The sequence below is a fragment of the Lepeophtheirus salmonis genome, chromosome 1 (genome assembly GCF_016086655.4).
Source record: "Lepeophtheirus salmonis chromosome 1, UVic_Lsal_1.4, whole genome shotgun sequence".
In the NCBI taxonomy this organism is placed as follows: Eukaryota; Metazoa; Arthropoda; class Copepoda; order Siphonostomatoida; family Caligidae; genus Lepeophtheirus; species Lepeophtheirus salmonis.
The window spans coordinates 26,771,461-26,843,283 of NC_052131.2; the positions used below are offsets into that span (position 1 = coordinate 26,771,461).

Below are 71,823 nucleotides of genomic sequence, written 5' to 3' on the forward strand. Positions count from 1 at the left end.
GTTATAATTGTTGGTCCTTGTTGGAATCGGATTAGAATTAAGGATCAACATACGAGTAATTATCTCTTATGTCCTTGTTTATTACCTTCTCCCCATTCACCACAGCTGTTCGTAGCTGATCTAATGAAGCGCCATGACAGCTAAGCTGCTCTCTTCCAAAACATTTTTTCAAATTGACAGGGTTACCTTGTTGATTTTTTTTTTTTTAACATCCCAAAAATACTGTTCATGGCACCTTAATGCTTTTAGCAGACAAAAAATGGTTATGTAGACCACTAATTTGGTCAAATATGTATCACTGTGTCTTCGCTTCGTTACTTGGTGAGGAGCCATGGCCAACACACCTAATGAAAATTTAAAAATATCAAATAATAGCCAAAAAAATATGATTTCTTTTTAATATGCATAGTTATCCTGTCTCTCACTTTCAAAAAAGGTTCGTGGAGCTAGGTTGGTTGGTTTATAACTTGATGCCATCCTGATAAAATATCCCCTTGACCAAGGCTATTGCCAATTACCACCCGTCCTCTTTTCGTCGGGTATGTACACTTTTTATATCCTGTCCGGATATTTTTTATCAATTCATCAAATGTTCGGCTTTTTGCGAGACAAACAGTTGAATATCGACTTTTAACAATAAAAAAAAATTAAAAAAAAGACAAAAATTAAAAACTTTTTTAATTAACAAACGAGATCTTTTCAAAAAATGATCAAAATTTATAAATATTTTATTTTTAAATTTTCGAATTATTAACACCCTCTCTCTATACATGATTTAGCAGCGTGTTCTCTTTTTCGGAAATCAATGTATGGGCAGTCACCCTAACTAACATGTATGAACCATGATAAATAAAAAATCATCATATCACGAAGATTTAAAGAGTATTTGACCTATTTTGGGGGATTATTTTTATTTATTGATTTATGGATCCTACAATATAATTGACCCTTGTCCTTTATTATGCATTGAAATAGTGTATGTAACAAATTTAATGTCATGTTATGTATACATGAAACCAGAAGTTTAAAAAAATGCAGATTAGGAGTTTCTAATACACGGCGCTACCTCGATAAATAAAAATACCCTATTTTTTATGTTGTCAGCTGTCGATTCCCTCGTCTCACTGGATACGTCATGGTTATTTCATAAGTTATTCATTTTGATAAATAAATGAAGTATAAGTTATACTTATAGTAGGAGATGGAGTTTGAGTAAGGAGAAGGCGGGAGGGAGACAGTTGGTATTACTGAATTAATACAGTTATTAGTAAATCATTACTTAGCAATTTTATATAATATATTACAGTGTAAAAATACTATGTTACGTAGGATTATAATATTATGAAATATATATAATATGTAATTTATTTTAAAAATTGTTGCGTAATAATATGACATTGATAGTCTGGGAGTGTCTAAGAGATAAATAGCAGTTGGTGTGATTGACTTATTTCGCTAATTACCAGATGATTTCAAGCATTTTTTCTGTTTCTTTTCTGATAAAATGTTGCGTGATACAATATAGGTAATGACTTGTATAATCTACGGGCAATGTGGAAAATAGGGAATTTTGCAAAATGTTCGGTCAATCTATATAATTTCCAATAGATTGGTCGATGGTCATTTTAACTTCATTTACTTTGTCAGCTGAAATTATTGTGGATAATTTGATTATTAAACAATTCATTAGAATCAATTTGATCATTGAGGATTAGATTATGAAGCAATTTGATACTCTAGTTTATTTTCATTGAAATTTATATTATATTCACACAATCAAACTATTGTATGATAAGAAATTGTCACGATAGACTCAATTCTATTTCGCAAAATATACTTCGGCCAACTGGTTGTGCAGGTGGACAACTGATCCCTTAGGGGGATCATAACCTATCGCCACCCCTATCCTGAGCATCAAGCACCCCACGGGTTATGCAAGTTAAACCCTTTGTTCACAATGGGGATCAAAACCTATTGCCGCCGCTATCCTAAGTATTAAGAACACCTTCTAATATCCTATAATACAACTCAACACGGGTTACGCAAGTGAACCATTTGTTCACAAAGGGGATCAAAAATTTTCAACGCCGCTATCCTGAGTATCAAACACCGATTAATATCCTATGATACACCCCAGCCCACGGGTTGTACAAGTGAACCACTTGTCCAAAAGGTGGATTATTAGCCACTGCAACCACTTCCCTGAGCACCAAAGACCCCTTTTGATATCCTTTAATACACCCCATCCATAGGTTGTGCAAAATAACTGGAAGTTTAAGAAGTTGATAATTACCCACCGCCACTGCTTAATTGAGCATCAAGAATCTTCGTTATTCTCACAACTCAAGGAATTGAATTTTTTTGGGTAATATAATTAGTGGGGTCTGTAACTTTGGTGGTGGTTTATGACCGTGACGCGGCTCCTAGGGTTCAGGTGTTTCTTAATATTAAAATGTAAGCCAAAAGGTGAGAAATTTGAATGAACGTGTTAACATGTGGGTATATTAAGATGACTAAAGCAACAAGTAAAAATCTAATAAATTATAATTGTTGATCCTTTCTAATAATATCCGAACTACGCTAGATTATCAAATTGCTTGATAATCAAATTACCCACAATCATTTCACCTGACAATGTAAATGAAGTTAAACTGACCATTTACCACTCTATTGGAAATTTTATAGATTACCTGGGCATTTTGCACATTCCCCGCTCATACCCATAATCCACATTGCCCGTAATATATATACTACAGTCAATTAATAATATTAATATTGGAACTCATTGGTACTGTTTAGGACCAATGAGTTTGATATACATATATATGTACATCAAACTCTGATATATGATGTATATTATATATCCTTTTAAATATAAAATATTTAGAATTCATTCATACATTAATCGTATCTTACAACTTTTATTCCACTAATTGAGAGGGGGAAAAACACAAAACCAGTTCGTACTAGTTAGCTATTTCTTACCAACTACATGATTGTTATTCAATAATTAATTATTGAGAATGGTTCACGGTTTAACAAGGGTTAATTCGAATTCAACAAATCAACGTTTGAAAGAGTTGTAACTATGGGGGCACTAGGGCCGCCCTCGCCCAACACGATACATTTACCCCCTAACTGCAAAATAAATATGAACATCTATGTGAATAAAGTAAAGTTGATAACTAATCATTTAAACTGTTTCTAACAATTTTTAAATCAAGTAATATCACTGTTATAGTGGTAAGAAAAAATTAAATATAAATTTAGAAAGGAACTGAAGTATATAAATTTTTGCAATGAAAATGTATGTGAATAATAATTAATTATTCAATTTTAAGGCCACTAAATCACGTTTTCATTTTATTGACTCACTTTTATCCGTTGTATCACTTAGTTTCTTGACATCATTATTCATCACACAACGGACTCAATTTCTCAAAAACATAATCCATAAGAATGAGTGGAGGACACTTTTTTTTGAAATTATTTTTCGAAAATTTAATTTTTTGTGAATAACTGTCTATTTTGGAATTTTTTTTCTAAAAAATTTAATATTTGAAATTATTTTGCAAACAATTTAATTTTTGTAAATAGCTGTGGATTTTGGAATTTTTTGTGACAGCTGGGGATTATGGAAAAAATTTAATTTCTCAATTTTTTTTCAAAAAAAATTCAAAAATCAAAGCCTCCTAAAGATGCAATCCAGCGGAAGCTTCTGACATCAGACGCTAATTTAAAATATGTAACTAATTATATCATCATACAAAAAAGTGAACAGTCCCATTTGCACGGATCAGATATTTTTCTCCAATTGTCCAACTTTTCATGTCCATATTCGATTTAAAAATAAATAAATCAGGCATTTGAGGAATTTTTTTTAAAGTCTATTAATTTGATTTAATTCAAACATCACTAGGAAAAGGGTAAAGCTAATTTTCCACATCTATAATACGTGCAAGCATAAATACGTGTTTGGGAACCGGCAACTTATTTTCGAGAATTTTGTAAATAATAATCGCTAGGATTATGGCAGTCCCTTTTTTTTGTCCAGTCTAGACTGGTCTAATTCTTTCCTTGGGACAGATCCTTGAAACGATATACAGATCTGAACAGGACGAAACTGTATTCTTCATTCCTAAATAACTACCGATAAAATTCTAAATTAACTTTATACCTCCGTAGCAAATGACGAGGTTTTGTGATATAAAATATTGCTTTTTTTTGGACACGTTAAGAATTTTCGTGCTTATAAAATTTAATTTCTCATGGTGTCTTTACTCATAAAAACACGAAACATTATAAATTACAACTGCATGCAAAGTACAAAGTAAATAAATTGTACGTTGATTTGTTTTAAAACACGAATGATCGATGTAAATACACATAGCTTAAAAAATCCCTATTGTTGTTATTAAAAGGTATTTAAAATATGATTAATGTGTTATGTCTTTTGAGGGATGTACCAATGGCAAATATACCTGTAACAAGTATTCATGACTGGAACTTGATACACAAAATATGGACTCAACTTCAGAACAATCTAAACAATATTGTTCAACAAAAATAGAAAAAAAAAAATATTAAATGTTACGATATGGTTTCAAAGTAAATTGCTCAACTCAATTCCTACTGTTACGGTTTTTTTGAACGACTCATTCATATTGAATTGTATTCGAAATTTTTTTCATGTTATTTAATATTTGATTTTTTTTTTTTTGAAATAATTTAATATTTGAATTTTTTTTTTAACTTTTCAAATTTTTTTCCAAAAAGTTCCATTGTCTGTGAATAGCTATCGATTTTTCAAAAATTTTTCTAAAAGGGTTATATATTCAATTAATTTTTTTTTAAACTTTTTCCAAATTGTTTCATTTTTTGTGAGCAGCTCTGAATTTTTTATTTAATTTTAAAAAAATTTTTTTTCCGAAAAGTTCAATTGTCTGTGAACAGCTTTAAATTTTTCTTCCGATTTTTGAAAAAAAAATTTGAAAAATTAAAAAAAAATTTAATTTAAGAAAAAATTTCATTTTTTTGTGATCAACTCTGGATTTTAGAATTTTTTTTTAATAGCTGCGGATCTTTGAAAAAAATGAATTTTTCAATTTTTTTTTCAGTAAAATTTTTTTGTCAATTTATTTTTTCAAAAAAATTCAACCTCCCTGAAAAAAAAATATGTATATAAATATAATCCTGCAGACACCTTTGAGATTGTATAAGGATGTAATTTCATATTTTTAAAAAGGTATTAGTGTAAGATTTATATTAAAACTAGGCAATAGAGGAATAAAGATTGGATAGTCAGTAAGGTCAAAGATTTTTTATTTGTTGGTCACGTTTTGACATCCATTAGCTCCCTATTTTCCTTAGTATTAATGAAAACTGAGTTTCATTGTTATAAAACTTGAGTTGATTATATGATTATTGCTACAGAGCAATTTAATTTTGTCGGATATATTGTAAATATACTATAAAATGCCAAATGTATAGCTAGAATTTTAATAAAATATAACATTATTACAGTACACTTAGCTAATGTCTATTATGTTAGAGTCAAATTATATAAAATGGTAGATCTAATGATAAAAAACCTGTTCAGTTTACAAGTTGTAGCTGGAAAATAATATTTTAAGATTTGATGCTCCCCAAATTTCTCAATCTTATTAATTCCAGATATTACATTGTTGTCATGAGGAGTGGAAAATGTTCATTTTATATCAATATGAATTATATTTATACATAAATTGTCTAAGGGTTCAAAAGTTAAAATATGTCAAATGAAACATTCATTTAATGAGTAAGCATCATTTTTTTAGTACAAACTTCCTGTATGAGCTACGAAGTGCACGTGTTTACTCAAATTCATATAAAAATTGACTGTTTCAATTGTTTCTATTTCGTTGAATCATTATTAATTAATAATTTAGGTGGGTTCAAAAATATTTGAATCAAGGACTTTAAATAGATTCTTTAGATGTATATAATATCAATATATTATATACATCTAAAGAGTAGAATTTTGTTTAGAGGAAAATGACTTTTATTTTTTGGATAAGTACTGAGTTAATGCACTTTTTCTAAGACAAAACATGAAATTTCTTCTCATACATCCTCGAAAAAAATAACGTCCCTTGTTCTTTTGAATATTTTTTTAATGTTTATATGCCTATATCACAGCGTTATCTCGCTAACACAGAAATACCCTATGTATTTTGTTGGCACCTATGGATTTCCTCTTCTCCCTTGATACGTCATGGCTATTTCATAATTTATACTTTTTCATAAATATGCAAAGTAATAAGTTATTCTATACTTTACTCCGTTCCCAAAAGAACAGGAATGCAATTTCTAAGTGATCCCTCGTCATTTATATGATATATATATATATATATATATATATTGGCCATTTTATTATTTCTATAAAGAAATAATATAATAACTTATCATAGCTACTCTTTTAATGAAATATTACGAAGCAATATTATAACATAGTATCAAATAAAATACTATGTAGATTTTAATAATATGTAATTTATTTTATAAATTGGGAAGAAATCATATGAGTGTGATAGTTTGGGAGTATGTAAGATATAAATAGTGATTGGTACGACTGACTTATTTGTCTAACTACCAGATGATTTTCGGGGATTTTTTTTGGTTTCTTTTTGTTGGAAAGGTTGTGTGATACAATAAAGATAACGACGTAATATAGGTAGATGCCTCACCCTATACTCAGCTCCCTCTGATTAAGTTTACTTTACTATTTATATATATTCCAAAACAACCTTTCATTAAGTTGAAGAGAGTATAAATTAATAAATATAGTTTTTTTATTTAACATAAATATATAAAATGCAGTGGGAAATATCTATTTGAAATTATAGTTCAAAAAATAGAACATTTTTTTTTTTGTATAGATGACGTTGCTTTTATTATTCATATTTTGTTTATCAATCATTGTAATGAAAACACATAATTTCACCATTTTAATTATGGCAATATCAGCTAATGTAATTCGATGAAATTATGACACTTGATATATAAGAGTCTAAAGTTTACCGAATCCTTCCCGTATTTGACTGAAGATGTCTGGAAAAATTATTCCTTTTTATACACAAATTTCAAAGAGTGAATTTTAAATATATTAGAGCTAAATAAAATGATTTTTTGTTAGTCAGAGTTGTAGATGACAAAACAATTTATTCTTAGCTATATACAAATGTATTCTCTATGTCTTGTAGCCAACTAACGGAATATGTTATTAAATACCAAATTTTGCAAGTCCAATAATGTACATATCAGCTGAAAGAATTAAATAAAATTTAAAGAAAAGAAGCCTCAAGCTTTCCAGATCATACCTGTAATTTACTGGAGATGTCTGAAAATTAACTAAAATTAACTTTTTTAAAAGACTAATTTTATAGGCTATTTAAACTATTTTTTTAAAGCAACGGACACAAAAATCTGTTTTCTATATCTTGACGCCAAATTTTTTTTTGATAACGAAACAACATTTTGCAAGTGCAATAATGTGTATGTCAGCTAAAATAATTTTATAAAATTTTACTGGTTGATATAGAAGAGCCTAAGGTAAACCGGATCATAACCGTAATTTACCAGATATAACCAACAATTAACTTAAAAAAACGAATTTTAAAAAGTTGATTTGGAATGTGTTATTTGAACAAAAAATAATTTACACAGAGTAGTAACTCGTTTCATGAAAAATAGCTGAAAAAAATAGTAATAATTATATTATAATAAGTATTTTACGATAGTAGAAAATGTATATTTTTTTTTTTTTTTTTTGAAAAAACAAGAAAACCCTCTGAAAGAAAGTAAGTATTAAGGGACTCAAGGGAGTCATTTAGTAAGTATGACAATTTGATTGTAGTAACCTACCTAATTACTAATTAGCAGGTTTAGGCCCTTCACCCTTTTCCCGTTCATTCGTTCATTTTTGAACTGTCAAAAGAAAAAAAAACCATGGAAGATTGCAGTTTTGTGGGAACGATAAAAACTAATGTTTCTATGACAAGGTAATAAATCCGTTGACGTCAGAGCTTGCCAATGACAATATAAGTGTACTAAAGGTAGTACCCTGCATTTGGTCGGAATTATTAAGCGTCGATGAACTTTGCTTTAAAAATGCAAAGATTTACTCTCCTTTTTTTTATATGATATGCTGGTCCTTAGCTACACACTCTCGTTGCCAAACCTCATATTTTCATAATTTTTTTAAATTTTATATAATATCAAAACAAAAGCATTTTTTGTTAATGGTTGGTTATGTGACGGAAATTCTAGGATTTCGTGGTTATGTTCACAACTGAAGTCTTTATAACAGTAACTGTGTATACACTTTAGTTCAGACTTGAGAGGCAATTAAATAAGATCGGAAGTGAAGGAATCAAAAATAATCTATAATATTATTTAAAAATTTAGAGACCTTATTTATTACACCCAACTTGGTACTAACATCACTGCCCTGGTGATACTAACATAATCTGAGACCAATCACTTCGGGGCACCAAAAAATGGCTACCTTACACAATATTTACAAGCCTCCACCCTTCATGAATGCGTTAGATTTTACACTACATTCACCATCTTGTCTTATTCAAATTTGATCTAAGTATTTATCAATAAAAATATGAAATAAATGGATATGTAGAAAATTTAACTCTAACCTAGCATAGAATACCTATTCCATACACGACTATTCTCTAGTCCAGTGATTTGCAAATGGTATACTGTGAGACATTTCATAGAAAGCTATGAATTTATACAGTAATTGAAAACTGTACACAAAATATATTAATAATTTTCTATTTATTTTATTTTAGACTATTAAGATAATACTAATGATACCCTTAGTTAACTGTTAAGGAATTTTTTTTGTAATCTTTGAAGAAAAAAAAAGTCCTTACAAACAATAAAAATGAAAGCGGTTCATTTTTTTTAACGTTCATCGTTCAATCGTTCAAAAATGCTAATGAGTAATTAAATGTTAACTTCCAGAATGATGACGTCACGTAAGAAGGCGTAATCGTTCTTCTTTTGAACGCATGTCTTCGCTGTGCTTGCGCTCACTGTGTAAACATCCTCTCGTCAAACTTCTGATCAACTCAGGATTTTTTGGGGAAGAGAATGACAGGGATACTTAACCTAAATGTCGGAGTCTTAGGGCATGTGGACAGTGGGAAAACTTCTTTAGCCAAGGCTCTCAGCACCATATCCAGTACGGCAGCATTCGACAAGAATCCACAGAGTAAAGAAAGAGGGATCACTTTGGATCTAGGATTCTCGTCCTTTTCTGTTCCGAATCATCACTTGAATGACTATGATTCCTTACAATTTACTCTAGTAGATTGTCCAGGGCATGCATCCCTCATTCGAACTATCATTGGTATCAATCTACACTTCCTTTAGTTTTCATTTCAATCCCCGTATAGCTTAAATATTTTACTTGAATCCTGTCAGGAGGGGCTCAAATCTTGGACCTGATGATGCTTGTGGTGGACATTCAAAAAGGAATTCAGACACAAACAGCCGAGTGCCTTGTCATTGGAGAAATTACATGTGATACTCTCATTGTTGTGCTCAACAAAATAGATACAATAGCTTCTGAGAAACGCTCCTCATCTATTGATAAGGTCGTGTTCCTTCTTCCTTTCTGGAGATTTATTTCATCTTGTGTTTTGTGCGTTTTTAGATGACAAAACGACTACGACTCACTCTTCAAAATACAAAGTTCAAAGATGCTAGCATTGTACCTGTTTCTGCATTTCCAGGAGAGAATGAACCTCCACTTGGCATATCAGACCTCATTGAAACTCTTAAAAAGGTTTCCTTCATTCCCAAACGAGATCCAACTGGCTCGTTCTTATTTTCAGTTGATCATTGCTTCAGCATCAGGGGCCAAGGAACAGTAATGACGGGAACTGTTCTTCAAGGCACTGTTCGTCTTAATGACGTAAGGTTATTCGGTAATTACTTTATTTCTTCACCTCATTTATTTACTTAGAATGTGGAAATATCAACAATCAAGGAATCTCGTAAAGTGAAAGGGATTCAAATGTTTAAAAAGCCTGTAGAAAAAGCTTCGCAAGGGGATCGTATTGGGATATGTGTAACGCAATTTGATGCTAAGCTCCTGGAAAGAGGCATTGTATCCACTCCAAAGACTGTTCCAATTGTCTACGCAGTTATTTTACAATTAAATAAAATAGCATACTATAAGAGTGATATTTGTACTAAATCAAAATTCCATTTTTGCCTCGGACATGAGACTGTGTTGGGAAGAATTACTGTATTTGGAAATGACAAAGAAGAATTCTCTCTTGATGACGAATTTAGATTTATGGAAAAGTATCGATCCCCGACGGATGAAGCCTCAGAAAATGATAATAGTGATGGCCTTCCAGCTCCATCGAAGCAATATGTACTATGTGAATTTGAACGACCCATTTCAATTGTTCCCGGATCACAAGTCCTAGGAACAAAATTAGACACGGATATTCATGCCAACATGTGCCGATTAGCTTTTCATGGAAAAATTATAGTTCATTATTATGATAAAGGTTACCTTACCTCTGAGCTTCCTCAACTCAAAGTCTATAAAAACAAAACAAAGGAAGGAATCGTTGATCGAATGAATAATGACTTTGAAGTGATTTGTCGAAATATGTTCAAGAAAGAAACAAATATGAACTCTTTTCTGGGATTAGAGGTTCGATTATCCTCTGGAGAGAAAGGTAAAATTGAGAGTAGTTTTGGACAAAGTGGAAAGTTCAAAGTGAATTTAAATGGTAATTATTTCGATTTAAATTTCTTAAGTCTCTGAATTAATGTACTGTTTTATTATTATTTACTTTATTAAGATTCCCTCTCAATGACTGCAAAGGAGCTTTTGGATAAGAAAAAGAAAAAGTCAAACAATGATTCCACACTCATTTCCGTGTACCTTGATTTTAAACGCTATGTTTTCGATCCCAAAAAGAAAATGATTCAATGCTAATTACTAATACAATTCCTTAGTTAAGTCATTGTTACGCCTTAAGATTATTGTTCGTTAATACAATAGGACACTTGTATAATATAGTTGGATAATAAGAGTCATAATATTGTCTGAGTCATTATACACATGCTTACTCAAAGCTAAAGATAAGAGTAAAATATACTTTTAAGACATTAAATCATATAAAACTTCAAGAATACATGACATGCTCCATGCCTGAATTGGATTAGAGTCCCGGCAATACTTTCCTTCTCTGTTTGTCAATTCTGGGATTCCTCTCCAGTGTGAGGATATAATTTCTGCATAATGGGCTGCTAATGTCGACTTGATGAACGAAACAGCCAATTCCTTTTTTCCAGATTTCTTTAAAAAATGATAATATGCGCGCAGGAAATATCCGACTGGCCAAACCCATTCTGGGCCTCTGTACAATAAGTCAAGAGTTAATCATTATCATAAATTATCTAAAAGTAATATGTACTTACTGATGATAGTTAATCCCTTGTGCTAGAGTAGAATCAGTGGAATCGTTTGAATTATCATAGTCTCCTCTGTAATTCCAATCGTCAGGATCAAGTGTAGCTAGACCCAAAGGGCCGAGAAGTTTTTTCTTAATCATTTCAAGTGCTTCCAATGCATGACTTTCATCAAATAGTTCTGGGGCAACAGCCATTGCAATGCAAAAATTGGGTCTTAATTGATATTCTGTCCAAGGGATCTTGCTCCCGTATGTATCTTTGTAAATCCCTACTTTATTAATCAAATCTGGTCTTTTATCGAAAGGCGAGCCTTTGATAATGAAGAAATATTTTTCAAAATTGTCCTTGATGGTACAAGACCATTGACCATAAGACCAATAAGTATCTGAAGCCTTGCATTTGACACCACCATATTTAAAATCACCACCTTCGTGTAATACACAGAGCCAGGATAGAACAGAGTAGCTCAAACCCACAATTTCAACTGCAGATCCATCTCTAGGCGTAGCTGGAATTCCTTTGATCCCTGCCTTTTCAGAACTACCCATTTTATCCATCCATGTGCCACAATTAAAAGAATTTCCTCCAAAGACAAAGCCAGTGTCTTTGCTAACTCCTACTTCATTGTTGAAACCCTCATCTCTCATGTGTTCGTCAATTTTTTTACCAGCATTCCTTTCTCTAAATTTAAGACCATAAAAGTGAACCTGTAGAGCCTCTTGGATTACATCCTCCAAAGGAGATTCAACCCAGTCATTATCACATTCAGGATATGAGTCATCATTAGGATAAAGGCGCTTGACATTTTCTTTGAGTAGATTTGGTCCGTTGAGTTCAACATAGTCCTTAATACTTTGGAGCCAAAACCATACAGCATCCCGACAGTTGTATCGGGCGTTATAGCCTCCGTCTAGTAGATTAGGAATTAGTCCATGTCTCAAACACCCACCGAAGCCCAAAATTATATTTTTCGCTTCATCAAATCTTCCAGTTAAAATAAGAAGTCCTCTGAGTGAAATAAAGGTATCTCTTCCCCAGGCTCTCATGTATCCCGTACAAAAGTGGGGAAGTCCAGCGGCTAGAGACACGGATTCAACTCCCGGAATATTAACGGAGGGAACACGTCCTGCATGAATGACAGATCCTAAAGCAAGGCTTTTTACAAAGTTGGACTGAGAAGATGAAACAAACTCTGACATTAAGTCCCATGTTCTATTTAAAATCAGCATGTAGGTAGAAGTAATAATGGAATCAAAATATTTTGGAATCAAATATCTGGGTATAATTTTAAGAGGTATAAAGGCGGATTTAAGCCATATCCCTAGCTTTTGAGTATTAGGATTTTTCTCTAAACGACTATGAATATAATCCATCATCCAATTCCCAGCGCGTAAATTGGAAGGTAACCAATTTCCTAAGTCATTACGAGATCTTATATCGGAGAGAATAGACATAACGCCTTGCAATCCTGCGTATTTCAAAGGTCCATAGCCATCCAAAACATATACACCACTGCATCCACCGGTAAAATCTCTTTCTTCCTGATCACAGCGAAACAAAATATGATTAATATCGTCGAGGCTTAAATCATTAAGAATTTCTTTGAATTCTTGATCATCCTTTAAGTTGGAAAGCATTTTTTGGAGATGTTTTGTTGCTTGAGTATGCTGATCATTGAATTCGAATCGAAGACATATCAATGAACCTGGTACAAAATTGTTTAATTTGACTATTGTTTTCTCTTCATGAGTCCAGACTTGAGCAAAGTCACTTTCTGATGGTTGAATCCTTGTCTTGTAATCTACTTTATAATTTGATAGCCCATTTATAACCTCGGTGTCTTTAGTAAATGAACACTCAGCATTCTTGTCTCTTTTTAATTGGGCTTCCAAAACGATTTCTCCTAAAATACCTTCAACTTCTAAACAGCGCAAATGAGATTTGGATACCAAGTTTGGAGTTGACCCAAAGGCCGTATGTGCAACCATAACGATCGACTCATGAGTTATTTTATTATGCCTGGTAATGGCAACTACGTCTGGGTCCATTTGGTCCACATAACATTCATTAAATCCTTCAACGCCCAGCTTCCAGTGAAGCTCATTTAAAAGTTTTTTTATTTTTATCATCCCTGTCTCAGTATTAGTATCATATGTTCTGGTTTCATTGACAACATGAATATGATGAGGAACAAGTTCATCTACTCCTCTATTTGCACCTGTGGCACAGCAAGCCATAGCAATCAAACCGCCACTTGTTAAGGAATCGTACACAGATCTTTTTTCGATGGGACTTGGGTTGTCATGAGTCTGTTCAAATAAAACGGCATGTGCCATTGAAGGAACTAATGGTCTAAGTTTCAACTGATTAAAGGCCCCAACGGGTTCACCACCAAAACGATGAATGAGTCTTCCAAGTTCATGAGAGTCTCCAGCTTGAAGATTCTCTCTGATTAAAGAATTAATTCCTAAACGATTTATAAATACATTGTCAGACGCCTCTGAGGATGTGAATAGCTCAGCAATCACATATAAGTTAGGCCTTATCTTTCTTGCTTTATCAAGAAGGTATTCTGCTACATGAATTGGCGTGCTGTGACAATTATCAAGACGAAGTCCATAAAATATTTCTGCCATTTGTTCGACATACTTTGTCATGTAATCCCATAAGTATGGGGAATCGCTGTAACTCTCGCCGTATCGTAACTTTACAGAGTCACCCCAAGCAATTAATTCTCTCCGTAGTAGAATATTGGATTTAGGATCGACGAAATCCACGTCTTTTACTGGATCATAATTCATCACCCAACCATTATGACTCATCATGAGGGATCTTTCTTGAGCACTATCTAAGCTTTCTTCCTCTTCAGATAAATTTTTCCCATTACTTCCTGTGAAATACTGACACACAAGAGGTTCTTTCTCACTACATTCGTTGATACGAGGTCCGTATGAATCAATTCGATGGTATCTAGCACCTTTAATTACGTTATCTATACCTGCGTGGATATGATTCCATATTTCCATAGATTTCTGCGCGTTCAATTCTTCTAACTTACATCTGAGACGATTATTTCCATCAGGACCAGAATATAATTTAGCTGCTAGATGGAAATCAATTTCTGCAGATTTTCTAGTCCAATCACCATTAGGTATGAGTTTCAATTCCTTGGCGGCCTCATCAATTTGAGTTGAATTATCTTTATAGCGCAGAAATTGATTAAATTTCAATAAAACAGAATCAACGTCTACTAAGAAATATTCATGTAAATTTACTTGTGGATAATAATGCTCATAAAACAAGGTTTTAATTATTCCTAAATGAGCCTCTTCACTGACAATTCCTTTTGGTATTCCTTTGTCTACCCATTTCCCCTCAGCAATATCTAATGTTATTCTGAATATTATTCGATCTAAAAGATATGCGGGTGTCAAATGTCGACAACATTCGAGATTATACGTGGCAGACACATCCTTTGTAACCCATTCAGATTCATTGGCTGTGTGATTTAAGACTATGTCACATAAACTTAGCATGCTCCATTCCTTATTCATTTTAATAATGAGTTCCTTAAGATCTTCCCATGTGCATTCAAACTCGGGGTTTAATGCATGTTGATCGGCAAGACTATAAGCAGATTTGGATTCTCCAATGACCTGCACTAAAAATATCAAAGATAATAATATGGGAGATCTATTTTTTGTAAGAATGATGTACCTGGGGTAAAGTGTAAGAGATTATAGCCCGCTTCGTGGCTCACATTTAATTTATTTTCCCATGTTTTGAATGGCCCTAAGTTCTTTGCTAGTACTGTTTGACATTGAAGACAATCTAAGGGAATACTCTCTGAATTTCGACCAGCCTTTAAATCAGGATCCACCAAGAAATATCCATCACCATTGATTTCTTTCGATCTTTAGCATAGCATAATTTAAAAAATTCCTATTTCAGATTAAATAATAATTTTAAAAAAACAATTACCCATCAAGTGTGAAGTAAAAATGGAAGGAGCCTGGGAGATGGAGCGAAAAATCAATATAAGAAGCCGTGTCGTCATTACCAGAATCATTAATCCAGGGAAGTTCTTTATAGGAACTTCTGTCAAATTCAGTTGTGTTGTCTTTTGGATAATTAATCCACAAATGAACTTTTTTCCCAAAGAGGGATGGATCTATTCGAAACTGCAGTTTTGAATGAAGATTTAAGCGATAGAGAACAGATTCTCCTTTCTGCCCCAAGTGCAAAGAGAGAAGTCGAACTTCATCAACGTCTTTTTTATTTAACAACATGTTGACACTATGAACATGAAGGGAGTGAATACTGATGAGACTTTGGTTAAGACTACTAATAGTAATAATAGTGTAGAGCGATAAAGACTTGTGAAGTTTGTAGATGGAGAAAACCGGTTGTAAAGTTACACGATTGACCTCTGTGAGATGGAGACTCCGTTCTCAATAATAAGACATTTTTTGTCTTTCAAAGGCATTGCATCATTACTTTGCCTTTCATAACATCTTCTGCTATTCATATATAACAAGTAACCGACGTCCTCTAATCACAGTACGCATTAAAATATTTTATGCTACGAGTCTACTTATATATGATAAAATTTGCTTTCTCAAATTTTATAAACTCTCACTCTAGCTCTCATTTCAAAGCATTTCAGATTAAGATGTTATCTTTACTTCTCTAGTGAACATATTACCTAGAAACTTAGCAACTTGGTGTTACATTTTATGCTCAATATATGTAAATTATTTCTATATTGAGCATGGCCTCATCCATTCCCTTAGCCATTGTTTTAACTCGATAAGAAAAATAATCTGCATCAGATAAAAATTTCATTCTCATCTCGTATTATCAATATAAATAAATTAGCTATGCTTTACTTAACATCACAAATAATTAAAGATACACGATCTACTAATCCTGTTATGATACTATTACTTATTGAAAATAATGATTTTTATATTATATTATTAATGGTATTTTTGACAAATGACGTCATTGTTCTATCTAGTTACTTGTTAATTTCTAGCTACATGTACTCCATCTTCCGGAGATATTATATATCAGTGGAATGCATTATGTATATTATGTCACGGAATTCTATGTATATTAATTATGATGGCATTATCTAGTTCGCTCATAAAATATTATAAAAAAAAACAATTGTGGTAATATAATATTATGTGCCATTATATATATAAAGTACAACTAATTATAATTCAGTAGTACTTGTTATATACTATGTACTCAGTTTTTCATGCATCTCACACTTCATAATATATCCTATTATTAGTATCTCCTTAAGTGACACAAACTATCAGCTGATGCCAACACATCAGTAAATTTATCTAAAAAACATTTTAATTGTTTGTGTGTGCTATACCACTTATTTAGGACTTATTTCTTATCATACAAGTTACATGATAATATTAATAATATACTATTTATACGTAACGCTTAAAAATACAAAAATAAAGTAAAAACGCAACATATGTGACATGGATTGAATAATATCGAATATATTATAACATATTGTATAAATGAATAGCTAGAAAAAGAGAGTGTACAACTGCAGCAGCTCCTGCTGCAGTTGCTAGCTGAACGAAAGTTGAAAAATAGAATATGTTACGTCATAGTTCTTAACCTAGTCAATTATGTCCTTTTACACAATATAATACAAGGGAATTGGCTCCGAGTGACCAATGAAATAGCTTGATTAAATCTTTGCCTCATAGTTGCAATAACTAAAAGATACATTCCATGTAATTTTTTATTCCCTATAAATAATAATATAAATATTTCCTAACATAAATATAAATTATATTAATAGATAAGCAGTGATCATCCCATCCCGTACAGCAGTCACTAGTGGAAAAAGATGGCTAATCCATTTGACAAGATATTAAAGAATTTCGAAATTGGGGGAAAAACCTATAAATACTACGATGTGTCGTCCTTGGATCCCTCCTATCATAAGTTGCCTTACTCCATACGGATTTTGCTTGAATCTGCCGTTCGAAACTGTGATAATTTCCAAGTAAAGCTATTCTGCATTTAGTCAAGGATCACGCATGTTCCTTTTTATTCCCTTAGGTGTACGAGAAAGACGTGGAAACAATACTGAACTGGGAAGGGAATCGAGGGAAGAATGCAGAGATTCCATTCCGACCAGGTCGTGTTATACTCCAAGACTTTACTGGAGTTCCCGCTATCGTGGATTTTGCAGCTATGAGAGATGCTGTCAAGAAACTCGGCGGAGATCCCTCCAAGATCAACCCAACATGTCCCACAGATCTCGTTATTGATCACTCCATCCAAGTGGACTTTGCTCGTGAGTCCAAGGCTCTCATGAAGAATGAGGATTTAGAGTTTCAACGAAACAAGGAGAGATTCACATTTCTTAAATGGGGTGCGAGCAGTTTTCAAAACATGCTCATCATACCTCCAGGATCTGGGATTGTTCATCAAGTGAATCTTGAGTATTTGGCCCGCGTTTGCTTTACAGATACGGATCTTGTTTTCCCTGACTCTGTCGTAGGAACAGATTCCCATACCACGATGATTAATGGTCTTGGAGTTGTTGGATGGGGAGTTGGAGGCATAGGTATTCATTAGCGCTTCAATTTATAAAAACATCCTAATTTTTGCCCTTTTTTTACAGAGGCTGAAGCTGTAATGTAAGTTCCTTTATTGTTAACCCTTTTTTTACTTTAATAATAATAATAAAAAAATAAGGAAGTAATATAGGTAAATATTTAAAATGATTTCAAAAATTTTAAAGGCTTGGACAACCCATTTCCATGGTCTTACCTGAGGTTGTGGGCTACCGAATCTCAGGCTCCCCCCAACCCCTGGTCAACTCAACGGATATTGTATTGACAATTACAAAACATTTACGACAAGTCGGGGTTGTTGGTAGGTTTGTGGAATTTTATGGTCCTGGGATCAAACACCTCTCCATTGCTGATAGAGCAACAATTTCAAATATGTGTCCCGAGTATGGTGCAACCATCGGCTACTTTCCAGTGGATTTGGTATCCATTGAATACCTCAGGTTTTAACATATTTTTAGTCTTCTCAACCATCTCATTGACTTATTATTTTTTTATCTTTCAAGACTTACAAATCGTGAATCCTCAAAGGTGAAGTGCATTCAAGAGTATCTTCAGCTCACGAATCTTTTAAGGGACTATGAGGATGAGTCCACTGATCCCACATTTTCTCAAATTGTGGAACTTGACTTGGGAACTGTTGTTACAAGTTGTTCGGGTCCAAAACGGCCTCAAGATAGAGTTGCCGTCACTGACATGAAAAATGACTTTTTACAGTGTCTATCTAATAAGATTGGCTTCAAGGGATTCGCCATTCCTGATAACAAGAAAAATATAACTGTGCCAATCATTGCTCCAGATAACAAGGAGTATATTCTAAGACATGGCTCCGTTCTTATTGCAGCTATTACTAGCTGCACGAATACTTCAAATCCAAGGTAAGTTGTGGGTTGTCTATTCTACCGTTTTTAATATCTGATGATTTTCTGTTTATTCTCAAGTGTTATGTTAGGTGCTGGATTATTGGCAAAAAAAGCAGTGGATAAAGGGCTTACTGTTCCTCCTTATATCAAGACTAGCCTGTCTCCTGGTTCAGGAGTAGTCACCTACTATCTTAAAAATTCAGGTGTGATCCCTTATCTAGATGCACTTGGATTCTCAATTGTTGGATATGGCTGCATGACTTGTATTGGTAATTCTGGTCCTCTTGAAGATTATGTGGTGGAAGGTGTAAATAAGGGGGACCTTGTTTGTGCTGGAGTCCTTTCTGGAAATCGTAATTTTGAGGGTCGTATTAATCCTCATACGCGAGCAAATTATTTAGCCTCTCCGCCCTTGGTTATTGCGTATGCGATTGCTGGAAGAGTGGATATCGATTTTGAAGTAGAAGCTCTCGGATTTGATGCTAACAATGAACCCATTTATCTGCGAGATATCTGGCCTACTCGGGATGAGATTCAAATTGTAGAAAAGAAGTATATTGTTCCTTCTATGTTTGAAGATGTTTACTCAAAAGTAACTACTGGAAATGAGAGATGGAATTCTCTGGAAGCTCCAAAAGGAATACTCTATCCTTGGGATATAGAGTCAACCTATATAAAAAGCCCTCCATTTTTCGACAATATGTCAGAGGAATTGCCTGAACCTAAAAAAATAAAGAATGCACTGGCTCTTTTGAATCTAGGCGACTCTTTTACCACGGATCATATAAGTCCTGCTGGAAGTATTGCTAGAAATAGCCCCGCCGCAAGATATTTAGCTTCCAAGAACATCAGTCCAAGAGAATTTAATTCATATGGTTCGCGTCGGGGTAATGATGCTATTATGGCTCGAGGGACATTTGCAAACATACGTCTTGTAAACAAATTCCTTGGAGGAAAGCCCGGCCCTAAAACCATTCATCTCATTTCGGGGGACATAATGGACGTATTTGATGCTGCAATGGAGTATAAAAAGGAGAATCAACACCTCATTGTTCTGGCTGGAAAAGACTATGGCTGTGGTTCAAGTCGTGATTGGGCAGCGAAAGGTCCATTTTTACTGGTGAGGAAATTATTTCTATGAGTCCACTTCATTTATTGTATATGGTTATAATTAAAATTATTTAGGGTGTAAGGGCTGTGATTGCGGAATCTTATGAAAGGATTCATCGATCGAACCTTGTAGGAATGGGAATCGTCCCCCTTCAATACTCTGAGGGCGAGTCTAGTGAGTCACTCGGATTTTCTGGCAAGGAAAAGTTTAGTGTCGAACTTCCCACTAATTTAATTCCTCAACAAGTTCTGGATATTAAAGTTGAATGTCTTGACGGATCTATCAAATCGTTCAAGGCCACAGTGAGATTTGACACTGAGTTGGAATTAACATATTATCGCCATGGTGGCATTCTTAATTATATGATAAGAAAAGTTATATCTGACTAGTGTAGTAATTTATGTAATTGTGTTATTATTTATACGGATTGCTCAATTCCAACAATTATCTATACCATTGCATTTTTTTTAAAAATCATTTGTTATGTAGTTAAAAGTATTTTAATCATGGGTCATCAATAAAAATCATATTTTTTTTTAAATGAACAAGTTAAAGGAATCTCTTCTATTTATATTTAATGACATTCCTGCCCTTACAATTAGCATTAATTAAACTTGAATAACTATCTCGATATCATTTATTTTCCAATTTATACTTAAAAACTTAACTAATATTTCCTTAGGTGCAAATGGGAGAACGCTGTGACTTAGTAAGTTTCAAATCTTGGAATTCGGACCCAAAGTTGTCTCAATCCCCAAGTTAATTAATTAATAATTTACATAAAACGTAAATAAGGGAAGAAATTTAAAATTTTCTAAAAATATATTTAAGCTTGTTGCAAATTCATAGTTTGTTATTTAAGACAACTAAAATGATTTTTTTGTACTTTGTAAATTGATCATAGTGTGGTTTGTTTGATACAAAATATTGAAACTTAGCCTTTACAATTTAATGATGAATATAAAATTATATTTTGTAACCAATATTTATTCAGCAACCTTTTTAATCACATATTTACATACTAAGTTAACCAAAAGTTTTAAGTATAGGTATCAAATCAAATACTTAACCTATGAAAAATAATACAATTTTATTATCTTCTGTATATATAAAAAGAGAGATTTTGTGTGTGTGTAGATGTCCTTTATACGTTCCCATACCGTTAAACCTTGAAGGCTGACATTTTGTATGGGGTCCGTCTTGTGAGTTTGGACAAGCTAAGACGGCTGTGTTGATTTTTGGAAGGGCATATAACGGGTGCTTATGCTATAACTATAGTTGATAATATTGTAGAGAAAAACGCGTGCGAGGAGACAGGGGGGAGAAAGACACATGGTATCATTGTTTAAAATACTGATGTGATTATCACTGATAATCACATCAGTATTTATCAGTTGCCTGCTTTATTATGATTTTTGAGGGTGTAACGAAAGTATTTATTAGCAAAATGTTTAATAAAGATATACTACGTATAATTGACTTAGACAATTTTTATCCGTTACAGTAGATTTGGAAACGTCACACTCCATGAAATAGTAATTTATTGTGAACCATATTCTCAGAAAAATAACTAATAAAACGACAAAATAAGAACGAAATTTCGAAATATATTTGAAGTTCCAAATTTAAAATAGAAGGCTTAAATTAAATATAATCTACATACTAAAAAATAAACCATCATACATTTAAGTTAAATATTTGGGGCCCAAAACCGTTTTTTGCAGCACAAGGAGACTATATAGGGGGTTGAGTTATCTATCAATAGGGGATTGGCATTTCAAACAACAACTATACGAATAACTACGTTTTCTAAATTTATTCAAAATGAAAAAAGTTATGGGCTAAAAAAGAAATTGGTGAAAATTGCAATTTCGTTTATTTCAGGTGCACAAAAATGAACTTCCAATGGAATATGGGATTAGTAAATGGAATAAAGTTTGTAGAAATATGTTTGGAGATCCGTTTACATATAAATTTGTGAAATGAAAATTAATGTTTAACTGAAATATGTCATTTTCTGAATAATTTTTTCTCACTTTTTTTTACATTTTTTCATCAAACGTCAATTTTCAGTTTCTTAAGAAAAAATACAACAAGACGATGCTTTTTGATAAAAAATGCTTACCCAACATTTCCCACTAAGTATTTCGTTTTTCCGAAACATTTCATTACATAATTTTTGCAATATTTGCAAAACTGAACCAGTTATCGAGTTTTATTTTTTCGACAACATTATTCTTCATAACTTTTTTGTAAGTACAAAAGAAATATTGGTAGGTTTGTGTTTCTTTTACAATTCCAATAAATGCTATTAACCATTTTTTGCAAAATTAGTGCAAAAAAGTTTTATGCAAATTTTGATTTGTAAAATTTGGAACAACGCCACTTGGCGTTGTTCCAATCTTGGATATTAATAATTGAAGTAGCATCCCAATTGAGGTCAGGTGAACATATGGCAGTAAACTGATATTCCCTAATCACTTCCATCACTGATTTCTCTTATTTTTGATATCCTGAATTGTCTATTTTCTTACTGAGAGCTTGATAGTAAAGATGGTAGAACATCCTCAAAGTACCTTTCTCCACAAATTTCATGGCAATACTTTTTACTTTCTTTGAAGCATTTGAGGTCAATTTTTCCAGCAAAATTATTTTTATGTAGCATATAAGGGAAACTTCATGTACACCGCTAATCAAACTCCATGAGAAAAATCGGTACCAAAAACGCAGATTTAGAAGATCCATTGGCAGGATAATGGAAGCGAGTGATCACTTCAAGGAAACTCGGAGGACAAATTCCTTCTTATCTAATGAGATAAGAAGGAATTGGGGCCTTAATAACTTAATAAATGATGTTTTGAACTACAATTAAACTAATTTCACTTGCATCAAAAGAATATCTGTTGGAGGCGAATGCGACCTTGCAGTCCTTCTATAGCTTTGTTGTCGGGACTTATCTCCTGCTGGGAGTTCCTAGCCATAGACTGCATCCCCCTCTTTGGTTCAAGAACAACACCCATGCTCCTCTGCTACTATGTAATACCTGTAATCAGGTTCAGGTTTAAATTCAGAGGATATGTGTGGAACATCATCAGACTTAAGATACTTGTTGGCCTTTGGTCATGTTCTAGGAAAATACATATTTTTTGTTCAAAATGTTGAAAACGTAAGATAAATAACGGAGTGACGTCATGAAAAAGCGACATCTTGCGAAAAATTACTAAAAATATTCACCATACTACTTCCTCAAGCTATCGGTTGCGTTACGCTACTTGTTTTACGGTGACTCAAATGTGGTAGTTAGTAGTAACTACATAATTTGTTAAGGCTTCCATAAAAGGATCGGTCCCAGGACTAACAAATTTTATTAGGACAAAACAGATAGAACTGCAGTCTTTTTTATACCGATCCAACATTAATAAATAGGAAAACGAAAAATAACCGAACACAACTGTGATTCGAATGAAACAAGTCAACTACAGTCTTAGTTATAAATTATCATTCCACGTGATGGGTTCATTTTTGGAATCCTCACACTTCAAAATAGTCAATTACCAAATTTCAAGTGTTTAGCTCTTTTGGATAAAAAAATACATGATATTGACTGTCAAATGAGGATGCGCAGAAAAGATAAATTGTAATATACAAGCCCATAATAATCAGGCATGGAGGAGGAAAAGGGCTGGTCCCAATAATTTTATAAATAGAATTATTTGAGTGACATGGTGAGTCATCCATAGTCACTCCAACTAAGCCCCCCCCAATAAAAAAAAATCAGTCTCTCAATAACAAAAATAATGAAAATATTTGAAGATCTCTCTGTAGTCTTGTGATGTTTTTTCTGCCTATTTCTAAATTATGTATTAGGACCTGATGAAATTAGACTATTTTCAGCTTCTCGTAAGTATTCCTTGTCAAAATATTTATATTTAAAGTTGTCCTTCCTTTGTAAAATCGGCCTTAAAAACGTAGAAAGGTTAGGAACAAAAACACTTAGATCTACGCAACCACATATCCGATTGATTTCTAATTTTTTTATGGGGTATGAGTGTTGTTTACATATAAATTTTTGTAAATAAGGCGACAGAGACTGGCGCTGTCTTGCTGTAAAATAATACAACTCCCTGAATGACAATATTATTTATCATTATGTTAATATATCATAAAACTAAGGTGTATGTTATTCTCATAGAGGGGGCTCTGAAAATTCTTTTTAGCATACACAATTTTTTTTAACAAATAGCTAGAGGACAATATTAATTTTTAGTTTGTTGATGCCCTATTAGATCTCAAACATAGATTAAATTAGAAAATTTAAATTAACTCGAATCACAGGCTCTGTGATTTGAAATGTATTTACTCATTATGAAAACAAGGGAGCGATTTCTGATTTCTCATTAAACAAACTTGTAGACTTAAACTGTGAATGTTTTTTGTAGGGTAATTCTAGACACGGTTTTAATAATAAAATATGAATATTATCTCATTTATTAATTATGCTACTGTATTATTATTATTGTAATATTTTTTTTAAACTCTCTGCATATATCTACATATATAATATTTTTATATGTCTATAAAAAATATAATTCAACATAATAAATATATATATATACTATGCGTACATTATTTCTATAGTAAATTTGATTCAATTTGCTTCCAAGAATGGACTACGATATAGGAACAACTTTATCGGAGAGAAAAGGGTCTCTGTTCGAGTCAGAAACCCTCTTTGACATTTCTTTTGTAGTTGGAGAAAACCTGGAAGTCTTCTTCAGGGTTCTTTTCAAGTATAATTTATAAACTTATGTTACTATCTGCAAGTCCTGTCTCTAGACTAATTTTTCACAGAGGTTTTAAGAGTCAAACAAGAAGAAGACGAGGATGCATATCCCAGATGTGGCTCCATCTGCATTTAAAAACATACTAAGTTGGATCTATAAGGAATACATCCATTTGAACATTTCAAATATGTTTCGCCTTCTTCAAAAATATGATTTATCAGTGCTAAAATAGAAATATATTGCATCTAATAATAAATTTTGTATTCTTAAATACATTTTTAAGATGGAGTTGAACTGATTAATTTAAAGTAGTCATTTACTCCATTTGACCTTTGAAGTCCACATACCTACATACATTATTCCCTAGGAACGCCTATGCACATTGAGTTCAAGTAAATAATTTCTCCGGAGCATGTTGTCCATGGAGCATCGTTCCATTGCTCTTTATTCTACACGCTCCTTGCTATATTGTTAGTTCTTAGATAAAGATGACACACAGTTATACAAAATTAGGAGCACATTCAAAAAATTAGGCTTGCACAGACAAATAGTCATTCAAAATGTGCTTTGTAAATATAGATTATTTTAAAGGATTTAAATTTTAATTGTCGCTTTTTTAAATTTAGTGGGTATAATGAGCTTGTGGCATTCATTCTGTATTTTAATAAACTTCCCTTTGGGAAGTCAAAAGAAAATTAAGTAGAATACAAAAAAAAATAGTTAGTTTCTACGACAAGAGTGCAAATATCAAGGGCGATACACAAAGCATTAGTAAGGGCCGCTCAAAATTATTGAGCTGGAGCGCGCTCATTGTTTTGAATAACGAGCGGGAGTGCGCTGACCATTTCAGAAGAGCGAAAAAATCGCTCGAATTATCGATCATTTATATAAATTTGTATTACTTTTTCAGTTTTGAAATTTGAGAGTGAAATAATAATAATTTTAAAGATTCAAAGAAAAGAAGGTTAAAGTTATGTCTCAAGATAAGTTAGAATCTTTTTGCCATGCGTTGTATGCTGTATCGGTTGACGAGTTTGCCTCTCATGTAGTTGGTGACTCTATGAAGACTCAGACATCCCTTCCCACAGAGACACTCCCAAAGTACAAAAGTTTTCAAAAAAATTAAAAAAGGTTATTCTATGGATGTCTATGGTTACAAATGGTAGATGTTGGAATGATCTCACCAATTCGTTGTGATCCATTTATGAAGCTGTAGATTGTAAGAATTTTTGCTATGTAAAAAAATCAGAAAAACATTAACATGGTAACTCTTACAATTTCAAGAACGTTTTAGATGAGAGCAGCTCAGCTGTAATTACGTTTCAATAAATAAGAAAGGAGTTCTTGTGATATGAAGAAAGTAAGCAAAAGTCCCACTCTGTGTCAAGCAAAAACATTAGTAGCAAAAATGACTCAATTCTACTCTGAGTCCCACATGGCTTAGACTTATAACTAAAGATGTATAAAAATAAAAAATGTCCAAGAAAGGTGAAGTAGTTTTTTTAATTGTTAATATGAACATTATTTTTTATTTTTCAAAAAATTGTTGTCATTATTATTTAATTCTTGAAGAGAGAAGATCTAAGTATAAAGTCATCACTAGTGAGTGTGCGCACAAAAGACAAAGAGTAATAATGAGGGCTTGCTCGGGAGTTACAAGTGATAGTCTTTGTTGGACTCGATATAGAATTGAGGTTCAACATCTGAATAGTTCCACCCTATATGTCCTTGCTAGGCTTGTACCCTAGGGTGTCCCCTTAATGTATTTTTTTTTGAGCTATGCAAACACAAGAGGTATCAAAATATGCGTAATTTTATTCAAATTACGAAAATAGTAAAAAAAAAAAAAAATTATTCATCTTTTGTAGGACTCTACCACTCTTCAAAGTTTAGTGAAACTTTATGTCTTCGCAGATTTAAACTGTACGTCTAAATTAATACAATAATGAATTTTGAGAGTTATTTTATGATTAGAATCAATGATCCAAAATATAAAAACATAGTATAAGCAAAGTAGAGATCAAAATCCGCTACAAAAACCAAAAATTTAAACTTGAAATTTATTAAAATAGTTCTATTTTTAGTAATATATTGTTCTTCCTAATTATTTTTATTAAAAACAATAAAAATATAATTTATTACATTTATATGTATGCGATACACGACGAATGGATAGCAACAACACGTTCCTAGAAATTTCCATAATGGTTTAAAGAGTGGATTTTTTCGGAAATGTATCCAATAATTGAGACTTCCCCGACAGATACACCTTTAACTTCAATAGCAAATCGAAATAATTTGCCATTCCCAACAGTTGCAAAGGTCTGTGATAGATATGGTTTATCGACGACATCGTCTGCTGCTTTTTGAGTTTTGGCTGACATTGGCTTAGTTTCTGTCGAAAATTCAACCCTGATCATGGATTAAAACAAGATTCACAGAGTGGTATCTAAAGCTCGCGTCGAAGCTTCAAAATCTTTCGAAGAAGTTCTCATTAGAAATATTTAATTTGATGGATGAAAAGAATAATATCGCAAAGAAGTTATAGAAGATCACATCTCAGTTTTATCATAACCTGGATCCTTTTATTTCGGACACAATGCCAAAATGTGTTACAAGTAGGGCCATTTTTACTTCGATCGCAAATGTATTAAGGCTGGAATTTGGATAGCATAATTTCTGTTGGATCTGATGGAACTGCAACTAACAACGGTTGGAAAGGTGGCATGATTCAATATTTAGATAACTATTTAGAGAGACCGTTATACAATGGTACATTTGTGGGCTTCATGGCAATGAAATTTACCCCTTCGTCATTTATTTTTGAGCTTATATGGTGGCACTTTGGGCCCTAAAGAATATTCCGAACCAATTGGAAAACGATTGGCTGCCTAGTAAAATGAAACTGTCGTTCCTTTTTCTGCGGTGACTTGTAATTTGCCTAACTTGCCGAAGAATGTGGTCGATCAACTAAGTACAGAACAAAAATATCTGTATAAAATATGTCAACTATTTCTTGTACTCCTGAGCTGGCAAACTGTTAACCTCGAAAATTGGGACATTTAAGATGGCTTACTACTGCTAATCGTTTACTCAGATTTTACGTAAGTACTCATAATCCATCAAAAAACTTGCAAGTGCTTGTCAAATACGTGCTTAAAGGTTACGCTCCAGTGTGGTTCCTAATCAAACAAAGAACGTCTTTTGAGGATGCACCTAAGCATTTTTTTAACTAAGTATCTATTGAAAGAAATGCTTTTTTTTTGCGTACCCAGAAAACCTACTTGTCAGTATGTTGTTTGATGAGCAGGTTCTTTGTACGGAAGTTGAAATTGCAAAGAATGCTAAAAGCTAGGGGAACTGAAATTAGTTCTAAAAGTAGAATATTTAAAACACAAAAAGTAAAATTTTATGCAAGAGATTAGACCGATATTATTGTGTGGAACGAATGTCAAGCTACCGCGCCATCGGTTCTTTGAAATATTTCTAATGATAACCTTCAAATCATGGACAAAAATAAGAAATTAGAAATGGTTGATTTTCCTTGTCACACGCAATCAGTGGAAATATGTGTCAAACTGGTATCAGATGCTTCACAAAATGTAACTAACGCTAGTTCTAGAGATGGGTTTATAAGAAATAGATTGCAATCTCGACCAGAAATGCCAAATTTTAGACACAAGAAGAGGTTTAAATCGGTAAGATCGGTAGAGCCCTCCAATGGATACAAAATTTTAGTATAACAAATTTTAATAATAAAAGAAAAGATAGGGATCGATTATGATTAAACTTAGTGCTAATATTATATAGAGTCATAGTAAATCAACCCGAAAATTATTCACTCAAACCCATTTACTACGTGGTCAAAGAAGGGGTTTCGATACAGGTTGACAACATCCTCGATATATACCAGCAAGTTGAATAAAACAGACCTTGAATATTTCTTCTGAAAAGAAGCTGTAGAATCTTCGTTCCATTTAGTTCCAGACTATCTATAGCATCAAGAAGTCCATTACAACCCCATACAGCCGAAAAGAAGTAAAACTGTTGGAGCAACAATATTGTTGACTTCTGGCCTGTCTCCATGTGACCCTCCTCCAGACTGAGGTGTCTTAGAGAATAATGTCCGGCACAGCTCTCATTTAATTTTGGATTCGCTCTGAGATGCCATCATAACAACGTCGTATGCCATGGGCACGGTCTTCATTGTCAAGAGCTACCTATCTGTTTACTGGAGTATCGGGGCGATTGTTACTTGTGAAGGAGGAGGACTCCTGACTCCATAAAAATTACGTTTTAGTAGTTTAGTCAGGCTATTCCAAGTTTTTGATCCCCACTCTCTCTAAACATTTTAATTTCCAAGATAGAAAGAAATCAAATAGTATAATCTTGAACCTACTAGCAAATATCGATAAATAATATTGAATAGATGAACAATAATATCGACATTAACGGTCGAGTTCAGTTATTATGAACATAAACTTGTTATTTTGAATATTAACAGATTTCTTACTTTAACTGAAACATATATTCTATACAATATATTAATACCTTAATGAGTATTAAATACTGATGTGTAGTGATGCCAGATGCTTTAAGATGAAGTGGATAGACACGGTAGTTAATTACGTGTCCTGGTAAACATGGGTAGATGAGGAGAACCTGTATAGAACTACAAAATTTATTTTTTTACATGGTATCATTATTGTTACTGGGCTAGATGATGTTCGACTTGTTTTGGTGGAAAAAATATTGTTTAGAGGATTCGCAAAATTTCAGCCAAATTTTAGTAATGGCAGAAATATAAATAAAAAAATAGATATGACCTTAACATAATGTCTGAAAACTGTGTAGGATATGACTTCCCAAATATAGAACTTGATCTTGTGGGATCTAATGAAAAATAGGAACAATCGAAAAAAAGATGGACCTTCCAAAGAAAAAGAAGATTAATTTAGATGTTTATTTCCAAGTGTTTATGACAAATTTATTCATTATTCTGTTTTGTTTGGATAATTTTTGAAAGTATTTTTTTTTAATTTTAGACAATAAAAAATGTATTTGCTAGGATTAAAAAAAAACATCACATATATAAACAGTTTATTTTTTGGATATATCATATTTTAAGTAATGATTATTTTGCTTGTACTACATAGCTTTATTAAATGTAAAGAATATGATTGATGAAAGATATTTTTATAAGGGGAGGGGAAGAGGATGTTGAAGAAGTTTTAGTTCATAAATGTTTCTAAATTACTTAAGTATGTACATTTATAGAGTTGGTCCCTGGGTATCAGGCGTGGCGGAACGTTTTTATCAGTGGAAGGAGTAGTAAAAAGAGGCCTTTCAGGGTAGTCCAAAGGGGGAGGGGAATCCTTTCCTCCAAATTTAAGAAACTCCCTTAAAAATCCTTTACATACCCTTCCATGCCCCCTACACTTTGAAGAAAAAAGGTCTATGTTTAATTCTTTCTTTTGATGATAGCCTCATGGATTTGTCAATATTGTGTAGCAATAATTATATATATTTTTTTCGTAGCAGTCTCAATTGTACGGCTATAACTTTGAAAAATGATACATTAAGTAGCCCTAAAAAGTTATAATGCTTAACTTATTACAATCTGCAAATTTTTTCAAATTTTTATTGCATTCTCATCAGAAGTCAAGCAAAATATCAACCGCTCTCATCTTAATTAATATAAATTAACTTGAACCTGAACCATTAGGACGTTAGAAGTCAGAGGAAATAATTCGTTATTTAGTATTTGCAAAAGTACTCATGGAAGATAACTTCAGTAAGATCAGGAAAAAATCTCTAAACTAAAAGAATTGAATATTTGCATAGACTATTGTCTAAAATATTCACTGAGTAGTATCGAAGGAGCTGCATGAATGAATTGCTTCTTTCCCACGAAATGAAGCTCCATTTCATGAATGGAGCAGAGTACTTGGAACATTCTAGGGGGTGGATACATCATTACTTATTTTATTAAATATATATATTTAGTTTTTGTATTATTAGGGGCTGTCACTATTGCATCCATATTTGATTCATGTTTTCAACTTCGATGACCTCAAATGTTTTATCGAAATGAAAGATCCAAGTAATCATTGAATGTGAATGTCCCCTAGACGCCCTCAAAAGTACTCTGAAAAAAGAAAAAGAAAAAAAAATGTATAATCTAATTTATTTTTAAATCATTACATATTCTCTATTTGAATAGTGTCTGTCAACTATGGGTCTCATCTTCAATGGAGCATCATGTGAAAATGTTAAGGATCCAGATTGGAGAAATAAGAATTTGAGTGTGATGGAGAGAATGAAAGAGATCTATGGGACTAAAATATTTACGGATGTTATTTTCGCAGTTGGTGGTAAGTTGAACATGCATTTTTCATCTGAGTTTTATACTCATGAACTGAATTTGATCCAATAATTCCAGCATCTAAGACGTTGTACTCTGGACATAAACTGGTCCTTTCTATGGCGAGTTCAGTTTTTACCGAAATGTTTGAGGAGCAGCAGGATATTATATTCAAAGACTCACACAGGTTCTTCTTGTCAGATGTGACGCCGAAGGCATTCGATACAATGCTTAAATATATTTACACTAATGAAGTGAATTTAACCCCTGAGAATGCACCAGCTGCACTCTATTGCGCTCGCAAGTTCAATTTGGTGCAATTAAAGAAAGAATGTATTGGTTTTATCGAAAGGAACTGGAGTCGGGACAATGTATGCAAGTTATACTCGGAGGCTAAACTCTATGATGTATTGGAGCTAACTCCGCAATTGAAAGTGGACGTTGTGTCAAACGCAAGTGAAGTTCTCAATTCACAATCATTTCTGGACATTGATCCTGGTGCACTTCAATCTATTCTAACTGCCAATGATTTGAATTCAGATGAATTGGATATATTCCAAGCGGCTCTTCGTTGGGCTCAAAAGCAAGAGGGAGAGAATCTGAGGGACAAACTAGGTGGCTCTCTATTCTCGATCCGTTTCCCTCTTCTCAGCGCCTCTGACTTTGTCCACCAGGTCGTTCATACTCAACTCCTTAAGACAGAGGAGATCATTGATGTCCTGGAGTGTATTTCCGAAATTAAGAAAATAGGAAACTATTTCTCCACAGTCCCTAGGATTCGTCATGCAATGAGATTTGAAAACAACTCTTATGAAAGCAAATCCTGTACGCATCACTCGATTCGATTTAGAGTGAACAAGCCAATACTTGTGTATGGTCTTGGTGTATACAGACCTTCAGAGAATGAGACGCCCCTCTTTGGAACCATAAGTCTTGAGATGTCGGACCCCCGAGAGAGTTTGGGGATGGCTCATTTCAAAATGGATCATCGTATTAATTCATCTATTCATGGACAATACTTTCATCAGCCTGTGTTGGTCAAGGCAGATTGTAATGTGATGGCATCACTTGTCTTTACTCAGTTGAAGGGTGAAAAATCCTATGGCTGGGGTCACAATGGAAAAGAGTATCTTAACATTGAGGGAGTTGAATTTAGATTTGAGGATGGTCATGATGTCAACCATGAACATGATACAACCGTACACCACGGACAAATTCCTATCATATACTTTCAAAGGACGTGATAGAATTGATTCTTATTATATCAGTTGTATAGACATAATTGATGTGTCAATAGTCAATAAAGAAATTGTTGTAACAATTCAATCTACCATTAGTATGTTTCCTCTCATTTTTTTCTCAATGTGGTATTCAATGAAATTAGCATGTAATTTCTTCTAACTAATACCTTTTAGTCATCGCAATCTTACTATAATTAATTTCATTATTTATGAACACTTAAAAATCAAAAAGATTAGAATTGCTGTCTGAAAGGGAGAGACTGATATCCTTAATCTTTTCATTAAATTTTCCATGATAAAGTTAGACTTGTTGGATGTTTCTTTGTGGATGTTTAGTAGATATATGTTAAAGTGTTGCAGTACTCATTTACTCATTGGCCTTATAGCAGGGGTTTCTAGTAAGGTATGCCTGTTAGTATCTGAAAAATGTCAAGATCTTCACGAGCAAAACTTAAAAATGGAAAATTTATACTGGTACCCTGGAAGGTATTACTTTATTTCTTCTAGCTTAAAAATTTAAAGTTTCTATTAACAAGCAAGGGACACTGTAAGGTGTTGTAAAAAATATGACCTGCCATAATGTCTCCCCCCGAAAATTAAATTGAAATGGTATTTCTAATAATTTGAATAATCTTTGGGGGAAAAACAGCTTTGCTGTAATAACAATTTATTAAGCTTCCTGGAATCAATTATAATGAGAGGGTTATGAAATAAATTAACACAAATCCCACTCCGTATTTAAATCCTTGATCTTGTGAAGAGGTATGGTGTCGATCCTCAACTCTATTGATCAGGAATCACTAAAGTCACTTATCTCTGTCATGACTTACCAGATATTTCGTCCATTAAAGTTACCATATTTTTGATGAAATTATGGAAGGGAGGGTTTTCCCTTCGTAGAGATTTCGACAATTTTCTCATCCCTAGACTAAATATGGCGTTAATTCGTTGACACAAAAATACCCTGTTACCTATATATTTAGTTGTCGGCTTTAAATTCCCTCGTCTCTATATAACATGTTATATAGAACTTGGTAGTTAAAGATGGGATGCTTGTAAAGAAAAGAAAAACTATGTATAGAGATTAGAAAAATGAAAATGGTTGATGAATATGCCCTTTCCTGTTTTTTTGCTCGTTATTAAATAAGGCTTGGGTGTGTTAACATCTCTCGCTTATCTTTGTTGTCAATTATTTTTCAAATGCATAATTGTCGTATGGATTGTAATATCGTAATTACTAGATAATATTATAGTAGGTTCACTGTCAAATGATTTTGGTAAAAAGGTTGCAGACAAAATCGTTTGGGTAATACCGTTGAGTGGTAAAATCGTTGTGTTCATTATCCAATGAAGGCGATGATACAACTGTAATCCACCTGCAGCCGATTCCCCTGAACATCATGAACCTCTTCTAATACCCAAAAATAAACCTTATCCCTCAGGAGCGTAAAGGTGAAGCCCTGGGGCCAATTAAGTTTAAACTCTACCCGCACCTTGTTTCTAAGCATCAAGATCCCCTTCTAATTTCCCATAATACACTCCTGCTTACAAGGGGTCATTGATGCTTAGAATATGATATGATACTTCTTGTATCATATTATCAGGAGAGGCTACCAAATTCATTTCTTCTTCTGATGCAAATTGAGCTTTCATGCTATAAGTATGATTGGGTTCTAGTTTAAACTCAGAGATTAGGGTTGGAACAGTATCGGGCTTTATATACTTTTTGCCCTTTGGTGATGTTCTTGGGGGAAAAAACGTTTCATGTTCAAAAGGTTTTTCACATACTACACAATGTATAACAGGTTTCTAATTAGATATATATGTATTTAAGATTCATTTTCTTCATATTGTGACTTTCTTTTGTATTTATGGGAAAGGGAAATCTATAAAAGTGAACTTTTTTTTGAAGGTTTTGGAACTTTGACTCAGTTCTATTTTTACATCCTCGAATGATACCATAACCTATTATTTTGAAGAATAATTTCAAATTTGGTTCTATATAAATTGACAAATGAATTAATGTCTAGATATATATTTTTTACTTTTTATTTTATTAATTGTTTTTTGTAGACAAGGAATCATTGATGAATTTGAAGCTCAAGGGATAAACTTTTTTTGGGTATTATACTTAGTGGGCGCTGTAAAGTTATGTGTAACTTTGGTGATGCTTTATGACCTTCATGCCGTTCTTCTGGAACTGGAGGATTCCGGTGTCCTTTAATACTAAAATGACAGCCAAAAAGGTGATCAATTTGAATGAAAGTGATAAAATGTGGGTATATCAGGATAATTACAGCAACAAGTAAAGGTAAAATAAAAATTTGCATTTGAATTGTTGATCTTATTTAATAATATTGGAACTACACGGTTGTATATTTTATATAAAATTTTATTGGTTTCTTCAAAATAGAAATAAACAAAAAACTTATGTAAATACAGGGTTCGGAAGCAAAACATGGACTAAATGACTGATTTTACAAACATTTCAATAATTATATTTTTTGATTAATACTTTTCAAAGTACCGCACACAGCAAAGTCCAATGAGTTCAAATCCGGCGAAGATGATGGCCATATGTCCTTGAGTCAAAAATCAGCCATATTGTAGGGGTAGAATTTCTGGCATTTGACCGATTTGTGTGAAGGTGCACAATCTCTGGTCCACACATAGTTGTCCTCTGGGTAGTTGGCCTTGAGCCATGGCAGTATAGTGAACCTCAGCACCTTGTAGTACGCTTCCTGGCCGATTTTCTTCCCAGCTTTAAAAAAGAAGAGAGGGATCTTCTTCCCGTCCGACGCCACGACCCCCAGAACCATTGTTTGGGACGGATGTTTCGAATGAAACACCCCCCTTGACCTCCTCTGGCGATCCCCCAATCCAACAGTAGTTCCCACGTTTGTAAACCTGGTCAACGGTGAAAATCTTCTCGTCAGAGAAAATTTTTACTATGGATCCATTTGCCTCGATCCACGCTCGAATTTAATAATATAATATATGATAGGTGGCGTGGGGTCCTTTTGTCAGAGGACAACCCCAATTCCTCCTTCACAGCCCTCCTGATTGCCCCTTTTCCACGTCAAACTTGTTAGAGAGGTGATTCATGGATTTTGTGCGGTCCTCCTTGATCTTCTTCTTCAGGCCCCCCAGAAACTCAGAATCCCTTTTCAAGTTGTGTTCCCCACTTCCTTCTTTCCTTGAGAGGTCTTTTCCATCCTTTTTCATATTGGCCACCTTGAAAATGAGGCTCCTGGAGCACTTCACAATGTCCATAATCTCTGCAGCCTCTGATATCCTCTGCCTTTTTTCTTCTTGCTCACTCATGATGAAAGATTTGGAACCTGTTTATTATTGTTTGCTTATGCAGAAAGGACAGGAGATTAAGAATATGTAGGAAAAAATTATAAAACTTCTGTATTTTAATTACATAATTAGCTTTTGTTAACAGTCCACGTTTTGCTTCCGACCCCTGTAGACTTTTCAACATCAACTGTAATCATTTCAAAAAATCATCTTTTTTGAACGTACCTAATATTATCTAATTTTCTACCTAAATATTTTTGCTTAATATATCTTAATCATAAACACATTCACCAAGTAAACTACTTTTGCAGCATGTTAGGGTATTCGCTATTAAAGAGATGTCCCTTTTTTGCAAATGGACTTATTTGTTTGGAGTCTGTGCAATTGCAGCATTTAAAACTTAGTTCATTTTCACTCGACTGAATTGATGCGGTTAGTAGTGATATAACTTCCTTCTCTCTGGAAACTTCATCAATACTGTTGAATGACTCCTTGCAAGGCTTAAACTGCTTTCTTATATTGAGCTGTTTTAAGACAACATTTTTTGTCCCTAATCTATAATGTCCGTTCTCTGCAACATAGATCACAGGTTCGATACTTGGAACTTTGACTCTGGTGCACTGTCCTGCATCAGCCTCCTTAAACTGTCCTGAGGAAAGTTGGTCTATTCGATTGCCAGCTTCAAACGGTCACGTTGCTCACAGTAGAGGGCAAAATTTGAGCGTTTGGGTATAGGGGAGTAGCTCATAGTAGTTATTTGTTTTTAATTCACTTTATGGAGTAGAGTCCCCATAACACTTTGCAAGCCATTTCTTAGCTTCAATCCTATTTTTCACATCAAGAAGCAGTGTAAAGTTACGACAAAAAAGAACATGTATCCCTTGTTACTGGAAATTACAAAATTAGGGCCACACTGAGCAAAATAACTCACAAAATAAAGAGCAAACGGACATGAAATTTCGAACACTTAAGGATTGGTACTCACTGAAAATGAGACGAATTAAAAATAAAAATCTGGCCATCTATTTGTGAAGACTGGGACTTTTCAGCCTATGTGTTATATAAATGGAAAAATGATGCTAATAGACCATGAATAACTATAAATAAATACGTCTAGACGTGATAATTATTTAGCTGGGCCGGTTTTTTTTTTGTTTTTTTTTTGGAAATGCTAATTTGAAGAACGAATTTTCTTCTCCTTAGCAGAAATGTCATTATTATTGAATTCCCGTGTAGTGAACATTATCCTTTCCTTAATAGATTAAATTATATTCAAAACCTGATTGAACATTCACATTTACTCATTACAGACTGAGTGTAACCCTGAGGATTTGTTGCAGAGTTATAATTGTAAGTCGTCCTTGTTGGACTCAGAGTAGAATTGTGGAGTAATTCTTGATAATGTCCTTCTTTATTTCTTTTTCTCATATCTCCCTTGTCGCAGCTTGTTGTTGTACCTAATCAAATGGACAATTATAAGCGTTATTCTTTCTCTTCTGCAAAACACTCGTCAAATTGTTAGGGTTACCATTTTAATTTTCGGTTTATTTTTTTGGCATACTCATGGTAAAAGGATTTTCATCACAAGATATTAATATCTTGGAACCATGGAACATAAACGGCTTTAATATCGGAATCAAAAAGATGAAACAGACTGTATTAGCTACTTCATGAATAATTTAGAGATGTCGCGAGTTCTTCTGATCCAAGGTTCCATAATTATAGGGCATATTAAGTTATCACAGTAAATTAAATTTTGAAATGTAAAAGACCTAGTCCCAAATATCGTGGAGATCATTTTACATAGGAGAATTGAACATTCAAAAATAACTGTTTTAGGAGCATTCAAAAGTTGGTATTTCCCTAACGTCCACCATTATGAGTTGAAGCGAACCAATCCAAAGTGACTTCACAAGAACCCTTGGCTAGGGTTAAAATCCAGAGGAGGAAAAAAGTAGCTTTTTGTTGTAGAGCTGATATTGAATATTTCTTGTATTTAAAGGAGTTATATTTTTAGCATAAGAGCTTAATTTGTTGAGTCAATACAGACTACTTTACCGAATAAATAATTATTGATTTTCCCTCATCCCTTAAAATAATAATAAACTAGATTATATTTTGATAGTCGCTGAATAATGATTTAAACTGACATCTTGTGAGGTCTTTTAGTTTTTATCTATGGATCAAAAAACAGTTTATAGGGGCGTCCGTAGGATTATATATTTATATGTGTATGATCCAAAATAATTTTTCCTCAAAAATCCAATAATTATTAAGTTTTTTCAAAAATTTACAGCTATTAAGCAAAGATTAATTTTTTTGTGAAAAAAATTCCAAATATTAAATTTTTTGCAAAAAAAAAATTAAAAAATCAATAGCTATTCACATAATTTTTTTTTTGTATGGGTATTTTTTATGTAGGGGCATTGTCCCCATCTCTAATATGACTTAATATGCTTTATTAATTCGAATAAAATATGTATTCTAATTGACAATAAATTTATGCAATTTTATTAATCACAAAGTTCATAAATATTTCAGAAACTTTTAAAGATAGGTAAAAACTGTGAATACTTAGTAATTCACTTTTGTTTGTTCAATTAATTCCCAACTCATTTTTGTTATATATTGGTTTTTTCAATTATTCACACTAGTTATATTCAGGTATTTGGGGTCCCCGTGACGTCATTCGTTATGGTAGTAAATTTTTAGTGAGAACTTAAAATAGTTGCTGACTAACCCTGTAATAATAATATTGGGAATCAGTTTCTCTGACTCATTAAAAACATCGAGAGACTCTTTCAAAATTGATTCCGCATCCATAATCTAGACAGCAAACGTGACTTTCCAGTTCCCTGAAAGAGTTTTTGTTACGAAATTACATACAATTGTTTTTGGAAGATCATTTGGAATAACGTTAAGTAACGCTAAATTATGGCACAAAGGTAATACTATGTTTGCAAATCTGGAGAAACAAATGCAGTCATTGATATTTTTTTCTTTATTCCATCTTTCAGGGATTTTTTCTTAATAAGTAAAGGCAGAGCAAATGAGTAGTGTCTTATTTGCTGCTTAAATGTTTACTTTGCTTGAACTTTTGCCATTCTGTGACCCACAAACACAATGGAAAAACCTTATAGTTCTTTATTTTATTCTTTTTTCTTTATTAAAAAGGTGTACCTCAATCTCCAGATCAAAAACCTAAAGGAAGGGCCAAAGGAAAAACAAAAAAAAAACTTTAGAAAATTAACTAAATTAACCAAAAATTAATCAAGAAGCACACTTCCTTCACTCGCAAAGTGGAGAAGGGGAAGGCCCAGGAAAAAAGGATATGTAATGAAATTTGAGTCTATTGAGATATCTTTCTAAAGGGAGCACCTGAAGAAAAAGTCTGCGAAAGCTCACCCTACCCTCAAAGTAAAGAGATCCGAAGACTTATATTTGAATATTCAATATTTTATTTCATTTTCTGCAAATTATAATTTCTTATTTTTTACTTGTTATATACTAATAATATTTATGCTTAAATCCATTTAAAGTACAGATATTTAAGAAAATCTATTCGTAAGGAGATCATATTTAACCTTATAGTAAAAGTATATAGTATATATAATATATGAATAGAGTGATTCTTTGCAGCAATATCTGTTCACTCCTTGGGGCAGCCAGTAAGCCTGGTTGATCATGCATTATATATAAAACTTGACCTAGGAATGAATCTTACAGTGCTGAGGAATCTTTTTACTACTGAAATCTGAGAATCAGACAGTCCATCACCGCAGATAATCAATTTTAGTTCCGATCTAAGTATCTTGCTTTTTTATCCACGTATTGGAATTGGCTCAAAGTATGTTAGAAAAAAATATTAAGCAAAAAAAAAAAAAATCTAATTTTACTCCTTCGGGCTTCGGATAAAATCAGAATTTAATTAAAGTCGACTTATATGATAAAATTCCAGTCATGACATGTCTTTGATCTGAAATGACGTCTTTTATTGTTATTATAAGTCGTAAAACAAACAAACGGCCTTTAAAACCTTCAACAGATCCATCCGTTGATAATCTTTTAAAAAAATCCCCTTTTTCGGATACTCAGAGCTATTTATTGCTGTAAAAGAACCCTATTGACGGAGATTAGTGTAAATAACAATTGATCAATAACATTACAGCATTTTAGATATGTATAACAATATTCAAAAATAGATTAAATTCTTTTGAATATACTAATCTCCCAAAATGTGAGATTAAAACTTGAGAACCCTGTAAATACCTACCTCAATGTATATGATGTGGCTCTTTAAGTATAAGTGGAACATAATTATTTGAAGAATAACCACATTAACGATGAATGTTCCATAACATCAGGGTTGTCAACGGTCAAGTCTCACGGATTTGACGTGAGATTCACGTAATTTCTCTATCTAAAAACGGTTTTTATGCTTTTATATATTAAATTAACATAGAATCTCAAATTCTTTTGCAAATTCAAAATTTTAAAACCCTGGCTTTACCCAATCTGAACAAGAACCAACCGTCAATTACCCTAGGGCAGGAGTTCAATTATATCCATACAGATAAAAACAAATCTTCCATTAATTTTAGATTAGAATTCAATTTCAGTTAAATTGATACAGATTAGTATTAAAGCATTGGAATCAACAAGAAACGGTATTTTTGAAGTATCGGAATCGGCTCAATAATGATAATTCTACCGATACCTGTGCTGACTTATTTATATACAGGGTCCACAGAAAGTCCTGTCAAATTAACTTTATTTAATATAGTTATATGTAAGTTTGCAAGATATTATATTTAAACTCTAGTAGCGTCGAACCTAGATCAAAACAAACAGTTTTTAATGAAATAACAGTTTCGTTAACCACAATGGAAGCCAAGAGAGATGCTATAATCAAGGAGTACCTTAAGGTCAAATCTCGCCAGTGCCATCTTGAGGAACCTGAGGAGCCTGGTGGGCAAACCCCATGCTCATCAAGAGAACCATTGAGAGGTAAGAGGAGACTCAATCTATCTAGAAAAGATCCATATCAGGCAGGCCAAGGTCAAAAAGGACTCCCGGAGTCGTCAAGGCAAGGATTGCAAGAAATTCCAGGAGGAGCCTCACCAAGATGGGCAAGGATATCAACATGGATGCAGCAACAGTAAGATATCTCATCCGAGTTGACCTTGAAATACTTTCCTACAAATTGAGGAGGCAACAGAAACAGTCAAGCAAGGTCAAAGCTAAAAGACTTGAGAGAAGCAATGTCATTCTTCAGAAACTGAGGACTGGCACAGCTCCCAACATTGTGCTGGGGTGTTATAAGATTTTCACTGTAAAATGATCAGATTCTGGACAAAAAAGGTGAGCTGGGTGGCCATGGGGTCAACAGAGTGCAGAAGGCACCGTCTATGAGGGTTTAAATGGCCGTGACTGAGACAAGGAAGTCCCACTTGTTGTTTGTGCCGGCAGTGTGAATATCAATACCAAGGAGTACATCAGCACCTTCCTGAATCAATGGACCCAACAGCAATTCTACAATGATCCTTAGACATTCCAACAGAACGAAAAAGTTTTGCTTTATCCCATGTCTCTATGTGTAAAAATGTCAGAGGAACGACAAAAAATCCAACAAGTCTACGATCTTCTCTGCACTGGTGTTAGTGCCGAGAAGGCTGCAGAGATCGTTGCAATCTCCATCCATACTGCCTATAACATCAAGAAGTCAATTAAGAATGGTAATGGTGTTTAAATTTGTATACTTAATCGAATTATCCTACGTTTCTGTAAACAACAATATGGCTGACTTCTAGTCTGCCTCCAATGGGCCCTCCTCCAGTCCTGACCTCGACCCCTTTGACTTTTCAGTTCAGAGTGATTAAGAAAAAAATGTCTGCCGCAGCTCGAATCCCAATTTGGATTCGTTCCGAGCACCTATTATGACAGCTTGGTACGCTATGGACACGTTCTTCATCTCAAGAGATATCAATCTGCTCGCTGGCGTGGCAAGGCCGTTATTGCTTCTGAAGGAGGGCATATTTTATAAAAAAAAATATAGCTAAACATGGTATTTAAACATATCAGTTGTCTCCCCCCTCTGTATACACATATGTATTTATTGTCTTCAACCTTAACCAACAACGTACGTCATGGATACAAACACAAATCAAAAAGAACAAGATTGTCAATAATATAAAATTAATATTATTATACTGGCTAATTAATAATAATTATAATTTGTATGTATGTATGTTTTTAAAATCAATCTTTAGTCAGTGGTTAATTATAATATATTTTTTTGTAATTAATTAATTGATTAAAAAACAGTGTCTTTTTTTTGTTCGAAGATACATTAACATATATATAATTATATATTATAAATTATATCATAATGAAAGTAAAGAAGAGAGAAGGGGACAGGGGGTGGGAGAGGAAGTTGAAGGAGGAGAAGAGTGGAGTGGGAGGGGTGGATCCCAATGAAACTCAAAGTAGAGTAATAATTATTATGAATAAAAGAAAGAGAGATCTCAGAGACCATAGAGATACTTTTTTGGAATGGGAGACTAACAAAAAAGTTGCTTATTGTTACATTATATGATCGTACTTTGATATAGTACAAGTATTATTCTATTGAAATTGTGAACACAACTGAAGAGCTGTTTATTAACAAAGAAAAATGAATAATTAATTTAAAAAAAGATTTGTTAAAAAAATGGAATGATTATTATTTTAATATTATTTTCCCTAAAATATGTATAGATTTAAAATAAATTTGTTAAACTAGTTTGACTCAAGAGACTCCCACTCTTTTTTTGAGAAAATCATGTATTTATGTTAGACGTACGTATGTATGTATGTAAATAGGTAACTATTATCATAAGAGATGATGGCAGTTGGAGCAAATTTGGTCGGGATGAAAAATACGTCATACAATGTATGACGTAGTTGGTTTTATTATTACTATATGTGTATGTATGTAGTAGGAAGTTGGCTAAAGAAAAAAAAAGATTAAATTCGGCAGTTGACAAAAAAACAAATGATATAAAATAGAGGGAGAAAGGGAACAAAAAGGAATCTATCTACGTCCCTACAACAAATATAAAAATAAATACAATGATTTTATGTATATAATATTATTAAGTAATAATAATAATAATCCTAATTTGCCAAATAGTGTTCGGATCGGACATTCCTTTTTCAAATGGGGGAAAAAGAGGGATAACAGTACTTGAGAGAGCTGAGGAAAAAAAGGAGGGAAAAAATTTGAATTTCAGATGATGGAAAATGAGAAAGGAGAGGGGGAAAAGGGGAAAGGAAAGGAGGGAGGAAGGGATGGTGGGTAATTGACTTGACGACATGATTGAGTATGTGGAATAGAAATAATCATTTATATGTAATTTGTATAATATGAGAAGGCAACTCTGGTTATTTTTAGGATAGAAGTTAATCAATTAGGACCTGACTCAATTTCATTCATTCCATAAATACATCATCATAATAATAGGAAAGACACTAAATAAAAAATAAAAAGAATACGTAGTACAGTAGATAGATTACAGAAAACATAAGAGAAATGAGCAAGCTAATGACGTCACATAGTATTTTCCATTGTTAACGCAGGTTCTTCTATACTTTCTTTCTTTCTACATTGTTTTTTTCTGTGTCTTAGTTACATATATTAATAATATGTAATAATGCAATTAATTAACTCTTCAATAACAGAGGAATTTAACAATTTTTTAAATAGTATATGATTACGTACCTAATTATATATATATAAATAGGCCATTGATGAACTGTAATTATTATGATTCATGAATATGGTATGAAAAAAACCAAATATAAAGTGGGATTAATTATAAAACTATAATCAAGAAGTATTAGTAGAAGAAGGATTAGGAAAATAACCTTGTGCCTCGTAACGAAATGAAGAAATGTATCACAAGCTTCTGCTTATTATTGAAGAGGGGTAGAGGGGGGTTGAGGTGTTTATGATGCTTGAAGACAAATTTCGAGGCATATCATCATCATGTATATATGTATATTGACATGAAAAGTATGTACTAAGTATAATATGTTTAATTCATAAAAACAATTTAATTTTTCGTGAAAAAGTTTTGTCTTAATAAAATTTATATGGATTATTTGAAAAACGGAAATTCTATGAAATAGATAATTAATTAATATAATAAAATATGCATAGTGAAGTTTTTAATTTAAGTTAAGTAAGTTTGTTTGTATGTAGTTGTATAAGTTATTTGTTTTGTTTGTTTGTTTGTTTTTTTACCCTAAAAGATGATTTGAAATTATAATTAGTTAGTACATAATTACATTATAAGATTAATTATTTAATAATAAAATATGTTTCTCTACCTAGAAAATATGTAAATATGTATGTATGTAGTATTGAAAAATCCTAAATAATAATTAATTAATAATAATAAAATAGGAGAAGAAAATAGGAGTGAGTTTGTTGGAGAATGTTCCTTGATAGATGTATGTAAGTATCTGGATGATAATATAGAAATAATAATAAAAAACAAAGAGTATGAAGACGTAGTAAATTGGATTTATGGTTCACTATTGGCACTAAAGTCTTTCCCTTGATGCCCCAGCCGCCTGGCCAGCTCATGCATCACTTCTTTGAAGATAATATTGTCCACATTTTGTCCTAGCATGTAAAACAGAAACCAATCTCCCATTTTGCTCTTTTTCACAATCACATTAATGACCTCTCGTTTAATGAGTCGGAATCGGATGTAAAGAAGATAGGCTCGGATCCGTGGAGAGAAAATGATGACAAGACGATACAGGACAACAAGAGCGGATAGGGCTCCTAATATCAGAAACCAGAACCAAAGGAAAATGTAAATCTTTTCATTCACTATATTGAGCGGGAGTATACAGAGAGCATCGTGCTTTTCCACGTCTCCGGATGCTCCAAATTTGTGAAATGTACATTTGGTCATTCGCGGAAAGACATATATCATGGGATCTAAGCGATCCTCTTGATCCCTTTCGGCGAAAGCCATCACTTCCAAGCCGAACGTTAAAAAGGCACCTTCAAAGAATCTATCCATCAAAAACATTTGACCTGAAAAGAATGGATGTAAATTAAAAAGCAATCGGAGAGCGAGCAAACCCGGGTAAGTTAGAGGGTGAGAGCCTTTACCTATAATATTAAGACATGCTAAAAGCTCGCAGAAAAAGTATCGATAAGCCCACCAATTGTGGTTCTTGAGATTATCGTAGAGATAATCTAGGAGGAGTTTCTTCTTTTGTTTTTTTTCAACCTCCGATACAACTCCGATGTCTAGATCCATCATGAGGGCGGTTATCTTACCCGCCTCCCAATTTTTCCACAACCATCGAGGAACATAGAATAGAATGGACTGAAATAAATAAAAAAGTAGAATATTATAATTTGCCTCTCAAACAAAGAGGTTTAGACAGACTAAATAAAACCCAAAACCCCCCACACAGATTATATACTTCTTAAACATAAATAATCTACCATTGGATGACAATTACAAATTTATATATTACTATCCACCTGCTTATTCATAAAAAATAGTGTTCCATCTCATTGAAGAATGGATTATGATTTATTAATTCAAATAATTCAGAGCTGTTTACAAGTCATTTTTTCAAGTCTGAGTTTTTTCTACTTCTATCATTTCAAGTCCAATCTAAAGCCACACTATCATTAAACATAAATGCAACTCGAGTCAGTCCATGTCATGAGTAATGATCCCAAGGTCTGTGCTACTGTCGAGTCATTTATAAAAACCCGAGTCAAGTCTTTGTATTAATCAATTCACAAGTTTTTTCTCGACCAATTCAAGTCCAGTTTGATTATACATAAGTACAACTCGAGTCTGTAAAAAAAGTAAGGATCTCCACCTCTGCACTGTTCAAATCGAGTCTTAATTCATTATTTAATGATAATTAAGTAGAATTCCAGTTATAGTAAGGAGTAAGAGTATTTTTACTCAATATATTACCAGAAAATCGTGTTTATAATGGGCGTGTAAAAAAAATCAATATAGTAACTTTGACAATTTGAAGATTGTTTTGGAGGAGATCAACTAGAATTACTCCGATAACAATCCCCAATTCTACTCCGAGTCCAACAAGGACTTACTATTATAACTCCGCAACAAACTCTCAAGGTTACTCTCTGTCATTTATGAGCACACACAAATGTTTAATCTGGGTTTGAATATAATTTAATCTATGTAGAATAATATAGTGTTTACTTAAATTTAATTAGTGCAACTCCATTTTACAAAGTAAAGGAACATTTAAAAAATAGTAATAATGATAACTGCTGAGGAAAAGAAAATTCATTCTTCATACTACCAATTCCAAAAAAAATTGGCAACTAAAAAATTCACACAATTTAAGTCACTAATTATAGATCTACTGACCTTGAAAACACCCTACATATAATTAGGAAGTAAGTTCTAAGTAAGCCGTATTCAAGGGTTGCATAATAGTTATTTTGCAATAAAGAAAAAGAAGCCAAATGAGAGGGAGGGGGGTAGAGAGGACAGAGAGTGATTAGAAAGCCGTCTCTTTATTTAATTTTGGATCAGAGGATTGCTTTAATCAAGATACTTATAGACCAGGTATATCCAGCGTTGGAAACATTGTCTAATTTGAGGTGAGTGTAGAAACCACGCCTGAGAAAGTGTCATAAAAAAGTGTAAAATAAAGGCTGAATATATTGTGTTTTACATTTCTAAAATGTCAATATCCACATTTCAGCAAAATGGGCCTTCTTCACATTTAAAAAAAAATACAAATTTCAATCAGAACAATTACTTTTAACAAAAAACTTATTACTTGCTACGGCTATCTTTGAATAAGGATCTGTGACTCAAGTAGGAAAGAGGGGGTGGGGTAGGGTAGGGGGTCAATAAACTTCTTTTAAGTATCTAGAATTCAATGATGTAGTGTTCCTTGCTTTCAAATACTTTTGAATCTTCAAAATAGGGAGGAATAACTATTAATAACATCCATTTTTGGCTCTTACCAACGTATACTTTTTTTTCTTCTTCAAATTAACACTGAACTCAATTTAGCCAATATTCACATCCCTAGGTATGTGAGACATACTTATTTTCTACAACACAAGGTACACATGAGGAAGAAGATTAATTTAAATTATCTTCATCCCTACGTTGAGTGTTCGATATAACAAATGGGGAGAAAAAGTCCCTGGGTTAACTAAGAAAATACGTTTTTTTCGCTCAAAATTGTTTTTTTTTAAATCATTATTTTTATTTATTCGCCTTATGACGTGTATTCCCGGTAACACTTTTCAAACCATTGCTTAGCTTGAATGATACTTTTTACCATTATGAAGAAGGGTAAAATTAAAAGTGCAAGTTGTTTTTTATCACAATAAGCACTACAACCCACAAACAAAAAGAAAAAAAGAAAAAAAAAGAACCCCATCTATGTGTTAACTTTTGGACTTTTCAACCTATGTGTTATATGTAGTACTTCTCTTATATTTGTAAGATTTTTACTCATTATATCACAAAATCGTACGTGCTTTCCAATTTGTTTTTCATGAAAATAGTGTAAGAATCTTGACTCCTATTTACTCGGATGCAAGTAAACCCCTGAAAGCATGTTTTTGACACCAGCTCATTAATGGTTTAATGTGATGATAAATCGTACCTAGCCATTCATTACATTAAATAGTTATGATTAATATTTGATGGGGCAAGAGAAAAAGGGCCCAGGTAAGTATTGGAGAAGAATATTAATAAAATCGAATGCAATGTTTGTTTATTTTTCTTTTTTATTATTACTATTATTGTTCATTCCTCAAAGCCGCCAAATGCATACCCACCCCTCCCCCTACATACATTAGAAAGGAGAGCAAAGGAAAGAAAGAAAACACGCACAAAGGGAGTAAAGTAAAATGTTATAAAAACATAAATAGGTATGTTGTATTAATTAATTATATATCACTAATAGCCGGGTAAGGAGAGAGGATAAGCTACAATTTTGAATGCTACTGGAGAAAAGGAGTAGAAATGACAATAGGAAGGTTTGTTTTTCAACTTTTTTCGAATTTCAATAACGGAAAAGTTGTCAATGGGTAAGAAAATCACCTATGCAAAGTGTCACCGTTTTAGAATGTCATCTTTAGAGGGGGGAGTTGTATTTAGTCAATAAATAATTATTCATTATTCGTTACTTTGCAATAACACCATTTCGATAAACATTGTTCTTACCTATAACATGGGCGTCCACAGGGTGTGGGCTGAAGGGCTGTAGCCTACCCCCTTATTAAATAATTCTTACTTTTTACTAGAATTCTTTTTTGGCCAGGACGAAAAAAATTTATGTAAAAATAGGGGTTACAATTTTTTTTCATCAAATTTAGTTTGTTAAATTTAACTATTTTCCAATAATGTATTTTTTTTTTTTTTTTACATTTTTGAACAGCTGTGGATTTTTAATATTTAAAAAAAAATAATAATATTATTGAACAGATGTGGATTTATAAATTTGTTTCCAAAAAAAAATTTTTTTTTTTAAATTTAACTTTCCATTTTTTTTCCAAATAATTTAATATTTTGAATTTTTTGGAAAAAAATTCAAAAAATCAAGCCCCCTCAGAATAAAATCTTGGGGACGCTCCTGTATAAACAATATTAATAAAGTTATATTGTAAAGTCTTTCCCTACGAAGTAAAAAGAGAGACTAACCTAAGGAAATAAAGAAAATATATTCTGATCTTTCCTTTCTAAATAAATATATATGTATATACATATATACACTGATCATCAATGTTTCTCTTACGTTAGTCTCCCCCTCTGCTCCAAAGGATTACTTTAGAAAATAACTTTTTAAATACTTTTAATTCATAAGAAAAAATTCTATCAAAAATATTTTGTCCAAAATCCCAAATAATGCTTTATTTTAATGAGTATTATACTAAATAAAGAGCCATAGTATTTATTCAATCTTTGATTCAGATGTGTCCAATATTCCTTGGGAATTTTTTTTTTAACCATTGGTAACTTTTCCAATCCTTTCGTAAGGTTGAATAACAAACAACCCTAATGGACAAACTTATGTTTTGTACAATACATAATATAAGTGAAGTAGTAAATTATATTTTGTCTTATACAAATAGAAATGGTATGTAAGAAATTCGTTGCACGAATTGAACAAATTTCATTTCATTTCATTTTTTGCTCCCCCCCCCTCCCTCCTCTCCTCTCCCCATTATTATTATATATATATTATGCTTTTGACTCTATGGGTAGTAGTATTTCAATAAAGTGTTTCTCAATTTGTTTGCTTTTCGAATAATAATAATGTGTCCTAACCACATGTTATTTAATTGTAATCTGTCTATGCCATACAAAAGAAGATGCAATAAATGTTTGAGGGAAGTGGTAGTATAAAAAAAAATACACACACACAAGAAGCTACTGTGGTTTGTGGCATTGGAGATATACATGTAACATATTTTATTTCATGTACAGAGTACCTACATGATAAAAGGGCTTTATTTAAAAGGCTTCAAGCAACGTCCGTCCTTATTTGTTTGTTTTGCCTTGTTTTCTGTATATAGACTAAAACTCTTGTTGATTGGTTGCTATGAATCAAAGAAGGGTTTGTTTTATTTTGGTGTATACATATATATATATATATCATTTGAATAGCCACCAAACTACCAAATCAAATAATGATACTATACTCATATATATTAATGAATTAAATATTAAGATAATAAAAAGGCTCTTACCTGAAAGAAAAGAGTGAATCCCACCCACTGATAGTATGATACGTATCTTTTGTCGTCTTCTTCTTCCACATTGGAAGTAATGACCCCTGGATGAGCCACTTCATCTCCGACACGGAGTGAAAGGGCTCGGGGTATTGTATAGGTAGAATGTATCCAGCAGTACAGATCAAAGACATCGTCTGGTACATCCTGCGTATGTATACAGTCAATGGGATTCCCTACGTATTGCCGGGTTGTCACAATTACACTAAAAGTCAGTAAGATCATGGAGCTGATGCACCAATGGAGGCGAAACACCGATGAGTCGATGTGGACATGGCTTACCTTCACTAAGGCTTTTAGCCGCAAAAATATATCGAGCATACTGCGAAGACCACCCCTGACAAGTCATGAAGATGGGTTGAAGTGTGAGATATCTCTGAATCGGAGAGGATACGTTCAAGTGGTTGTGGTGGTAGTGGAGTGTGGGCAGAGCTCGGGGCAAGGAGGAGAAGGTGGGTTGGCCCTGATTAAGAACAACGAGTGTGATTCAAAAGCCCCTCTAATGTCCTCATATTATTATTTATCCTTCTGTGTAAGAAACTCACTCACTATCTCACTAATTTAGTCACCCATTCACTTATGATTAGATTGAAAATCTCATTTTCTAGACGTTGCAGCCGTCACCTCATTCACTTCCTCCAATATTTTCCACATTTCCAGAAAGACAATATAGTAAATTTATCTTAGTAAAGTTCATTTAGTCATTCCAGGAGACCATTCACATCTCCTCCAATCCTCATTTGATAATTGCCCATCTACTGATCCAGCCTCACTTATAATGCTCATTCTTTCCCTCTTTTTCTCTCTCTCTCTTTATTTATAATATTTTTTATTGTTATTATTATTTTTGCTTTAACTGTCCTTCCCCCTCAGCTTGGCTACTACTACACCATACAAACTACTCCTTTTCGTATATTATACATCCTCCTGTCACTCTCTCTCTCTCTCTCTGCACTCATTCACTCAGTCTTTATGATATTTGCACTCCTACACAAATGATACCAGGATCCCGTTCCTTCTTGTCACTGAGTTAGTTGGTGGATAATATCATCACAATCATCAACAATCTATGCATAGTTCACAAATATTGCGGATCTTTACATCACACGAATCACTACTGAACACTATTTTTGTATTCCCCTTTCTTCTTTTACCTCCTTTTACTTTTTTACTTCTTCTTCACGACCACCAACACATTCCTTTTCTTCTTCTTCTCTTTTTTTTTCTCCGATAGGACCAAGATCAATATCATAAAAGAAGAAGAAAAAACTGGGTCCTAACCTTGCGTTGAAGGCAAAATATACTATAACTATACATATATGTATATTTTCTTTCCTTTCTCTCTTCCTCTCTCCATTCCCCCCTCCCTTCCTCTTCTACTCTCCTACACATTTCTTCTCCAAAGAAAACCCTAAAAAAGAAGAAGAGCTCTAGAAGAAATCTGGCAAAGAAAGCAAGAGGAGTGTGTGCGTGCAAGAAGGGTAGAAACAAATAGAATGGAGCATGGAAGGGCTTAAGGAAGACAAAACTGGAAAATTCTTCATGCCTCTTCTTCTTAATTCATAGAGTCCATCATGTTTCACCCCTTTTCAAATAAAAGATAAAGAAGGCCAAGAATGGCTGACATTTGGATTAACAGAACTTTAATGACGTCAGAGGAACGGTGAATTTTTCTTTGGGTCGAAAATCCTATTTTTGAAAGGAATAAATAAACATTCGTAGTAGGCTACGTCCTTATCCATTCCTTCTCAATAAATAAATAAAAAAATAGGTTATGGAGCGACCCATATCAATGGGCGTGAGTTCGAATCCTGGTCGCTTCTAATATGTAAATTGAATTTTTAAAGGATTTCTGAGGTCAGATGGTTCAAACGTATTACTCTAATGTCTACCAAAAGAACGGATATGTGTAAAGAAAAAAAAAACCAAGTATAGTGATTAAAAAAGGAAAAAACGGTTGATGCGTGCTCTCTTTCAGTTTCATTTAATCAGTCGTGGGGATGTTAACATCTTCCTCTAAAAGAAGAATCCTTGCATATCACTTGTGTAAATTGATTTAAAAATGCGTAATAAAATAAATATATATTAATTTAAATATAATTACAATGTTTTCCCTGCACTAATGCTATTTTAAACGTAAAAGATTCTCCTCTTTATAGCAGTAATTCATTTATTATTATTTTTGGGTATTAAAAAATGAATTTCTGCTATAAAGGGAAGAACTTTCATAATTTAAAGCAACATTGGTCTAGGGAAAATATTGTAATTATATTTCAAGTGACATAATTTTATTATGCAATTTTAAAAGAAATTTTTGCAATCGTGACATGTCACAAAGGATCGGAAAATATCTGTGTTTGACAGTTTCAAAACCAACGGCTAAGCTCATAAGGTGTCCTCGAGTAACTAAAAAAATTATCACGAGACTGATTGAACTTTTGTTTGATTAGAGAGCTGGATAATTTAAATTCATTATTTTTGGCTAACTTCTTTGGATATAGGTTTACGATTTTATTTTTTTTATATTTGGAACCTGAGACTAGGTAGATTTAATTAATACAAAAAAAAATTTAGGAGATTTTTTAAAAACCTAATTCTGCTTTAAACGCGCCGTGTGGGGGGCAAATGATTTAGTATTCGTTCGCCAATTTTTCCCAAATCTTTAATTATTATTACATTAGAGAGAGTACCCGCCATTACTCGAAGTTATTAGGTGATGTTAAACTTTGCTTTAATAATATTCATATGTGCTCAGTTATCTTTTCTTTCTTAATATGAAGTGCTGAGATTTGGCTTTAACAAGTTTGATGCGAAACCTCATATTCAATATTATTTTTTTATGTACTCTTTTCTTTTTTTTAATATGACGAGCTTTGCTACACGCGCTCGCTATTAAAATTAGACAAACTTTGCTCTATTAATATAGATAATTCATTAATTGTTCACAACTTCAGAAAGTTAATTCGAATTCAACCAATCAACATTGAGAAAAGAAGGAGATACATATACAGCTGACAACAAAATATAGTATATATTTGTTTTATACTGAGGCATCATCGTGATACGTGCAAAATATTGGTTTATTTTTTTGCATAAGTGCAGTGCTAGTTTTAAGAAGGATTTACTGGGTGCACTTGCCCATGCATTGCTCTTGACTGGGATTCCCGCGTAGGGAATTTTGAAAAAAACTTTAGTATATACAAACTAAGAATAAATGTTTATAAAAAGACCATACACATAGTAAAAAAAGATGGTCATTTTAAAAAATAGAAACAAATATTAATTTCTAAAAAATAAACGTCATTAATACTTGTTTCGTCTTACGAGTAAAAATTACCCGTTTTCAACTTTGACTTAGGAAAAATACGACTTAGTGACATTTTTCAGATTTGATATTTCTGGAATTTTTCTAAACAGACTTCAACACTAGAAAAAGAAATGATTTATTATAATTTATTTTTTGGTAAAAATGACTTGTGTACAAAGATTGTTATCTTACGGATCATTTTGACCTGATTGTTATAAATGATAGTTTTTTAAAAATAAATAATTTTAGAAAATCTTACACATATGTAGAAAACCCCAAGTAATATTTATATATATTCTTGTAGAGACCAAATATGATCATTTTGGACAGAAAGCAGAAGTACTCTAATTGCAGAATCAATAGATTTAGAGAGATAAATATATTTAAAACGCAATATGAATATGAATGTTTCCCAAAAGTAAATGACTAATTTGGAAGGTTTTACTAGATATGCCGATAATTGGACAACCGTTGATAAGACTGACCTTCAAACCTACTTTGGGTTATTAATTTTTGGGATGTGTCTATTAATCTTGTGTTGAGGACGCAAATAGAAGTGGGTAATTTTTAGGGGTACAGTGCCGTTGAACGACATTCAAAAATACTGAATGATGTCAATTTTGCACCTCCGAAAAAAATACAATAAAACTAAGATGGATTTATATTGTCCAACAATGTTTATGCTCCTTATAGTTTAACTGTATACTTTCAATTGATTTTTTCGTACTGTTTTTTTTAATAAATTAAAAAAATATAGGAAACTTTTTATGTGACTTAGAATTATCTCTCATCTTTTTATAGTAATTGTTCAAATATAATTAATGTATATTTAAATTTAAAAAAAGTTAAAATATTGTTAATTCTTCTTATGAAATATAATTCTTGAACTTGAACTTAAAATAAATACAGTGTTTTATAATTCATATATATTTTAGATCGGGTTATTTGTAGCAGAAATGCAAGGGGTGTGTATAAAAAGTAAAGACTTCACAAGGGTTAAATGAAATATGGACATAATATATTATAAACGGCAATAAAAAATCTTGGCCTTATCTCAAAAAGATCATTCTGAAAATAAAACATTATCTTCTATAATGAAATGCCATTCTATCAAAAAATAACGTAACAGATGTATTAAAAAGGACTCAGAAATATACACTCTAACCAGCCCTGATTATGTGGAATGTGATTATGGAAATATTCATATTGAGGTACATAGAAGTACATGTGTATAAAAAGAAGGAATGCACCATCCATTATGGTTCGATTTAGAAATCAAGATTTGAGGGTGAAAAATGTGCTGCTCTTTATAGAAATACTGAGCTTAAAAAATTGCCTTCTCCAACAAGATTTTTAATTGCATCAAATACAATCATGTCCAGTTTTTGAGAGGCTTTTCTTTTTAGAAAACGATCTATGATGCTGTAACTTGTTCCATCGGCTTTGTGATATCAAATGTATTTTCGTTATAAACCATATGATGTGCAGAGCAGTCACGTGGGCTATTGACATAACATGTTATTGACTATAGGTACTTGAGATAGATTTTTAAGGTTAATTGATATAAAATGAATTTAAAATTATATCCTTTCATATGTAAATATTTATAAATGAAATGTCGGATTTTTTTAAAATTGGATGTTAAAAAACGTGTTTTGAAGTTTGTGCTGCGGCAGCCACTTTGAGAAACGCTGCTCTAATTAATACTGTTTCCTCTACACATACACTGAGTACGGTTTGAGGAAACCTACACAATAGAAAAAGGTCAATGCCATTTAAGAAATATCATTTTAAAGCTTTAAGCTGCCCAAGCAGACAAGATGGACTAAATCATAGAATACTATATACTAGGGGTTCTCAACAAATTTTGTGTTTTTGCCAAAATGAGGTGAAGAGATCATCTTGCGGTCCACATGAATACAAAATCGGCTTTAATTTAACAATAAATAAACTTGATTTAAAATATTGAAGTTTGAATATTTTTGTTTATTCATATTATAACTCTAATGACTGTAATTTGTTTTTTAATTCTGAGTTATCTTTTTGAAGTTCGCATACAGACCAGTTGTGGATATCTTCTTTATCTTATCTAAGTGTTCATGGGTGAGCTTAGTCTACAAAATAGACTCACAACACCATGTTGATCCTAAACATTCTACAAACATGAAGACCTAATTATTGTATCAGATTAAATCCTCGTGGCAATCCAATCTAAAATTATTCAGTAGATGATGATAACTTGAAAAAGTTCTTCAGTTCAACATTTGATTGTAAATCAATTAACTCAATTTGTAGTTCAGCAACATATGATTTTTTACAAATTGATGAGCATGCCCATTCCATCCACCATTGGGCAGACATGAAAATGAGTACTTAACTAGTCATCAAGAGTACCTGTCACTGATGTCAAATATGTGGATATTTGCTTAGAGTTGGGAATTAAAAGAGGTACATGCTTCAAGATTGCTTTTGCAGAGAGCCCATTTCTCACTCTAAGTTTTGTCCTCGCTCAGCTATGTATTTGCTTTTACACTGCAGTTTCTTATTCAAATTGTTCAAATGGCCACAAATAAAACAACAAAAATGGCTTCATTTTTTTATATAGCCAAAAATTATTTGAACTGCTCCACTTGTAGTGTTTGGCTTGTAGTTGCCAGGGGTGCAAGAATTATCTCCATTACATCCCATACGACTTAAGTGTTTCTCCCTGGCTTAAACATTTCACGTCATTGTGGTCTCATATTTCATCATTCAATTTTTAAATTGGCTATGGTGCAGAGCAGACTTCCATCTTAAATAATTCACAGTATATTTATAGTGAATTCATTGTTTCATACTATTCATCTCTGATTTTACTACCAAAGATCTTTTTTTCAAGATTATTTTTGAGGGTCGGACTTGGTCTGCAGCCGGCCTGTTGAGAACACCTACTCTATAACTTAGTGTTGTTGGGATACCGGTACTATTGTGGTACCGGATAACTGAGGTATTTAAAACAGTACTATACTAAATTCATATTGGAACCGGATCTTGTTATGCCATTATGTCATACAAAAAATTTCTTGGGGATTGGCCTTTTAGAAAACAAACCAATAATAAAAACGGTCAAATTTCTGAGCTAATACCCTTCTATCATCCTTAATACAAATTCTTCAGGCCCCTTGTAAATACATCTGAATTACCCTTAACAACACCTTTTTGTTCTAAATTTTTAAGTTCAAAAGTATCGAAAAATCGAAACATCGGATCTGGTACAAAAACATTCCTACTAATAATGAAACATACAGTGTTTTTGGTAGATGGTCATAATAAGGTCGATTTTTATAGAATATAAGATTAATTAAATAAAATAAGTGATTGCATTAAACTAATCGTATAATGAATGTCTTAAAGAATTAAAGGATTTTTTTGGGTCGATCTATTTATTTTATGTTATTAGAAAAAAAAATGCCAGTACATAGTTGGCCAAAAAAAGGGGAAAAGGTGATCATTTTCCGTGTATTGAGTATTCTTTGACTAAATTGAGGCCTTTTATAGATACCAAATCAATAAATTTAGATTTAGAACCAAACTTTTTATTTGTTAGCTTATTTAAAATTTACTCTTGGTTAATTTTGTATTGTATTTGAACTACAACTGTAACGCTGATAGTTTTTAGGACAAACCAGACCAAAATATAATATACTTAAAAGTGATGTACACTGTACAGTCAAATTGTTTGATGTTATCGACGTCAATTAGTGATGGGTGTAAGCAGGCTTGTAAGCGTTCTGCTGTTCTGGCATTCGGTTTAATTTAATTCGTTATAATAAGTTTTTGTTTAAGGAATAATCATAGTTTTGAACGAATTTGGAACAATCAAAACAAATCCACGTTGGAAGAATTTTATCAAGGCAAATAATAAATTAGCTTTGATTTATTTGATTCAAATAGGTTGTGAGGAATAAATAATCATGCTTTTAGTTGTAAGACTGATTGATCACTATGCAGCAAATAAGGTCTTGGAGCGCCCACAGGCTCAAACCCACATTTATTATTGTTATTTAAGCCGTCGAATTCGAATATGAACATTAAAAATTTCAAGCGTTTCAGGTTTAGCCTTTAACGCAAGTTTTTAGAGTATAAGTACAATTCAGTTCCACATTTTAACATGAAAGAACTGAATAAAGGAAAATAAAAATTGATACAAACATTTCAGCGTTTGAACAATTAATTATTTATTACTTTATCTTGATTTATATTAATAAAAATGTATATAACCATCAAATAATCAAGTAAAATAAAGGATTTTAATTAGAAGCGAATATCTTTTTTTTTCTTCTACAAGTGTTTTATATCCTAGCTAAAGTTTTAGAATATACCTTATATTTCAATTTTAAAAAATTGTCTTTAAAATTGTCAATTTTGTTTGATTATTAGTCAATTTAGTTAAATTAATTATTAAGAAATTTTAATGTAATAAACAGGTTATGTTTCGTGAATATGGATAACAATAACTTTATTTCCAGAATAGTTGAAAATCTCTGTCCTTTCATAGATCTCTTCAGCATTGAGAACAAAAAAAAGTCACATGGATCCAAATCCGGTGAATATGGTGGCTGACGTATGATTGTAGTGTTGTTTTCGGCCAAAAATCAACGATTCTTTTTTTCGCTGACACTCGTCTTGTGCCCAAAACGTTCGAAAAAATTTATGGTACGAGCCAACCTATGTGTCAATATTCTCAACAACTTCTCTAATAGTAATTCGAGAGTTTTCAAAGACAATTTTCTTCACTGATTCAACGTTTTAATCTGTTATCCATGTGCTGTGACTTCCAGAGCGAGGCTCATCATTGCCATCTTCCCACCCATCTTGGAAGAGTTTGTTCCAGTCAATATATGTTCATGGCGAGAGTAATAATGTATATAAAAAAAGAGAAAAAAAATGTACCTTACCTACGAAATTTGAAAAGTCCCCTTACTTTTTAAACACACCTCGTATATCCTTACATAAATGAGCCGTATAAAATTATAAATCCCATTTGAATCAAATTTGCTTATCAAATAAACTAGAATTTGCAAACAAAAATATGAAATTTCAGATCCGTAACTCAATTTAACTTTGAGTTTGGAGCTCCTTTTATGATGAATTTGATCAAAAATCGTCTTGAAGATCCGTAAGTTTCCCATTTTAATTCGTAAAGCACTCATCTGATGGATGCATATAAATACATTATTTGATAGCTATTTTTTTATGCAACATAAAATGCTAACCAATTTTTTTTATTCAGTTATAAAAAAGTATGGTTGACCTTCACCATATTTTTTGACCTCAAATATTTCAAAATGAATATCCTCTGATTTTGAAAAAAAAACTTTTATGAGAACAAGATAAAGTTAATAAAAAAAGATTAGAGCGGTAAGCCTATGGGCTCAAAACATATGAGAGCTTTAATTTGTTCATATATATAAAAATACTTAATAAACTTTTACATTGATTTATTTCTAGAGGTGTAATACTGATAAAAGTTAAAGCTCAATAACCAATTCACTTCCTATAACCTTTTCTATAAATGATAATGGTAGAAATTTATTTCTTACTCAAAAGCAAGGGTTTAATTAAATCATTGGTTGTATTCATCAAAAAAAAAAATCTTAATTAAAGCTACTATCTTAATAACTAACCAATTTATGCAGAATAGTTTGAAGATTGAAGGTGCTCTATAACCAATATGAGTTGTTTAATTTGTTCATATAATTATATTGTCAATCTTCAAATTATACTACCTGAATTCTTTAGTTATTAAAGTACTAGTTAAGTTTAATTACTTATGGGTTTTAAACCATTCATACACCAATGCTTTAACTAAGCCATTTTTTTTTTTTGTGAAATAAATTTTAATAATACAATTTATGAGGAGGAAGATTTCTTAACTTTATCAGCATTACACCTCTAAAATTCATTCAATATGAAATTTTATGTTCACCCTCTTTACATAAGGTTCTACAAAACATAATTTCTGAAGCTATTTAAAAATTGAGTAGTGAGTTTCTCCCATAAGCTATTCGGAAAGTTGAAGACATTAACCTTTGTATCCAATTACTATACAGATTAAATTTCTTAATCTATGTATCACAACTTGAAAATTATTTTGAATTGGAAAAAATCATTTTAAAAAGCCAAGGGATAGGGGCACTGTGGAGTTTGACATGTCTTTTAATAAGAAAAGTAAACTTCCCAGTATAAAAAAGGCAGAGTGACCATTAATATTATGTATAGTTGGCTGATTTTTTGTGAGTCCCTCCCATTGCAAATACACATGTAAGTTCTTAAAAAAAGGTTTCCTTCCATAATTTTTAAGAATAACATCCACGGTCGCTCCAAAATCGTAAGTGGGTGTCGCTTTCCCGAGAACCCTTTGTGTTGCAACAAGTAAAGGTCAAAAGTATTTGATAAATCCATTTATAAGATCTTTTTCAAACATAATATATTCATTTTATGAACTTGATCTTATCACATATCTCCCCTCAATATTGGGATTCTTCGTTAAATCAACCAAAAATTTCGAATATTTTTTTTTTTTGTGATTATGTCCACAAAAGATTTTAGCCCACCACTCAATCGATTTCTTGGTATATATAAAACTGAAAAAAATTTCCCAACCAAACTTTTTTTCCACTATGGCACCCTCCCCCAATATTGTTAATAAAATATCCTTATACAAAACTTTGAAAGATACAAAAGTTTTGTGAAGCCCCATTCTTTTTTATGTTAAAATTACACCAGCCTTTGATACAATTATTGATTTTCGTTTTTAGTTCCATCCAATTTAATTCGGAGGGACCAAAGCCCACCAAATTAAATCCCAAAAAAATTTATTGTTTCTTTGATATAACAATAATAAATTTTGACCCTTTCTTCGGATAACATAAACCAATCGGGGGAATTGCAGTTTTTGATTTATTGATTTTCAAATCCCGACTTTTTTTAACAGTGTAAAATAAGATAAAATAGTATCTATCCTTTTTTTTTTTTTTATTGAGCTTATAAGTTTGCTTCTATCATTAAGGTCATATCATCGGCATAGATATATACATATTAGATGTTTAATATTTCCAAAATTACTATGAAATCATAATATTTTATTAAATAGTTTTATGTATGTATATGAACTAATTAAACTTCTCATACAAGCGCCTCTGTCTAAAATACAACACTTTTTATAAATGGCGTGCCTTTGTCCTATTTGTCATATTCCGATGTTACAATTTTCTAAAGAAACTGTAAACAAAAGATATGCAAAGTCAATCGAAAGATATGAGTGTCATAACCAAAATATGGAGCAGAGCAGAGCTACAATTCTGGAGCTATCCCCACATGGAAAATCAACATCAGAGATCTCTAAAGTGATGGACTGTAACCGATCTCGACTCTACTGTGTACCAGGTGACCGCAAAAAGGAACGCTAAAAGCTTGCACAAGGTCCAGATTAAGGACAAATAGTTCAAAATAATTGGTTGAGGCAGTTACAGGCACCATTGAAGGCAGAAGAGGCAAGGTTACCCTCAATGGCCTTGCTTGCCAATTTGACAGCAGCTAAACCATCATGTACCGCTTGGTTAAGCGAGACATAAACTTTAATACCGACAAGAGAACTCCTCGTCAGGGTTTGAAGCCTTTGGATCGAGTAAAGCATGTGACCCAATGCAAATTCTTCAACAAGAAGCTGAAGAAGAAACTTCACGGTCTACCCATAGCAACCGACTGGACTTTAGTATTTTTAGCACATCAAGGGGTAAACCAACTGAAGACCGCCATTATCATTGCTTGAACTAACCTAGAGCCGAGCTTTGTGAAGAACTGATGTGCAAAGTTCCGCACCAGGCTGGAACTGGTCATTAAAAAAGGCGGCTATATTGATTGAGAAGATAAATTTGGTGTACCATGATTGTATTTATGAATTAAAGTTTCCAAATTTGATGATTTTTTTTTAAATATAATAATTTTTATAATATTCAAAAAGTGTTACATTTTAGACAGAGGATCCTGTATATCTAAAGCCCCTAGAAATTATTGAAATTAAAGAGGGAAGGAGTAGATTATGGATAAAGGTCCGGTAATAGGCTTGTCGGGGCCTATAATATTTCTTAAGCCAGAGTTTGCCAAACTTTACTATGCAATGACCACTCTGCACTAATACATTTTTAGCAGAGACACCCTTTATACACAAAATATGTCCTATATATATATAGACAAAGAGCAATCCTCAATTCTTCCTCTTCCTACTTTAAGTACTAAAGGGCTTTCATGATCGCAAAATTTGCGAGTTTCTTCTAATTACTTGGTAAATAGATTAAAAAAACCCGCATTCATGGTTGAAAAAGGTTTTTTTCGTTGTATGGAGTAGGTTTTAGTTGTTTGATCTTAATTCTTTTTTAAATAAAAATACGACTAAGATATGCAGTCACTAGAAAAGTTTGACTAAAATTGAATTTGCTCATTTTCATTCATTAACAATTCCCCCCTCTTACTTGAAATATTTGATTAGAAATCATTAGTACTATTTTAAACCTAAAATTGAATGACAATAAGGGTGTAGTAAATAATAATGATTTTTAAATATAAACCAATATCAAAAGTATTACTTCTTGCATATTCAACAGTCTCAATTTCTTAAGCAATCAAATAGAAACTATATGAAAATATTTTTGACTACATAATTGAAAGTAAAGAACTTAATACAAGAAATCAAATTGCAAAGTATTGAATATTTATTGGGCTTCTTAAATGTGTAAATATTAAAATAATATGTTGAAATAATATATAAATGCATATTATTTAAGTATGTATTAAAATTGGTCATTATTCAGTTATACAAATCGTAATAATAAACACAAAATCCTATCAAGCAAAAAAATTATCCTTGTCAGTTAACACTCTTTATGTTTATCATTCGCCACTGAGTGTAAAGGAGTCATCGCAACCAGTTGTTCCCTAGTCACTAAGGAAACCTATGTTGAGGTTTGAACTTCTTTTACATTAACATGTAAGTGAAGATGTGGAGAGCCACTCGAAACTCATCTGTGAATTTTTCCTCAAGAAATAGGACAACTGAGGCTAGGAGACGAATAGGGATTCTTCTTGACATACGAACGTTCCTCATGAATCCATGAGATAGATCTTTTGGTCAAATAATTAATTAAATCACTACCAATGGCCATAATTTGATAAAATTAAAGAGTTTTTTTAGCCACGTAGAAATACTTAAGAGGATTGTGATTGTCAACCCTACTACTTGTTTCCAAAAAATGTGTAAACTCTCCCTGTATGTAGTTTTCCCTGGATGGATGTCACTAAGAGCGACGAAAAGATTCCTTTAATTACCGGAGAAGAATCATAACTAAATTTCAATCGATTGAAATAATCAGTAATCCATTGTTTTTCTATGACGTAATTGTGGTAATTCCTTATAACAATATGTTTCGAACTTGTAAGTAAATGACACTGATTTGAACATTAAACTGATGAAACCATTCCAATTTCAGCTAAACCTTCTTTTTTTTCTAATTTCCATACGTTTATCTTTTTTTTTTTTCTTGAAGGAGAAGAAATCATAAGGAAATACTTGAAATTATTGAAAAAAGAGAGGATTTGTCAAAAGGTTCTCAAAATATAAAATGATCTATTACAGTAAAGATGGGCTCAAAGATAATAATAAGAAAGAAGGAGAAAGTATGCGTGTTAAATGAGTGCGTAAGACCTAGTGTTGAAACTCGGTCAAACACCGATTTTTTTTTTTTTTTTTTTTTTTTTTTAGTTCGGTTTTAAGTAATATTTTCTAGACTGATTTTTCGGTCCAAACTGTGTCTCAGACCGTGGACCGATTTTTTTCAGTCTCACTTGTAGATCGATTTTGATTCGGTCTCAATTTAAGTACCTTTTTTTTGGTATCATATATTATGAATTACCTTTTTTTCAGAAATTAACTGCCATTCATTTTTTTAAAAAAAAACCCTCAAAAGTACACGATAAGTTCTAGAAGTACTGTATACTTATAAGAGACAGTGGGATCAAAGTTAATCTGAGCTATCTCTGTTTAAACTTCGTATAACGTCATTGTACTTGAAAAAAATATATGATGTCATGTTATAAAAAATTTATCTGTGAAATCGGTCAATTTTTTTGGGACCGAACTAGAGCGAATTTTCATATCAGACCGGTCGAGACTGAACGTTCTTGTTGAACCGAAAATAACGGTCTCAGACTGGTCTAGGATTTCCAGACCGAACCCCAACACAAGCAACCACTTCAGTGAACCCACCTTCATTAAATTTATATTCATAGAATGTGTTGAGGATTTCATGTCAGACTTTTCCAAAAGCGAAAAAATTGTAATTAAAAAAATATGCTAAATTGTTCTGTTATCATAAGTCATAACTACATTAAGAAGGTTTATGCTTTACTTTTATGGAATATATTACTCTTCGTGCAGGTGTAAGTTAGTTAAAAGATTGAGGGATATTACTAAAATGAATTGCTGGTAATTGGCCCCCATCAACACCAGTTATGTAATTATATCCTTCGTAATCTTCAAAATTAAAAGTTACACTCCAAAAGGAACAAGTACTCCTTCCATATTCTCCCGCTGTACAATGTAAAGGCAAGGAGGAAACGTCTATTTCCAAGGTTGCTCTGTAATCAATTTTCCTTTTTTGCCTCTTTAAATCCTCCACTAAATATTATTATAAACAGGACTTGCAGATAATGATATGATAAACATTTGTAGTCAGAAGTTTTATTGGTGTATCAAATAAAACTGGATGCATTGAACATAAATTAAATAAGCAATATCAAAAGAAGTTACCCCCCAACACTTTTTGCTATTATTTTTATTTTATTTAATTTTTCCCATTTCCCTGTGACCCGCTCGTGTTGGCGAATAAATTGAAAACCCATAAATCGTAACAGGTCTGTTAACTGAGAATAATATATTATGGATCTGATCTGATAAAAGTTTAATTGAATGGTAGCAAAATCGATCAAGGCGATGTATTCTAGGATTGACAGAGAAACCTTGTGGTACCGATAATCTATTCCCAGTAATGAACACATCAGTATACGTCCAATTTCTTCCTCATTCAATAAGTTTGAGGGCAGAATAGTATCCACAAATTCAGAAAGAGTAAACAGAGGGAAACGAATAGAGTAAAGAGCAGGGCCAAGAATTTCCCTCAAGTCTTTTGTCTCCGAATTCTTATTCTTCTGAGCAATTGCCCAATGGAGAGATGCTTTAAAAATATCAAGCTCGTCCAAATTATAATGATCGATGGATAAAACATATTTAATTTCTTCATTATCATTTATATTTAAAAATGACTCAGATTCAATTGTACAAGATTTGAACAATCCAAAACTAATCTCAATCCCCGGTAATAACTCTGAAAGAAGATGAATTATTGCTTGGTGAAATAGTGAACAAAGATTTTCCACTTTTACAATCTTCTTACTAAATTAAAGACATTTATCTTTTAGCATTGATAAACCATATTTTTCAGCACAATAAAGAAGTGGAAACACATTTGAAATGTTCAAATGGAGTTTTTCAGCATATATCTATCTTAGCATGCCTTTAAATGCAGATGGGGTCACATCAGGGATATGTATCTTTGTCTCCTCCTTATTTGACTCTTTTAAGCCTCCGTTAAACATTTTTCCAAATACAGGACTTGCAGATATCAATATAGGTTTATGAGTTGAAAAGGTCACTAAAGAAGACTCTTCCTTATCTTCTCCATCTACAAAAGAAACGTCAGAGAGGGGTTTTGACTCAAGCAGAGCCCCCATTCTCTGCGATAAAGTTTTTGCTATATCGTAGTCCATTCTTGAAGGCAAATGAAATCAACTTTAATTACACTCTACAGCAATATATTTATGTATGTGTACGACAATGAGAACAGTGAGACTTATCATCTCCTATGTAATAAGTAATAATTAATAGTCTAATAGAGAATAAACAAACTCATGTGCCTTTTTAGTGGTTAAGAGAAAAAAATAGGCCTATGACAGTATTACGTATTAAAACATCTAATATCTAGGGGAAACAGGTAAAATTTTATCATATATATAATTGACTTATTAATATAAATAATTATTAAATTACGGTGTTGATGATTTTTGGGGATAAGCACTCCCCCCCCCAAAAAAAAAAAATAATAATAATAATTAAAGCTAACAACATCCTGCTATATACATTAAGTCATTAGAACTCTCACGATTTATCAATTAGATTTAGTATATTAAATATATGAATTTTTTTCTGTCCCCTGGATCAAGATTAATAGAAATACATTGACCTGGATCAGGGAGCACTATGTAGATATACATATATTAATATAATATAATAAATGTATATTGTGCTCCCTGTCTGGATACAATTAATAAAACCAAAAAACCTATGAGAATGAACGAGAAGGATGAATAACAAAGCTTCTAAATTTTAATGACATTTTATTTGTTAGCGTTTCATGCCTTGCTCAAGCTAGATTGGCATATATATTTAAAAGAAGAAAAACGTATCCGTGATTTTATAAATCTTTTGCCGCAAATATGGAACCCTATTCTTTGGATGGTTAATTGGAAATACATCGATAGAATAATCCTAATCGGCTTTTTTTTCACTAAAAAAATCCATATTATTGGTCTGAGTACAAAATTTGAAGCTTTAAACTTGACCACCGACTGGGAGTACTCCTGGCTATAAATTATATTTTAGATGATGTTTATACAAGTATGTAGTCCTTGTGTTTATATGATTTCGTTATTGTTATGAAATGTCAACTGTCGATGCTCTAGGTAGCTGGAAATATTTTGTTATTATTATTTAGTGTAAATACGTCATGCACAAACCTCGTACCACGTCATTACTCATTTTATACAGCTAGGGCTAAATATCAAAATTATTCCGGCCATCCTTCTTCAGTGTAGATTCTACGGAGTTAGTGGCAGCATTGGGAATTAATTGAATATACGTATATACATAAAATGGCCTCCCCAATCGGTTTGGCTCGTCTATTTCAAAGATCCTTGGTTCTTCCACAGTTTGTGAGAGGGTTTCGCTTAGGGGCTACACTCAATGCTGAGGAATACTACAAAACGCTCGGAGTGGATCGATCTGCGTCTACTAAAGAAATCAAAAAAGCCTACTACGAATTGGCTAAGAAATATCATCCAGACACGAACAAAGGAGATACCAATGCTCAAAAAAAGTTTCAGGCTGTCTCAGAGGCGTATGAAATCCTGAGTGACGACTCCAAACGAAAAAGTTATGACGCTTATGGAACAGCAGGTCCAGAAGCTTCAGGATTTGGTGGTGCAAGTGGCTTTGGAGAGGGAACATCTATCGATCCAGAAGAACTATTCCGAACTATTTTTGGAGATAAAGGCTTTGGAAGAGGTGCAGGGGGATTTTCCTCTGCCTTCGGACAAGAGGTACAACAGTTAAATAAATAATTATATTTGGATTGTTATTTATTAATATCTTTTGATTATTTGTATAATTTCCATAAATTTTCAAAGCAGTTTGTACTGAATATCATTATGCTTCTTCTCTCCTGTAGTTTGGCTCCCAGTCTACATCACAAGGCCATCATCAAATGACGCTTTCCTTTCAAGAAGCTGCAAAAGGTGTGACCAAGGATATATCTGTCAGTGTAATGGATGATTGCAATTCTTGCTCGGGTAAAGGAGGATCGGGCTCAGAGCGTTGTCCAAACTGTAATGGCAGTGGTATGGAAACTGTCTCTACAGGACCCTTTATGATGAGATCCACATGTCGACGATGCAGTGGTAATGGAGTATGGATAAAAGATCCTTGTAAGAGCTGTCGAGGCTCTGGGAGAATGAGTCATAGAAAATCTGTATCTGTCCCCGTCCCTGCTGGAATTGAAAATGGTCAAACAGTACGAGTACCCACTGGAAAGCACTCGGAGGCCTTCATCACATTTAATGTTCGACCCTCGGATTACTTTCAGCGTAAGGGAAATGATGTTCATACAACTGGAAGAATATCTCTTTCACAAGCTGTTCTCGGAGGTACAATTAGAATTCAAGGGATCTATGAGGATCTGACAGTGTCCATTCCACCCACCACGTCAAGTCATACGTCTATTCGCATGAAGGGCAAGGGAATAAAAAATGTATCCGGCTACGGATACGGTGATCATTACATAAACATCAAAATCGTCCCTCCTAAGAAATTGGATCCTAAGCAGAGTGCGATCCTTAAAGCCTTTGCCGAGTTGGAACCAGATACTCCTGGCACAGTTAATGGAATCACCTATAATAAAGGAGGGAATAAAGTCGTTATGGAGGATCCGAATGGTCTTGTTGGCGATTTAAGAGAAGCTCTTAGTGAGGAAAAGGGATCTGATGAAGGTGTGAATGGTAGTAATAAGAGTTAAGGGACCTCTCATTCAGACTCTTTCTACATTCTAAATAAGGACTTCATTCTTTACTACTTTTGTTGCAAAGATGCGGATTTAGTGTATGCCCGTCTTAGTTTCCTTTCATTCTGTAAAATCTAATTTTATTTGGAGTTATATATTTTGGTTAATCCTTTTATATAAAAATGTGTCCGTTTTTTAATTCAAAATCAATATTCCTTGCTCAAACAGCAGTTTGTATATGACATTTCCTTTTCTTTGTAATAGGATTTCTGAAATGGGAACTTGGTAATTTTGTTTTTATTTCTTCCAGTCACCCCAGTTATCCTTGAAAGATATATACTTTTTTCAATATAAGGTTATTCAGAATAAATATACTCATCTATGTAAGAAAAACAGAGCAATTATTTCACTAAGAAAATAAATATGTATATTAATTATTAAGATTTTTTTTTGTGTTTAAATTAACCCTCGTTTCAGAGTAGGAGGATTAATTGCAAGGACTCAAACCCTACTAATTTAGCATACAGAAGTTATCATTTATTTAATTGGCTAATAAAGTTCCCCATGGATCCAATAAGGTAAAGTCTTTCCGCTCTTCCATAAGAACATTCGACTCCAATCCATAAATAATTATAGGTCCTCATATCATCATTAAATTAGCTATTAACAAATAACACTCTATTGGAACAATCGTCGCACTCTATCACTAAATTATCCAACCCTCTGATTTCATCCAAATGTATCGTTAATTCAAATCCACATCTGGAGCAAGGCGGCAACTCGAGGCAATTTCCTTGTTCCTTACAATTTGACTTGAAAACTTTGTTCGAACAGGCGTGTTGATTACACAAACTCTCAACTTCCAACTCGGAATCTAATTTGGATCTAAGGACTGGATCAGAAAGAACCCTCCAAGACTCAACAATGTTGCTTATTTCAGTCTCTGAGGAGCCGGATTTGTCGGGATGAGAGGAGAGAAGAAGGCTCTGATATGACTTTTTGATAGTGTCACGGTCATCCGTGCTATTTACTCCAAGAACTTTGTAGGGATTATTGCACTTCATTTCAATACATTTAAATAATAATATATTTTACAATTTACATAAAAAGTGAGAATGAATCAATTAAAAGTAAAGACCTACTGTCAAACAACGTGTTTATATTTGTTTATATACGAGACATGACGTCATGATTAAATTTCATCACAATCAAATAGCAATAGTAGGGAAGACCGGAGACAATTTGTCTTCTTTTGAGGTGTGAAACTAATTTTTTGAAGAATATGTAATATTTTTGTAATAATGCAGTCAATTTTTCATATTTTTTTTTTTTGCTGTAAACTATTGATTCTTTTGTTATCACTATCAGTTGATATAATTTTATCAAAAACTCCTCACAATGAGGAGAAATTAAAGATTCTTCAAGTCACGCTCAGTAAAAAAGGGACAGTTGCAAAAAGTGTTGCAATTTTTTCCAGTATTGTTTATACACTTTTACTCTTTGACATATATTTAAATTTCACATCAACCATATTCTTTAGCCAAAGCAGCCCCTTTAAGAGGTTTCTGAGAGTGATTTTCTACGATCTATAAGATAAATATATCATTATTCCTTAATCTACTAAAATTAAATAATTCAACATCATGAAAAGTCCAGTTATTTATTCATAAAAAAAATTTATTTAGTCCAATTTTCATAGTTTATAATTCAAATGCAATTTTTGGTAAATATACTTACAAATATAGATTCAAGCAATTATAGACCTATGTACGTATGTTGTTTTAAAGTTTGGCGAGTCTAAGTTAAACCAGATTTGCATAATCATATAAAAACACGAAGTGTTGCAAATTCTACAGTCTCCCCCTAATATTAATATAAAAATAAAGTGCATTTTCACTGACGTTTTAAATTGCATCATAATTGAGGGCTCAAATTTGATATGTTTACTGGATAAAATTGACAAATAAATTTCCAATAATCCTTGGATGAAACTCAATCAATTTATGAATAAATGAAAAAAAGACTCAAAAATTTGTATTGAATAATACTTGATGTTCATGATAAACAGTAATATTTGAATTAAGTTTAAAGTATTAACTAATATGCATTAGTACTCCCATCTTGGGGACTTTTTGTAATCAAATTACCAAATACGTCATATGAAGTAGATAATTTTGTAATATATTATTACAAAATTCGTTATTTGGAACGTCTTTCAACCGCTCCCCTAGTATAACTTTCCAACACATGTACGTACGTACTCCCCCTATTGATTAGAACTATAGTTATTACTCAAAATGACACCCCTTCTAATTTAAGATCTTTTATAATATATATACATATATATTTAATACTCTCTTCTACAAGACAAACATTTTAATGGACACTTGAATACAAAAACTCAATAACTAGTTCCATGAGATAAATAATTGTTAATTAAAATGTTTGATACATAGCTAATTAAACTCAAGATACTTAAAGATATCTTGATTAAACTCTCGACAGTAAAAAAATAAGTTGGCTTGACTACAAAATAATTTTGCTAAGATTATGCTCAAGTTGATTAACTAAATTGAATTGTCTATGCTTTTATTTAAAGAACAGTACTAGACGGTATCTCTCAGATATGAAAAAAAATCACTTTTTTACATGTCCAAGTAATTGAATATTTATACGAGTCTTGTTAAATCTTAAGAACTAAAAATTTAGAACTTAAAAATTGAAATTGCTTTCGAGTTACAATTCTTAGCTTTCGATTAAAAGTCAAAAAAGTATTTCATTGTATGATCAAGTCGAATTGCAAGTTTCGAGTACAAGTCTTCTCCTCGGGACTCTCTTTTATGTCATTTGTACTCTTTTCGCCAAAAATTATGATAAACATATTTATAAATTATATATGCAGTATTGCATTGTAATTTTAGAATATATACAAATAAATAGTAGTTAGCAGCCACTTAACCAAAATAATAGACATTCAGTAATCAAATAAAGATCATTTGGTAGTAAAGGAGGAATATTATTGGAAAGTAATAGTACATAAGGTCGGATTAACATCAAATATCGATATGTAATATTAAAAAAAGTCTATGGAATGTTTGTTTCTATTAAAATAAATGTTAATCATGGGTCATATACATTTTATAAATAGCAATTGAGTATCCATCAATCATAATCGGTCATTCAATTATCTACGTACCATGATACTTATGTACTATATAATTATAATAATCAATAATATTATTAAAAGTAAATCCTCAAGCGAGAATTACCTTTTTACTAGTATAATACTGACAATAAGATAATGCTTTTAGAATATTCCTAGATTCAGTCTAAAAAGCTCGGTTGTGATAATAAGAATCTCTAATCATTGTTAAAGACTCGAGCATATCTCACATCCACATAAGTTCTGTTTATCGATACACATTAAACATTATTATGTTCTTAGTTGACGATATTATCCTGGGACATATTAAATTTTTACCATCTTGGTTTTTAGAAGGTACCGGAGAATTTTACTTATACAAGAGGAAATATAGTGACGTCATATGAACTATTGAGGGTTTAAAAAAGCGAGTTTTGATTGGTTATTATTAAAACATCTATTTCAGTCAAACCTATTTATTGTACATTTCATTGGTTGAATTATAATTTATGGGTTCACTTTGTTATGTACTTTCTGTTTATACTTCATTAAAATATTTTTATTACATCTATTTGTGCCTATTATGATTTTTTTTTTATCTTTGGAACATAGACCTTTAAAGTAATTCATTTGAGGATCGAAGCATCAGTTTTACTGCGAGTAGGATTTATAATCATTCCCAAATTTATGTTCTATCTATCATTATTGATAAATAATCATTAATATAGTTACTGAAGGTTGTTATGTATAAAATTATTTATTAATCTTTGATTAACCAAAAAATATTATTGAAATGAGCAGCATAATATGGTTATTTTATTAATCTTGAGAATAATATGATATTATATCAATAAATCATAAATACCATTGTGTTGATTATTATAAGTAATATTGCTCTTACTTTTTGTATCAAATTATAGAATACATAATACAAGTACGGTGTGCGACACAAGAAACTTTCCTAAAATATATCTCATCTGTTCCGAAATGACATCAACTGTTTCAGTAAGAATTAAGGGTCTATTCGAGTCTGGACTATTCACGGATGTTTCATTCCTGGTTGGTGATAATGAACTTCAAGAGTCATTATCTGCTCATCGATGTATCTTAGGCGGTGCAAGTCCAATCTTTGAGAGGATGTTTGGCGGAAACTTTAGAGAGTCGAATATGAAGGACATGAAGATTTTGGTTTTGGACGTCCTTCCATCTGCTTTCAAAACTATGTTAAAATGGATATATACGGATGAGGCTGATTTAAGTCTTGACAACGTGGCTCCCGTCCTTTATTGTGCGGAAAAGTATCAACTCTCTACTCTTAAGTATGAATGTATTTCATTTATCATG

At 32.4% G+C, this 71,823-nt stretch overlaps 7 protein-coding genes and 1 long non-coding RNA gene across 8 annotated transcripts in view; 6 read left to right on the top strand and 2 right to left on the bottom strand.

Annotated features, from left to right (window-relative positions):
* The first annotated feature begins 8,365 nt into the window (after nt 1-8,365).
* eEFSec (eukaryotic translation elongation factor, selenocysteine-specific) lies at nt 8,366-11,124 on the top strand. Its single transcript, XM_040716662.2, has 6 exons — nt 8,366-8,635; nt 9,022-9,409; nt 9,484-9,656; nt 9,716-9,976; nt 10,028-10,811; nt 10,884-11,124. Exons 2-6 carry the CDS (start codon nt 9,151-9,153, stop codon nt 11,018-11,020), a joined length of 1,614 nt encoding a protein of 537 aa, XP_040572596.1. The 5' UTR covers nt 8,366-8,635; nt 9,022-9,150; the 3' UTR covers nt 11,021-11,124.
* Nucleotides 11,021-16,093, bottom strand: LOC121121670 (glycogen debranching enzyme). Its single transcript, XM_040716639.2, has 4 exons — nt 15,481-16,093; nt 15,217-15,413; nt 11,506-15,160; nt 11,021-11,444 (listed from the first exon to the last, which is right to left on the bottom strand). The coding sequence occupies exons 1-4, from the start codon at nt 15,786-15,788 to the stop codon at nt 11,186-11,188; spliced, it is 4,419 nt and encodes a 1,472-aa protein (XP_040572573.1). The 5' UTR covers nt 15,789-16,093; the 3' UTR covers nt 11,021-11,185.
* A 97-nt stretch (nt 16,094-16,190) lies between these two features.
* Nucleotides 16,191-20,638, top strand: LOC121121680 (cytoplasmic aconitate hydratase). The gene is made up of 8 exons (XM_040716651.2): nt 16,191-17,270; nt 17,339-17,545; nt 17,602-18,112; nt 18,170-18,185; nt 18,290-18,562; nt 18,626-18,997; nt 19,061-20,102; nt 20,168-20,638. Exons 2-8 carry the CDS (start codon nt 17,387-17,389, stop codon nt 20,480-20,482), a joined length of 2,688 nt encoding a protein of 895 aa, XP_040572585.1. The 5' UTR covers nt 16,191-17,270; nt 17,339-17,386; the 3' UTR covers nt 20,483-20,638.
* A 7,745-nt stretch (nt 20,639-28,383) lies between these two features.
* LOC121122591 (BTB/POZ domain-containing protein 6-B) lies at nt 28,384-32,485 on the top strand. Its single transcript, XM_040717979.1, has 3 exons — nt 28,384-28,575; nt 31,101-31,251; nt 31,320-32,485. Exons 1-3 carry the CDS (start codon nt 28,384-28,386, stop codon nt 32,483-32,485), a joined length of 1,509 nt encoding a protein of 502 aa, XP_040573913.1.
* An 11,320-nt stretch (nt 32,486-43,805) lies between these two features.
* LOC121121699 (innexin shaking-B) lies at nt 43,806-51,502 on the bottom strand. The gene is made up of 3 exons (XM_040716670.2): nt 49,563-51,502; nt 44,955-45,174; nt 43,806-44,876 (listed from the first exon to the last, which is right to left on the bottom strand). The coding sequence occupies exons 1-3, from the start codon at nt 49,923-49,925 to the stop codon at nt 44,353-44,355; spliced, it is 1,107 nt and encodes a 368-aa protein (XP_040572604.1). The 5' UTR covers nt 49,926-51,502; the 3' UTR covers nt 43,806-44,352.
* Nucleotides 51,503-64,957: 13,455 nt separating this feature from the next.
* Nucleotides 64,958-67,778, top strand: LOC121121709 (protein tumorous imaginal discs, mitochondrial). The gene is made up of 2 exons (XM_040716681.2): nt 64,958-66,381; nt 66,510-67,778. The coding sequence occupies exons 1-2, from the start codon at nt 65,935-65,937 to the stop codon at nt 67,350-67,352; spliced, it is 1,290 nt and encodes a 429-aa protein (XP_040572615.1). The 5' UTR covers nt 64,958-65,934; the 3' UTR covers nt 67,353-67,778.
* Nucleotide 67,779: 1 nt separating this feature from the next.
* Nucleotides 67,780-68,486, top strand: LOC139906094 (uncharacterized). The gene is made up of 2 exons (XR_011781349.1): nt 67,780-67,915; nt 67,974-68,486. It is a non-coding gene; the product is annotated as an uncharacterized lncRNA (long non-coding RNA).
* Nucleotides 68,487-71,015: 2,529 nt separating this feature from the next.
* Nucleotides 71,016-71,823, top strand: part of LOC121121715 (BTB/POZ domain-containing protein 2) — a 1,949-nt gene continuing 1,141 nt past the window's right edge. The window contains exon 1 of the mRNA XM_071890290.1: nt 71,016-71,823. This exon is cut by the window's right edge and continues 1,141 nt beyond it. Within this exon, the coding sequence (XP_071746391.1) occupies nt 71,467-71,823 (357 nt within the window). The 5' untranslated portion in view covers nt 71,016-71,466.

What these genes read in the sequence shown, in the direction of transcription:
- LOC121121670 (XM_040716639.2), bottom strand. Translation starts at nt 15,788, where the DNA reads ATGTTGTTAAATAAAAAAGACGTTGATGAAGTTCGACTTCTCTCTTTG. An exon ending in TCTCTTACACTTTACCCCAG is followed by an intron (nt 15,161 to 15,216) that starts GTACATCATTCT and finishes TGATATTTTTAG; the next exon opens with TGCAGGTCATTGGAGAATCC. An exon ending in CAAGGGATTAACTATCATCA is followed by an intron (nt 11,445 to 11,505) that starts GTAAGTACATAT and finishes CTTATTGTACAG; the next exon opens with AGGCCCAGAATGGGTTTGGC.
- LOC121121709 (XM_040716681.2), top strand. Translation starts at nt 65,935, where the DNA reads ATGGCCTCCCCAATCGGTTTGGCTCGTCTATTTCAAAGATCCTTGGTT. An exon ending in CCTCTGCCTTCGGACAAGAG is followed by an intron (nt 66,382 to 66,509) that starts GTACAACAGTTA and finishes TCTCTCCTGTAG; the next exon opens with TTTGGCTCCCAGTCTACATC.
- LOC121121680 (XM_040716651.2), top strand. Translation starts at nt 17,387, where the DNA reads ATGGCTAATCCATTTGACAAGATATTAAAGAATTTCGAAATTGGGGGA. An exon ending in GAAACTGTGATAATTTCCAA is followed by an intron (nt 17,546 to 17,601) that starts GTAAAGCTATTC and finishes TTATTCCCTTAG; the next exon opens with GTGTACGAGAAAGACGTGGA. An exon ending in GTATCCATTGAATACCTCAG is followed by an intron (nt 18,563 to 18,625) that starts GTTTTAACATAT and finishes TTATCTTTCAAG; the next exon opens with ACTTACAAATCGTGAATCCT.
- eEFSec (XM_040716662.2), top strand. Translation starts at nt 9,151, where the DNA reads ATGACAGGGATACTTAACCTAAATGTCGGAGTCTTAGGGCATGTGGAC. An exon ending in GCTCCTCATCTATTGATAAG is followed by an intron (nt 9,657 to 9,715) that starts GTCGTGTTCCTT and finishes GTGCGTTTTTAG; the next exon opens with ATGACAAAACGACTACGACT. An exon ending in GCACTGTTCGTCTTAATGAC is followed by an intron (nt 9,977 to 10,027) that starts GTAAGGTTATTC and finishes TTATTTACTTAG; the next exon opens with AATGTGGAAATATCAACAAT.
- LOC121122591 (XM_040717979.1), top strand. Translation starts at nt 28,384, where the DNA reads ATGGACAAAAATAAGAAATTAGAAATGGTTGATTTTCCTTGTCACACG. An exon ending in ACAAGAAGAGGTTTAAATCG is followed by an intron (nt 28,576 to 31,100) that starts GTAAGATCGGTA and finishes CTATTTGAATAG; the next exon opens with TGTCTGTCAACTATGGGTCT. An exon ending in TGTTATTTTCGCAGTTGGTG is followed by an intron (nt 31,252 to 31,319) that starts GTAAGTTGAACA and finishes CAATAATTCCAG; the next exon opens with CATCTAAGACGTTGTACTCT.
- LOC121121699 (XM_040716670.2), bottom strand. Translation starts at nt 49,925, where the DNA reads ATGCTCGATATATTTTTGCGGCTAAAAGCCTTAGTGAAGGTAAGCCAT. An exon ending in GATTCACTCTTTTCTTTCAG is followed by an intron (nt 45,175 to 49,562) that starts GTAAGAGCCTTT and finishes TATTTATTTCAG; the next exon opens with TCCATTCTATTCTATGTTCC. An exon ending in AGCATGTCTTAATATTATAG is followed by an intron (nt 44,877 to 44,954) that starts GTAAAGGCTCTC and finishes CATTCTTTTCAG; the next exon opens with GTCAAATGTTTTTGATGGAT.